At 45.4% G+C, this 71398-nt stretch overlaps 3 protein-coding genes and 1 pseudogene across 4 annotated transcripts; 1 reads left to right on the top strand and 3 right to left on the bottom strand.

Moving 5' to 3' along the window:
- Nucleotides 1-7954: 7954 nt before the first annotated feature.
- LOC136482036 (pentatricopeptide repeat-containing protein At1g28690, mitochondrial-like) lies at nucleotides 7955-23654 on the bottom strand (annotated as a pseudogene).
- A 5938-nt stretch (nucleotides 23655-29592) lies between these two features.
- On the bottom strand, nucleotides 29593-35996 carry LOC136483461 (ethanolamine-phosphate cytidylyltransferase-like). Of its 2 annotated transcripts, XM_066480543.1 has the most exons (9): nucleotides 35047-35639; nucleotides 33650-33885; nucleotides 32995-33173; nucleotides 32805-32876; nucleotides 32538-32605; nucleotides 32257-32377; nucleotides 30609-30674; nucleotides 30391-30513; nucleotides 29593-30031 (listed from the first exon to the last, which is right to left on the bottom strand). In XM_066480543.1, the coding sequence occupies exons 1-9, from the start codon at nucleotides 35376-35378 to the stop codon at nucleotides 29960-29962; spliced, it is 1269 nt and encodes a 422-aa protein (XP_066336640.1). In that variant the 5' UTR covers nucleotides 35379-35639; the 3' UTR covers nucleotides 29593-29959. The 2 variants fall into 2 exon arrangements, 1 of the variants encoding a protein (XP_066336640.1); XR_010765449.1 differs by lacking the exons at nucleotides 29593-30031; nucleotides 30391-30513; nucleotides 30609-30674 and having other exon boundaries at nucleotides 32323-32377; nucleotides 32538-32620; nucleotides 35047-35996.
- Nucleotides 35997-37883: 1887 nt separating this feature from the next.
- On the bottom strand, nucleotides 37884-42066 carry LOC136481394 (vacuolar protein sorting-associated protein 32 homolog 2-like). The gene is made up of 8 exons (XM_066478748.1): nucleotides 41936-42066; nucleotides 41749-41823; nucleotides 40398-40529; nucleotides 39450-39549; nucleotides 39016-39101; nucleotides 38825-38916; nucleotides 38436-38550; nucleotides 37884-38263 (listed from the first exon to the last, which is right to left on the bottom strand). The coding sequence occupies exons 3-8, from the start codon at nucleotides 40482-40484 to the stop codon at nucleotides 38072-38074; spliced, it is 672 nt and encodes a 223-aa protein (XP_066334845.1). The 5' UTR covers nucleotides 40485-40529; nucleotides 41749-41823; nucleotides 41936-42066; the 3' UTR covers nucleotides 37884-38071.
- A 3275-nt stretch (nucleotides 42067-45341) lies between these two features.
- On the top strand, nucleotides 45342-48271 carry LOC136481395 (cation/H(+) antiporter 15-like). Its single transcript, XM_066478749.1, has one exon. The coding sequence runs from the start codon at nucleotides 45483-45485 to the stop codon at nucleotides 48036-48038; it is 2556 nt and encodes an 851-aa protein (XP_066334846.1). The 5' UTR covers nucleotides 45342-45482; the 3' UTR covers nucleotides 48039-48271.
- Nucleotides 48272-71398: the final 23127 nt, after the last annotated feature.

A 71398-nucleotide genomic window follows, 5' to 3' on the forward strand; every position in this document is an offset into this window, starting at 1 on the left:
GGCTGTGGTACCGTCACAACGCCTACTAGTACTTGGCCGAGTAGAGGAGGGCCACGTCGCGCGCTTCATCCAGCTGGTCCATGGCATCCTCATGGGACGCCTCGGCTCCTTTGTCGTTGTACGCCCAAACCCTTGGCGCTCCATAGTCGAGGTCAGTTGAGAGGATAACCTCGAAACCATAGACCATGAAGAATGGTGTGTAGCCGGTGGCCCGGCTGGGAGTTGTCCTTAAGCTCCAGAGCACCGTGGGAAGCTCTAGAGCACCGTGGGAAGCTCTATGACCCATCGTTCACCAAACTTGTTCAACCGGTTGAAGATCCTAGGCTTGAGGCCTTGTAGGACCATATTGTTTGCGTGCTCGACCTGCCCGTTCGTGCAGGGGTGCGCTACGGTGGCCTAGTTGACGTGGATGTGATATTCATCATAGAATTGGAGGAACTTCTTTCTGGTGAACTGTGTGCTATTGTCCGTGATAATGGAGTTTGGTACTCCAAAGCGATGGACGATATCAAGGAAGAACAACACGGGTTGCATGGACTTGATCGCGGAGATCGGTCAAGCCTCTATTCACTTGGTAAACTTGTCTACGGTGACAAGCAAGTGGGTATAGCCCTTGGGCACTCTTTTGAGAGGTCCGACCAGATCGAGCCCCCAGACCACGAACGACCACGTAATGGGGATCGTCTGGAGTGCTTGGGCCGGCAGGTGGGTCTGCTGAGCATAGTACTAACACTCTTCGTAGGTGCGCACAATCTATTTGGTGTTGGCTACTGCGATTGGCTAGTAGAAGCCTTGACGGAATGTGTTTCTGACTAGGGTTCTAGGCACGGCATGGTGACCGCAGATCCCACCGTGGATCTCGCTTAGCAACCGCTTCCCCTGTTTGATGGGGATGCAGCGCTGCAAGATCCCAGTGTGGCTTCGCTTGTAGAGTTTGCCCTCAATAAGGACGAAGGGTTAGGCAGAACAGCACCTGTATGCCCGACGCTGTTCCTAATGTGAATCCCTAGGTATGGGCCATCATGGTCACATGTTACATCGGGGAGTGCCGGTCACCTCCCTGGTGTCAGAGCTTTGACCAAAGCCCATTCGCTAGGACCTAGAGTGGTTGGCGGTGGTATGAGTCTCCGTCAGGCAAGGCGAAGCCCGCGGCCTCGGGGTCGGGCGAGACAGAGTCCTCCCCCAGAGGCCGGGCGTAGACCCAAGGATCGAGCGAGGCGGAGCGCAGACCCAAAGGTCGGGCGAGGCAGAGTGCAGACCCAAGGGTCGAGCGAGGCGGAGCCCGTGGCCTCGGGTTTGGACGAGACGGAGTCCTCCCCTAGAGGGCAAGGCAGAGCATAGACCCAAGGATCAAGCGAGGTGGAGTGCAGACCCAAAGGTCGGGCGAGGCGAAGCGCAGACCCAAGGGTTGGGCGAGGCGGAGCCCGCTTCTTCAGAGTCGGGCGAGGCGGAGCCCGCTCTCAGAGGTCGGGCGAGGCAGAGCCCACAGCCTCAGAGGTCGGGCGAGGCGGAGCCAACCCTCAGAGGTTGAGCGAGGTGGAGCCCGTAGCCTCAGAGGTCGGGTGAGGCGGAGCTTACGCACCTGGGGGTTGGTCAGAGCTGTAGTTGCGCTCTTGACTGTTCGGATGTATCAATGTTGATGGTGATTAGCTCCTCCTCTTCGAGTACCTTAGTATTGATCCCTGACAGTGGGTATAAGTAGACTGCCGACTAGATTTCGTCGACAGTGGTGCGCTAGGTAGTGGGTGTGCGTGCTGAATCCATGACGAACCAGACGGGGTTTTCTTCATCAACAAACGACATCTCGGGCTATCGTGACGGCATCCTTCGGCGGTCTACAATGGGTGATGCGGTGATGTTGTTTGGTGATATGTGACGAGAGTCGACGTCTCAAGAGCAGCCCCCGGCGGCACGTCACGGTGCACCAAGCCGATCACGATCCTACCTCCTGCAACGAGCTCTGTCCTGCTCACTGGATCTTTGACAGGATCTACGTCAAGAAGCTAGGGCCACAAGACGAATCAATCTGTAAACGATGAAGCTTGTTTCCAGGTTGCCGCCGCCACTGAAGATGCCTGGGTCAACGATCATATGAACAGGGAGATCAGATCGAGAAGGTCTACACGCCAGAACTGAGCGCTGGATGCGGCACCGCGCGATCTATACAACCATGCAAGATAAGTATAGAGATAGCAAAGATCTTGAGACTTGCATGCACATATGCATATATACACATACGACAGTGTAATCACGGACTAATTTCCTTGCTGCTTGGATGATCCGATGCCTGCCATTTTACTCCAATCGAACAAGCTAAGTCATGTCTTTATTCAATCAAATATTTTTGTATTTTTGGATATCTCTCTGTCTACACGACCATTATTGGCAGCAACCTAATCGCACCCTTCGCCGATAGCATGGATCCCATCAATCGTCCTGCGGCGACCACATCGTCGGCATGTCACGACCTTCGTCAGCAACACTTGTCGTCAGTGCGTCACAACCCACATCGTCGACTCGTCGTCACCCTTCGGCGACACTCTCCAACAGCCTGAGCCCATCGTCTCGAGATGCGTTTCGCCTCCAAGCTAGCCGATAACAAACTCTCTGAAATCCTGAACGTGCATGGACTACTTGTCATCAAGTACTGCACGCACACCACGTTGACGTGAGCAAGCAATCAGAGAGGAACGTATACACACACCAATCAGAGAGGAACGTGCACGTACGAGATGGTTTTCTCGGCTGCTTATCTGCATTCGGCAGAACCAACTCCGACTCCGCTTGCCGAGTTCAACTACGATGGAGCCTATCAACTGAGCAGCCAAGCGAGCCGCTTGGACTACTCGTTCTGATCACCTACCACGTCACAATGATCGCCACGAAGAATAGCGTTATAACGACCGCGACCACCGTCATGACGACAGGCCGGAAAGCTCGAGAGTCGAGCAATTTTGTCGACGCCGATCAGATAACGTCATACGCCGCCGATCAGACATTTTGACTAAAGCTAAGTACCTCTACTATATCTGCATTTAATATAGCTTTCTCCAATTATTTTCTCCGAGTTTTCGCCATACTCCTCCAATTATTATTTCTCCGGTTATTGTCCATAATTAAATGTCTCCATGTTTAATATCTCCGTGTTTAAGATATTCCATAATGCAATATCCGACCAGTTGATCAGACTATTTGACGCTCACTTCTACTCGGCGCTCAATTCGCCAACCAACTGGTCGGATTGTCTATCACTTCATCGTCAGCTACGCTTAGGGAGAACCAGATAGGAATTTTCCATCATCATCACCATCTGCGGCGATGACTCGGCTTCGTGAGACGGTGATCTCAACTCAAGGCTCCGAGGCACATCCTCTTCGTAAGCGTGAAGTCCTGTTTCTACGATTCAAATGCCAGAGTTCTCCGGAGGTCTAACACTGCGCTTTGTTGGCACCAATCAAGGAGACGCCTACATGCGGCAAGCTAACAGCATGCAGGTCAACTTCAAGAATTCGGCTGCATCACCCGACATTGACTCGTCATCATCCTTCGGCGGCGCTTGTCAGCCCTCATCGACTCGATATTACGAAGCAACTCACGACGACGCATTGTGATTTTCACTAAGTTCAATGTCAACCAGCAAAGGACGACATATTATTTACATGCAAGATAAGTAAACAAACCATCACGGTATTTTGACTGCATCTACATACAGCCACGAGCATGCATGCAAGAAATAAATTCCCTTGCTACCGATCTACACTCACGAAACGTGACTCCAACGTCATCAATCCAAATGAGCTAAGTCATGGTTTTTCCATTGAATATTCTAACATATATATAACTTTGTCTACCTTGATAACTATCAACGGCAGTGGTGACCCTATGCTTTCTCCATTTGTTTTCCATATTTTTTTTCTCAAATTACTTATTTCTTCATGCTAAACATATTTAAGATGATGTATACTATCGCCATTCAAATAGGACTGTGCCCTCGTCTCGATCGGACACGCTCAAGGGCTTCGCCTCCCCACGTGAATTGACTTCGCTAGGCTCCGATTACGCCCGTTTGCCTATGACTCTGCATAGCCGTCGTGCCGCTGAGCCGCCGAGCCACTCGAGCCACCATGCCGCCGTGCCACCGAGCCACTCAAGCCGCCAAACCGCCCGAGTTGTCAAGCGAGCTGCTAAGCGAGCCGTCTGAGTCGTAATCAAGCCGCGTTGGTCTCCAAATTTTGCCACGATCTCCATATTTCGCCACGGTCTCCATATTTCTCCACGGTCTCAATATTTCACCACGGTCTCTAAATCTCACCACGGTCTCCAAATCTCACCACGGTCTCCATATTTCGCCACGGTCTCCATATTTCACCACGGTCTCCATATCTCGCCACGGTCTCCATAATTCACCACGGTCTCCATATTTCGCCACGATCTCCATATTTCGCCATTGTTCTCTAATGTTCTCCAATGTTCACCACAGTATAGTGCTAAGCACTCTACAAATTTTACTCCAATGTCTAATGCTAAGCACGGGAATTTCATTCTTTTTACAAATATGAACAAACTCCAAATAAACATAAACTGCTCTGCAAGATATAAAATTCACTGATATATCGTTCCTGATAAACTCCGCTCTGCTTTCTTCATCATTACGTTCATATATTCTGTTATCCGTTCTACTTATTGTATTGCAGGATTATCGTGTAGATGGTCGATCAACTGGTCGGACCATAGGTTCATGTCTTCGTCGCCGACCAGTTGGTCGGACTGTTTGGCGTTCACATCTACTCGACATCACTTCACCGCCGACCAGTTGTTTGGGCTGCTCGGCGCTGGATTCTTCGCCAACCAACTGGTCGGATTGTCCGTCCCTTCATCGTCAGTGATGCTAGGGGTCCGCCTGCTAGGCTGGGGACTCTTCGGTGTTAGGATTCTTCGTGCAAGTATTGCCACCTAAGCTGGAGACTCCTCGGGCAATCGGATTTTGCTACATCTCGACTGTCGATTTGCCTTTTGGCTCACTACATTTTGCCGACACTGCATATCATAAGTGTTATCAAGGTGCTCCATGCTGTCCAGATCAGGGTGCTGATCCTGGGCGACACGTCAGGAGCCTTGAAAAGTACATCTATCGCAGCTACCCAGTGCTAAGCATGGGGACTTCGTCCTTCACACTTAATTTTTTGATCCTGCTACAAGATGTTTCTCTATCTTACAGCAGGCTCGGGGACTAAGTGTGTACACTTCATCTTACGGTGAATGTACTGTTATTCCTTATAACTGGTTTTCAGCTAAGTCGAAAATTCTCTTGGCGGTCGGATCTTGCTACGTCTCATCGGTGTGCTATCAACTCACACCATGCTATTCGGATCAGGGTGCTGATCTTGGGCAGCACATCTGAGTCTTGATACGCACGTATCAGATGACGTAGCAAGCTTTCAGATTTATTTTCTTTGACCCTGCTACAAGATTCATTCTTCATCTTCCAGCAGGCTCGGGGACTAAGTGGCTACACTTCACCTAAGCGGTGAATGTAGTGCTCTTTTCTTGATTTACCCTCCTTATTTGACTAAGTCATGAATGATTCGTCGCAAATGGAGTCTAAGTGGCTACACTTTGCCTAAGGTGGAGAATTTTTAAATTTTTATCTTGAACCCCTTACATCCTTCTGACAAGCCTTATTTGGCTAAATCCGAGATCTGCGTACCAATTAAACTGGTCGGCTTCAATTTTCACCTCTCGGATCACCGGTTAAATTGATCGGCTTCATGTCAAACTGCTCGGACGTGCTCAAGACGGCGTTGCTCGGTGGATACAAGGCGCTCGGGGACTTGCTGTGGGGGGTATAACCCCAGATACCCACGGCAATAGACATGGGCCGCAGCACTAGGAGGTGGTCTAGCCCATAAGAAGAAGGTGTGTGATGCAAGACACTGATCGCCATGCGTCACACGGTTTTAGGAAGGAATCTCGAAGATAGAGAAGGATCTGTTCGGATATGATAGATATCGTATTCATTGTAAATACTTACTATATATCCAAATAGATCTAGATCTAACCGACTTGTAATCCTGCCTCCCAGACTATATAAGGCGGGCAGGGACCCCTCGAATTCATCTCATATTCAATACAATCCAATAAAGATACATGACGTAGGGTATTATGTCGATTAGACGGTCCGAACCTGTGTAAATCGCTGTCTCTGTGTCTTGTGTCATCATCCGGTTCCTATTACGCGCACATCCACCGATCATCTATTACCGTGGGTATACCTCTGTAGACCGGATTTCGTCGACAGCATCCACCATTGCGATCAACATATTTGCATTGTCCTCTATGAGGAAACAATTGGACAACATGTGTCCACCATTCTAGCTATTTTGTGCAAGAACCAAAAAAGAAAAAGGTGAAAGATGATTCGAGCCTTTACGTTCAAAAAAAAAGACGATTCGAGCCTGAACCTACTGATGGTTGAGTATACTGATGGTTGAGTACTATTGATGTTGTGGGCGCCGCAGGCTTTGGTGGGAGTGCGAAACAGCGGCCTCAATGGCTACAGTTAATCGAGGGCGGGCAGTTGGACCTGGGCATGGAGCAGCACCCTCAATGAAGGCGGGCAGCAGCAAGAACAGTGCAATAACACCTGTCACATAGGTTGTAAAAAGGATGTGTCAAATTTCTCTCCCACACATGATCACAGGATGCTACAAACAGATAAAATGCAAGCAATAGAAAATAATAAGTGCTATATAAAATGCAGGAGATGGAAGCAATAAGAAATTAGGACGCAGGTGCAAGCTTGTGCAGAGAAAAAGAAATAAAGCACATGGGGTTTCTCAAAGTGTAGTGGAAGCCATACTTTGAAGCGCTGGCTGTTCAGTCTCCCCTTCTCTCGCTGCCTAATACTGAGTATATATGAAGCTTGTCGACTTTTGTAATCCAGAAAAGACAGTCCAATGACCTTGATTGTCAGTGTGCCAATCGATTGAAGCATTCGATAAATGAAATTTAAATATACTCCAATAATTAGAACCAGACAACTTGCCATGCTTCATAAATGTTGTTCTGGTTCTCTCTTTTTCTTTCAAAGGGACTGTTCTGGTTCTCTGGTGCCTTGTATCCGCGTTCACTCTAACTATATCAACCATGACCGTTCCTCGAATTAGTACAAACAAACAAAATTGATAATGAAATGAATTTAGAAAAACGAAACTAGAGTGTTGCAATTCTGGATTCCTTATAATTAGCACAACGAATTAGTATAAGTATAGTTTTATTTTTTTCTTTAACCGCATTCTTCCTAATCTACACAAATTCAATAAATCTGATGATCTGCAGCACAGCGATTTTAGACCTAAAAACTAATACTTCTCAAAATTCAAATGATGACTGGTGAGCGGCATGGAGATTTTATACCTAATTTTTTTGCAGATATGATCCTCTAAAGTAATGCTTTCCAGGCAATAAAACCTACAAAAATAGTGCTTAAGAAAATTCAGTTTGCAGCAAACCAGGATTAAACTGATGGAAATGTCACGTCATTTTGAGAAGAAAACTTATACACAATCATTAGTCTATATGAGTATATGTCCTATATATCAACTGGCATAGCCTGCACAATGCAGCAACATGATCCAGCATAAAAATAATTTCTTCACTAATTTCATTGAGATCATGATGTATGAATATGATATGATTATAACCAACACAATTAGGGAAGAGAAATTAGGATACTAAATTAACAAACAGATCTATCTGGTTTTTCTGGAATGCTAATTACTGATTATTAGAATACAAAGAAGTTACTTCTCAGTTGTAAGCCCACAGCATGACACTTGTTATAGATTCTATATCATATGAATTGCAAAAATGAATTGTTCTCCAATAGATTGATGTTAAAATGTTACATGAGAAATTTTACATGGTATGGGTAGGTAAAAACTCTACCTGTACCTCAGTCGACAAGCGGCGGGTTCTCAGAGCCGACCCAGCTGCAGGCAGTGTTTTTCAGCATGCCTCGTTGTTTCATCATCTCCCTAACATCGTGCACGCCGTCAAGGACGAAGCCAGAAAAAATTTAGGAGGGGCTGAACAAAAGAATAGAGGCTTTTTTATCTTCTCTTAACCTTAGCTCCTCCTACCTAATACATATATGCATAAAATTTTAAGGGATGGCTTAGGGGGGCTCCACGTGCCCAAGATCGGTAAGGGGGGCTAGAGCCCCCTCAGCCCCACCGTTGGCTCCGTCGCTGCACACCGTCCCACTTCCCGGCTACCGCAAAGTGTGTTGGAGAATGCCATGTAGGCACTCGGTCTCCCCTTGCGGCTCAGCTCGAAGACCTCCCTCGACGCAATGTTGGCCATGTCCATATCCCCATGCAGTGTAGCCGCCCTGAGCAACGTGGCCCACACATCAGAGTTTGGCCTCACCAGTATACCTCGGACGAAGTCATAGGCCTGACGCACGCTTTCGAATCAACCCAGCAAGTCCACCATGCATGCATAGTGTTCCATCCGTGGCCGCGGCAAGTACTCACTCTGCATGCTCTGGAAAGCCTCCTGGCCCTGAGACAGCAGCCCAGCGTGTGCGCACGCTGACAGAATGCTCAAGAAGGTGGCGTGGTTCGGCCTCACATCTCGCCGCTCTCGCATTTTGCCGAACAGCTAGATGGCCTCGTCAGAGAGGCCGTTCTTCCCATACCCATCGATCATCGAAGTCCAGGTGATCACATTCCTCTCTGGCATCTGGTTGAAGATCCTATGGCCGTCTTCCACCCGGCCACACTTGGCATACATGTCGACCAGAGCGCTTCCAACTTTGATGTCAAAGACTAGGCTGCTCTTCATCCCCTGGCAATGCACCTGCTCGCCGAGCTCTGGCGACGATAAGAGTGAGCAAGCCCCAAGCACGCTCACGAATGTCGATACCGTGGGCCAGAACCCTGCTCGCTGCATCATCTTGAACACCTCAAGCGAGCCCTCCGCCGTCTCCTCCGTCTTGCTGTACCCCTCCACCATGGCGTTATACACCACGTCGTCCTTTGTAACACCCCGGTGTTATGCCAGCATTTAGGCACTACAAATCATGCATATCAAGCATCATCAAGTATCCTAATCATACATGCCTAATCATGTAAATAACAACTGAAACACTGCTTCGCAACATACGAAACATGTTCGTGAAACGTCAATGTTGCATACACCTGTTTAAGAGTTATTTTGCCCTGAATTATGTTGCTAGGCTAGTAAAACATGTTTGGCTATCACGGTAAATCATCTAGAAATGTTTAGCAAAATTTTTGGAGCAATGTTTGTATTTGAATTTTTCTAAATTTTCCTTTTAAAAATAATTCTCCAAAATTAGGGTTTTAAGTTAAACATTGGCTTTGATTTTATAATTCAAAATCTAGAAAGAATTGGACTTTGGTCATAAAAGCAAAGTTGTAGAGAATTAAATTCTATTCAACTTTCATTTTTGGTACATTTTCAAAAGAGGTCATTTTCTTGCTCAAAATAATATTTAAAAGCTAGGATTTAAAATTTTCTTGAAAATATAAATGGAAAAGGGCTTTTCTCCTTCGCGGGCCGCCGCCTCGCTTCCGGCCCACGGCCGAAGCCAGCCTGGCCTGCAGCCGCAAACCTCCCGCGCCAGCGCCGCGCGCATCGCCAGCCCAGCCCAGCCCAGCGCTGCGCCTGGCCTGCCTCCGCGCTCGCCCGCCCGCTGACGCGCCGCGTCGCGTCCCGACCGCGGCAGAGCTCGCCCGCCGCGTGGCGGCCATGCACCGTTAACGCCGTCGAGCGTCGCAGCCGGCCTGCGCCCGCGCCCACGCGCCCGCGCTGCCTCTCCCCTCCGCAAGCGCCGAGCGCACTCACTCTCCCCCTCGCCGTGCCACCGCACCCGCTGGCAAAATCCGCCACGTCTCCTCCACCTCGGCCAGCGATCGTGCGCCCGCAGCTCCGCCTCGCTCTCTGGCACGTCGTGCTCACGCCTGTGCCGACTGCTGAGCCTAGGTAGCGCCGTCTCGAGCCCCGCCACCGTCGGCCATGGCACCGCCGTGCTCGGCCGCCAAGGACCTTCCTCCTCTTCTCCACCCTGCCTAGCTACCTTCCCGCCTTCGCCAGCTTCTCGCACACCGAGTGCTCCCGCTAGCTCACCCTGTCACGGCCGGAAATGGCCGCCGGCCTCGTGGCCGAGCTACGCCGCCGCGGCGTCACAGCGCCGGCGTGGCCTCCGCCTCAGCCGAAGCCAGGCCGAGAGGCCATGGGCCGACGCCCTGCCGGGCCACCTCCCCCTTCCCTTCGCTCGGGCCGCGCAGGCCAAATGTGGCCGTGGGCCAACTGATTCCAGCAGGCTGGCCTAGTAGCGATAGGATGAATTGTTTTCAATTTTTCTTTATTATTTGAAAATAGAAATGGTTTGGAAAATGTTTGGATACTCAAATTTGCTCCAAATCTGTTGAAATAAGTTTTGCTAGGATTCTTATCATCAGATCTACTTGGGAAAATTTTTGCATGTCATTTTTGAGATACTTTGCTGTAGAGTTTTATTCAATCATGTATATTGTTGATAACTTGAAAAATATGTAGAAAAATCTATAGGCTTCAGAAAAATATGATTCTAAGTTTGTTGATCTTCTTATGTAATGTACTTCCTAGGAAAAATATATCTCATGCATATGCTGTGGGAAAATTTTTAGGTGTAGTTCAAGCACCTTTAATGGCTGATTTTTGTTATTTTAGCTAGAGAGCAAACTTTGTATAAAACATGCATGTGATAATTTTTGTACAGTCATTGTATGCTATGAAGAACATAGAAAAAATACTAACTCTGTTGTTTGACACTTTTCACAGTACAAAGTATTTTATGTTCATAATTATGCCATAGCTTGTTATTTTTGTGTAGGCTAATCTACTCATTCAAATATCATGAAAATCTGATGGTAGACTACTTAGGGTAGTATTGTACTAGGGTAATTTTCTAAGATTTTTCTAAGCAAGAAAAATAGAGGTTGCTATTCAAACCTATTATTAATTAAGGTTTAATTAAGTGTTGCTTTTTGTGTGATTAAGGAATTAGTAAAGCTTTGGTGTATCTTTGAAGCAATTAATAAGATGTGTTGATTTAGCATATTAGGAGTAGAAGAGAATGCAGTAGATGACATGTGCTTGTAGTATATGTTCTTGGATGATGTTGACTACCTTGCATTCAAACATATCCATTGTATTCATCTCCTTTGATGCACCGTTTGCATAAGCGCTTACGCACATTGCATCATATAGGATCGCAAACCGAGAACCCAGTCGTCATACCCGAGGAGCCCGAGGAGTAGCTCGAGGTGCAGCCGCAGGAAGTGCCCGAAGCCAACGAGGAGGACGTTGAGGAACTTCCGGAGTGCCCCGATCACCGTCCGAGCTCCTTCGAGAGAGGCAAGCCCCGGAGCATTTTCTCTCATTTTGCAATTATTAATTCAATGCTTTACTTTAATTGATGCATTACGTATAGGAGTTGTTTGCAACCGTTGCTGCATTATACCTTGTTTACCTTTGTTATACTATATCCTTGTTACCCTGGTATCCGTAGTCGAGTCAATACTTAGCTGGCTTAGACCGGTAGAAGTCGGGTGATTTCGTGTCACCTACGAGCTATAGGTGGTTATGGAACACTTGGACAGTTATAGTGAATATGACAGTATGGAAGTTGTTTAATGATCATTGGTTATCATTATCTGCTTAATCACATGTTTGCTCTAGTATAGGTGCAAATCTAGTCGACAGATTAATAACAATTAACTTGACAATAATGCTTTAAAAAGGGTCTTGAAATGCTAAAAATGCTTCTTTTTGCAAATGAGTCAGCTACCCTACTATAAAGCCCTTCATAATCCTTGGTGTCACTTATTTTCGGTTATGTCGGATAAGTCTAGCTGAGTACCTTCTCGTACTCAGGGTTTTATTCCCACTTGTTGCAGATGGGCAGATGTATTACGGCTACTGTATCAACTGCCTTTATCCTGCGATGGGTGATGCTTAGGACCATGGGCATGGTCATTCCTTACGTCTCGTCTGATGCTTTTGTTGGAGATGATCATTCGCTGGCACTATATTTGAACTCCGCGTGAGTGTGTGTGTGGTTTGAACAAATGACTTCCGCTACTTTTTATTCGAACTTGTTTTGTAATAACTATGTTGAACTCTGATGTATCTGAGATTGCAAACTTTTATGTAATATGTGATGGTGACCGCTAAACTTATTACGATCTTGGCTGGAATAGAAGTTGGTTTGAAATCCTTCATGATTTCATGGCCTACCGGGTTATACGGGCTTAAGTTTGCTAAATCGTCTGCTCTGGCGGATGATTTTCTTACTTAATTTCGTATAATTGGTCGGTTCTGTTACAGCTGGCATCAGAGCATGGTTTAGCGTGTTACTGTTCATAAGTGTATTTAAAACAAAAAGGCATTTGAAAAACGTGAATTTCAAACTATAAAGTGTGCTAGTGGTCATATCCTTTATGCCCAGTTTAGGACTCTAGGTGGCTTAATTAAGTACTGACTTGGGGTTCTTGCATCATATTTCTCTTTTGTCGCTCATACGGCGTGCTATTGTATGAGTGCCACTTGTTTGAGTGGTAGTGTATGGATCAATTGCCTCTACGCCTCGGTAAGTGTGAGTTGTGAGAGCATGATCGGATACACTACCGATCTAGGGTGAATGTATATATAATGCTGGAGTAATTACATGTTCTACGCATGTTTTACAAAGGTATCTCATGTATGGGTCTTCCGTCTGTTGAGGCGATGCCATCAATAGGACGATGGTTCGGGTAGTTACTACCGTTGTACATGTATCTGGGGATTCGTGTAGAACGTGTAGATAAAATTTACTGCTTTTATGCATTCATTGGGAATTGGGCTGAAATGAATCTTCTGCAAGTACATAACAACGCTATCGTATAGAATGTATTAGTTACGTATTTGAGAGATTGTTTGTATGCCACCGAATTCGTCGTTAGAAATTATTTATTTCATAAGTTTGTGAGAACGTACGGCGCGTACATACATCATATTACTTGTGCATTTCATTCATGTCATGCATTCCTCCCCTTATAAATTGATTATCTCATTTTGATAAAAGTTGTATCACCTAAAATATGTTTCCCCGGGGTAATGAAAGAACTTTTGCTACAGATGGCCCGCACGAAGCAGACCGCCCGTAAGTCCACCGGAGGAAGAGCACCTTGACGTCCGTTGGCCCTAAGGGAGCACCGCACCATGGACACCTTCTTGAGCGAGTTTGGCATGCCGGCTTTGCTTTGGAGAGTGCTCCATGATGTGGGGTACCCAGAGGGTCAAGAACCGGTGTACTCCTGGAATGAGAGCCAGTTGGTAGAGGATGGACTTGCAGTGGTAGAAATCATGGTTCCTGCTCTCGGTGATGCTCCAGATTGGGATGGTTGGCACTTGGAGTTTGAGGGTCGCACTCCTGCTGAGGGTGCAGAGGGAGCAGCCTTTCGTGTCATCAGGGATATTATGAGCAGATTTCCCAGTGAGCTTGCAGCAGCTCTAGCTGGCACCTTTCCTAGGGATGATCCTCATGATGCCATTTGGGCTTAGCCTTAGGGAAGCGCATTGGTCAGAGGTCTAGCTGAGGGACAGGCTAGCGACAACCAGGCAATGAGTGCTATGTTCGCCGCCATCAGAGCGTATGAGGGTCTCAAGAGTACCTACTAGACTTTGACTAGCTTGCGTGGTCAGGATAAGCTCAAGGGGAGAAAGCAGAAGAAGAGACAGGCATGTGCTATAGCTAGCTTGCAGGAGCAGTTGGCTGATATGAACTTACAGCGAGACTAGGCGGTTGAGAGAGGTGATAGAGCTATGCAGCGGGTGCATACGTTGACTCAAGCCAACAACAATGCAGACCGTATGATAGGACAGTTGGTTCAGGAAAGGAATGAAGCCTGGGACGAGAGGGACCTTCTGCTGTAGAGGGTCGATGAGCTAGAGGAATACAATGGCAACCTGCACGAGGAGTTTCACGTGCTCTACAATGGGGTTGGCCCATATGCTCCACCAGATGCCGCTGGCATGGACATCGACGACGACAACGAGGACGAGCCTGTAGTTTCACCTGGGGGCAATGGTGACGTCTCCGATCCCGACGATGGCCCCGAGGAGTAGGCTAGTTGCCTTGCGCTAGTATCTGGGTCCTGTCGCGATGACCTTTCTTTTGTTGGCATGTAACCTATTGTATGTTGCTTCGAACATATGAGACTTGGCATGTGGTTGGAACTTGATTTCGAATGCGATATCTAAATGCATAAAAAGTCCAGTGTATGTATGCTGGCAATTTGGTTGTATGGACGCGATGTTTGCCATCGAAGTAAATTGATTAAGTGATGTGGTTTTAATTGGGATGCGATTGTTGTGCCTCTGTTTTATTGTATGAATTTATTCTCTCTAGTAAATTCAGTACGGCATAATTTTTCCTTCATTCGTAATTATTACAGCTTCACTCAATCATTACTTGTTGCTGAAATATGCAGATGACAAACACTCGCCGAACCACGTATGAGGCCGCTGAGATCGGTGCTAACGGTGCGGGGACCGGTGGTGGTGGTGGTGGTGGAAATCATGGCAACAACAGTGAACCTCCCCATGAACCACATTTGCCACCTCCTCCCCCATTTACCCCCGAGATGTTCCTCGCATAGTTGCTCGGGAGTCAGCGCAACGCAGAACAATCCCAGAAGAATATGGAGGATTTTCTGCGCACCATCGCCAACAACGTTCAACGCGGTAACAATCAGGGTGGTGGCATGGGAGTGAACCAATATAGCAGCTTCAAAGATTTTATGGACACCAAGCCGCCAGTATTCAAGGAAGCAACAGAGCCACTCGATGCTGAGGAATGGATCAACACGATGGAAGATAAATTCCGTGTGTTGAGGTTGACTGAGGTGTTGAAAACGGAGTATGCTGCACTTCAGTTGCAAGGACCTGCGGGAATGTGGTGGAAGCACCATCGCACCACCTTCCCTCCAAATGCTCAAATTTCGTGGAGAGAGTTTGCGGAGGCCTTCCGTGGAGTCTATATTCCACCCGGGCTGACCGAGATGAAGTTAGGAGAATTCTTAGCGTTAAATCAGGGCACCAAGACCATGATGCAATATCTGCATGCCTTCAACAACTTGTGTCGCTATGCTCCTGACATGGTTGACACAGATGCTAAAAGGATAGCCAGTTTCAAGAGGGGACTCAATCCAAAAATGATGAAGCATGTTGGTACCAACAACCGCGTTAGATTCAATGACTTCATCAGTGACTGACTGAAGCAGGAGAAGAATAACAATGCCTAGCACCGCAGCCAAGACACGCAAGAGAGCCCTTGAAGGTGGTCCGTCGCAAGCTAGAGCACCTATGGGAGGTCGTCCTCCATATCGTCCATCGGCACCTGGCGCTAGGTTCAGGCCACCTCAGCAAAGAAGTCAGAATTTCCGTGGACCCTAGAAGCCTTACAAGATGGCAGTACAGCCCAACAAAGCAGCTGTAACTGCGGTACAAGGCAGTTCCAAGGGAGCTGTGGGATCTGCTGGGACAGTGAGGAGACCCTGCTATAACTGTGATCAACCCGGCCATTTCTCGAGATTTTGTCCGTACCCGCCCAAGAAGAAGCAGCAGACTTATAATGCTAGAGTGCATAGTATGACCATGGATGAAATTCCTGAGAGAGAGCCCATCACTGCTAGTAAGTTTCCTGTCAATGAAAACCCTGCAGTTGTTCTATTTGATTCTGGATCATCGCATTCTTTTATGAGTCAAGCATTTGCACAGAAACATGAACAACTATGCACAGAATTGGGTTATGGTTACCGTATAAGTTCAGCAGGGGCTGATGTTTTGACCAACCGGATGGTTCGAGGGGCAACCCTTGAATTAGGTAGCAGGAAGTTCTGAGTGAACTTGATAGTTATGCCTGGATTAGTTTTGGATGTCATTATAGGGATGAATTGGATGAAGGATTGGGGAGCAGTCATAAATACTGGAAGTCGAGTACTTACCCTTAAGGATCCCCTAGGTGAGGGTACTTTCCAAGTACCATTGCCTCGAAGAACAGACCTTATAAGTGTTACATGTGCTACGGCAGTCATTCTATTCATCAGATTCCGGTAGTGTGTGAATTTCTGGATGTATTCCCGGATGAGCTACCTGGTCTTCCACCGGATAGGGAGATTGAGTTTGGAATTGAGTTAGTCCCCAGAACAGCTCTGATTTCAAGGAGACCCTATCGGATGCCTCCAGATGAACTAGCTGAGCTAAGAAGTAGCTAGAAGATTTATCAAAAAAGGGGTTTATACAGCCAAGCAAGTCTGAATGGGGATGTCCCGCCTTGTTTGTGAAGAAGAAGAAAGAGGGCATGTTGAGAATGTGCGTAGATTACAGGCCACTCAACGCTGTGACCATCAAGAATAAGTATCCCTTGCCTCATATTGATGTTCTGTTTGACCAATTATCCAAGGCCAAGGTGTTCTCAAAAATAGATTTGAGATCCGGTTATCATCAGATCAAGATTAGGCCACAGGATATACCGAAAACTGCATTTTCCACCAGATACGGGTTGTATGAGTATCTTGTCATGTCCTTTGGCTTGACAAATGCTCCTGCATACTTTATGTTTTTGATGAATACAATTTTCATGCCAGAATTGGATAAGTTTGTGGTGGTGTTCATCGATGACATTCTGGTGTACTCCGAGAACGAGAAAGATCATGAAGAGCATCTGAGAACTGTCTTGACCAGACTTAGGGATCATCAACTGTATGCTAAGTTTAGCAAATGCGAATTCTGGTTGAGGAAAGTTCCTTTCCTTGGTCACATTCTATCAGAAAATGGAGTTTCAGTCGATCCAAGTAAGGTGCAAGAAGTTATGAATTGGAAAGCACCAACCACAGTTCCTGAGATTAGAAGTTTCTTAGGACTAGCCGGTTATTACCGTCGCTTTATACTAGACTTTTCAAAGATTGCTAAACCGATGACAAGTCTCCTACAGAAGGATCACAAGTTTGTGTGGACAGAGGAGTGTGAAGCAGCTTTCCACACTTTGCAGAAACTGTTGACCACTGCTCCTATTCTAGCACAACCAGATATCGAGAAACCATTTGATGTGTTTTGCGATGCATCAAAGATGGGATTGGGCTATGTTCTTATGCAAGAAAGGAGAGTCATTGTCTATGCCTCATGTCAATTGAGGAAGCACGAGGTCAACTATCCAACACATGATCTTGAACTTGCTGCAGTTGTGCACGCCCTAAAAATTTGGAGACATTATCTACTTGGTAATGTGTGCAACATTTTCACAGATCACAAGAGTCTTAAGTACATCTTTACCCAACCAGAGCTGAACATGAGACAGCGCAGATGGTTGGAATTGATCAAGGATTACAACTTGAATGTGCAATATCATCCTAGAAAAGCCAATGTAGTGGCAGATGCTTTGAGCAGAAAGTCACATTACTTGAATGTGCAGCCATTACTTGAAGATGGGTTCAATCTAATGCATCCTGCTGTGTTACATAGTATTCAGATTAGTTGCTCTTTAGAGAGTAAGATAATAGAAGGCTAGAAAACCGACAAGGGGATATTCCACATCAAAGAGAAAATAAAAGAAAAGTCATCTCAATACTTTAAAGTGGATGAACAGGGCTGTGTTGTGGTTTGACGACCGTCTTGTGGTTCCCAAGGATCGAGAGCTTAGGAATAAACTCATGGATGAAGCTCACCTTTCTAAGCTATCTATCCATCCCGGAAGTAGTAAGCTATATCAAGAACTAAGATCTCGTTATTGGTGGACCAAAATGAAGAAAGAAATTACAGCATATGTTGCCAGATGTGACACATGTTGTCGAGTGAAAGCTATTCATATGAAACCTGTCGGTATGTTGCAACTCTTATCAGTCCCTAGTTGGAAGTGGGACGATATAAGTATGGATTTTATCACGGGTTTGCCCACTACTCAAAAAGGACATGATTCGATTTGGGTAATTGTGGACCGTCTTACCAAGACCGCTCATTTCTTGCCTGTCAAAACAGAATATCGACCACCTCAATATGCCGAGAAGTATATCGCTGAAATTGTGAGGTTGCATGGTATACCAAAGACCATAGTATCTGATAGAGGCTCATAGTTCACGGCTCACTTTTGGGAACATTTACACAAAGGCTTAGGAACTAGTTTAATTCACAGTACCGCTTATCATCCTCAGACAGATGGTCAGACTGAACGAGTGAATGCTATTTTGGAAGATATGTTAAGAGCCTGTGTATTGTCTTCTAAGGGATCATGGGAGTCATGGTTATCATTAGCTGAGTTTTCTTATAATAATAGTTAATCAAGAAAGCATCAAGATGGCCCCATTCGAAGCTTTATATGGCAGAAAATGTAGAACACCATTGAATTGGGTCGAGCCTGGTGATAGAAGGTATTATAGGCATTGACTTTGTAGAAGAAGCCGAGAAGAAAGTTCATATTATTCAGTAGAATATGAAAGCGGTCCAATCATGTAAGAAAAGTTATGCAGGCAGAAGAAGGAGAACCCTTGTGTTTGAAGTTGGTGACTATGTTTATCTGAAAGTCACGCCAATGAAGAAGAAAAGGTTCGGAGTCCGAAGAAAGCTTGCCGCGAGATTCGTCGGACCATACAAGATTCTGGAATGAAGAGGTCTGGTAGCCTACAAGTTAGAGTTACCTGAGACAATGAGTACCGTTTTCCCAGTTTTCCATGTATCACATCTTAAGAAATGTTTGCGTGTTCCAGAGGAAAGAATAGAACCTCGAGGCATCCAACTCAAATCAGATTTGGTGTATCGTGAGCAACCAGTTCGGGTATTAGACACTAAAGAACATGCTACTCAGAATAGTGTGGTAAAAATATACAAGATACAGTGGGAATCATCATGATGAAGGAGATGCAACTTGGGAAACGGAAGAGTATCTACAAAAAGCTTATGAAGATTTTTATAACAAATGGTTCGTCACCCAAATCTTGGGACGAGATTTTTATAAGGGGGGAGGGCTGTAACACCCCGGTGTTATGCCAGCATTTAGGCACTACAAATCATGCATATCATGCATCATCAAGCATCCTAATCATACATGCCTAATCATGTAAATAACAACTGAAACACTGCTTCGCAACATACGAAACATGTTCGTGAAACGTCAATGTTGCATACACCTGTTTAAGAGTTATTTTGCCCTGAATTATGTTGCTAGGCTAGTAAAACATGTTTGGCTATCATGGTAAATCATCTAGAAATGTTTAGCAAAATTTTTGGAGCAAGGTTTGTATTTGAATTTTTCCAAATTTTGCTTTTAAAAATAATTCTCCAAAATTAGGGTTTTAAGTTAAACATTGGCTTTGATTTTATAATTCAAAATCTAGAAAGAATTAGACTTTGGTCATAAAAGCAAAGTTGTAGAGAATTAAATTCTATTCAACTTTCATTTTTGATACATTTTCAAAAGAGGTCATTTTCTTGCTCAAAATAATATTTGAAAGCTGGCATTTAAAAATTTCTTGAAAATATAAATGGAAAAGGGCTTTTCTCCTTTGCGGGCCGCCGCCTCGCTTCCGGCCCACGGCCGAAGCCGGCCTGGCCTATAGCCGCAAACCTCCCGCTCCAGCACCGCGCGCATCGCTAGCCCAGCCCAGCCCAGCGCCGTGCCTGGCCTGCCTCCGCGCTCACTCGCCCGCTGACGCGCCGCGTCACGTCCCGACCGCGGCAGAGCTCGCCCGCCGCGTGGTGGCCATGCACCGTCAATGCCGCCGCGCGTCGCAGCCAGCCTGCGCCCGCACCCACGTGCCCGCCTACTTCTGCTGGAGTCGGTGCGCTCGCTTGCTCACTCCCGCGCTGCCTCTCCTCTCCGCAAGCACCGAGCGCACTCACTCTCCCCCTCGCCGCGCCACCGCACCCGCCGGCAAAATCCGCCACGTCTCCTCCACCTCGGCCAGCGATCGTGCGCCCACAGCTCCGCCTCGCTCTCCGGCACGTCGTGCTCACGCCTGTGCCGACTGCTGAGCCCAGGTAGCGCCGTCTCGAGCCCCGCCACCGTCGGCCATGGCACCGCCGTGCTCGGCCGCCATGGAAGGCACCTTCCTCCTCTTCTCCACCCTGCCTATCTACCTTCCCGCCTTTGCCAGCTTCTTGCGCACCGAGTGCTCCCGCTAGCTCGCCCTGTCATGGCCGAAAATGGCCGCCGGCCTCGTGGCCGAGCTGCGCCGCTGCGGCGTCACAGCGCCGGCGTGGCCTCCGCCTCAGCCGAAGCCAGGCCGAGAGGCCATGGGCCGACGCCCTGCCGGGCCGCCTCCCCCTTCCCTTCGCTCGGGCCGCACAGGCCAAATGTGGCCGTGGGCCAACTGATTCCAGCAGGCTGGCCCAGTAGCGATAGGATGAATTATTTTCAATTTTTCTTTATTATTTGAAAATAGAAATGGTTTGGAAAATGTTTGGATACTCAAATTTGCTCCAAATCTGTTGAAATAAGTTTTGCTAGGATTCTTATCATCAGATCTACTTGGGAAAATTTTTGCATGTCATTTTTGAGATACTTTGCTGTAGAGTTTTATTTAATCATGTATATTGCTGATAACTTGAAAAATATGTAAGAAAAATCTATAGGCTTCAGAAAAATATGATTCCAAGTTTGTTGATCTTCTTATGTAATGTACTTCCTAGGAAAAATATATCTCATGCATGTGCTGTGGGAAAATTTTTAGGTGTAGTTCAAGCACCTTTAATGGCTGATTTTTGTTATTTTAGCTAGAGAGCAAACTTTGTATAAAACATGCATGTGATAATTTTTGTATAGTCATTGTATGCTATGAAGAACATAGGAAAAATACTAACTCTATTGTTTGACACTTTTATAGTACAAAGTATTTTATGTTCATAATTATGCCATAGCTTGTTATTTTTGTGTAGGCTAATCTACTCATTCAAATATCATGAAAATCTGATAGGTAGACTACTTAGGGTAGTATTGTGCTAGGGTAATTTTCTAAGATTTTTCTAAGCAAGAAAAATAGAGGTTGCTATTCAAACCTATTATTAATTAAGGTTTAATTAAGTGTTGCTTTTTGTGTGATTAAGGAATTAGTAAAGCTTTGGTGTATCTTTGAAGCAATTAACAAGATGTGTTGATTTAGCATATTAGGAGTAGAAGAGAATGCAGTAGATGACATGTGCTTGTAGTATATGTTCTTGGATGATGTTGACTACCTTGCATTTAAACATATCCATTGTATTCATCTCCTTTGATGCACCGTTTGCATAAGCGCTTACGCACATTGCATCATATAGGATCGCAAACCGAGAACCCAGTCGTCATACCCGAGGAGCCCGAGGAGCAGCTCGAGGTGCAGCCGCAGGAAGTGCCCGAAGCCAACGAGGAGGACGTTGAGGAACTTCCGGAGTGCCCCGATCACCGTCCGAGCTCCTTCGAGAGAGGCAAGCCCCGGAGCATTTTCTCTCGGTTTGCAATTATTAATTCAATGCTTTATTTTAATTGATGCATTACGTACAGGAGTTGTTTGCAACCGTTGCTGCATTATACCTTGTTTACCTTTGTTATACTATATCCTTGTTACCCTGGTATCCATAGTCGAGTCAATGCTTAGCTGGCTTAGACCGGTAGAAGTCGGGTGATTTCCTGTCACCTGCGAGCTATAGGTGGTTACATGGATCTGCTTGGATGACTATGAAGTCATGGTATAACTAAGTGTTAAATGAAATTGAGACCGGACGGAGACTTGCAGAGTTTTGGACTGTAGTGCTTTCCGTCTGTGTCGATTAAGGACCGACCGTTGTTGGGCCTCAAGTCATGTTGAACGCATGCCTTATATTTAGCTGGCCGGATAAAGTACCTTCCGACCACGAAGCTGGGAGATTATTCGGGCCGAGTAGATTGCCCGTAACGCACTGTACCGGAGCAGGTGTGATAGGACACAGGGGCGAGATGATAAGACCAAAGTGCAGTCGGTCAGCCCCCGGGTACATGTGGTTCCTGGCAAACTCGAGATTCCTGGATAGTTGACTCGGTGATCAATATCTCACTTTAGCGGGTGAGTGAGGTTTGTGTAAGGAATAAATCACCAGCTGGTTAGGAATCGATTCGAATCGTCATCGCTCCTAGACAGTGAGCACTTGACTTGAGTTACTTCATCGTAGTAAATGTTATGGAACACTTGGACAGTTATAGTGAATATGACAGTATGAAAGTTGTTTAATGATCATTGGTTATCATTATCTGCTTAATCACATGTTTGCTCTAGTATAGGTGCAAATCTAGTCGATAGATTAATAACAATTAACTTGACAATAATGCTTTAAAAAGGGTCTTGGAATGCTAAAAATGCTTCTTTTTGCAAATGAGTCAGCTACCCTACTATAAAGCCCTTCATAATCCTTGGTGTCACTTATTTTTGGTTATGTCGGGTAAGTCTAGCTGAGTACCTTCTCGTACTCAGGGTTTTATTCCCACTTGTTGCAGATGGGCAGATGTATTACGGCTACTGTATCAACTGCCTTTATCCTGCGATGGGTGATGCTTAGGACCATGGGCATGGTCATTCCTTACGTCTCGTCTGATGCTTTTGTTGGAGATGATCATTCGCTGGCACTATATTTGAACTCCACGTGAGTGTGTGTGTGGTTTGAACAAATGACTTCTGCTACTTTTTATTCAAACTTGTTTTGTAATAACTATGTTGAACTCTGATGTATCTGAGATTGCAAACTTTTATGTAATATGTGATGGTGACCGCTAAACTTATTACGATCTTGGCTGGAATAGAAGTTGGTTTGAAATCCTTCGTGATTTCACGGACTACCGGGTTATACGGGCTTAAGTTTGCTAAATCGTCTGCTCTGGCGGATGATTTTCTTACTTAATTTCGTATAATTGGTCGGTTCTGTTACATCCTTCCCCTCCATCTCCTCGAATATTGCCTCGGCGTCCTCAAACAGCCCTTCATTCATGCACCCAACGATCAGCGCCGTGGAGCACACCACGCTCCGCACAGGCATCGCGCCGTGCACCCGGTGCGCGTACCCAAGCGACCCGCTCTTCACGTAGGTGTCCACCAGGGCCACGAATAGGATCTCGTCGGACTGTGCGACCTACCTCAGCACGTGCGCGTGGACCTCCTTGGTGACGACGCCGGGCAGAGCCAGCGCCGCGGATAGCTTCAGCGCCATGAACAGCGCGAAGACGTCCAGCCGCCCCGTGGACGCCGCGAGCCGCCACACGACCCCGAGCGCCTCCGCGGGCCGCCCCCTCGGAAGTATCCCGCAACGAGGTAGTTGTGCGCGGCGCAGGTCGGGTTCGGCATTCCGTCGAACGCGACGCGGGTGTTGTGGAGGGAGCTGCACCGGAGGTGCGGCACGAGGAGTTTGACAGAGAGGTCGGCGCTACCGGTGAGGCCCGACGTGAGGAGCTGCGCGTGGAGGGTCTGCAACTCGGCCCGCGGTGGGGACGCGTCGATGAGGCCCTGCACCGCGGCCGCTAGCGCGGTGGCGGTGTGGAGGTGGAGAGGGACGCGCGGTGCCAGCGAGCCATCACACGGGTGGGTCGGAGCCCTGTTTCTCTGAGCTGACATTTCTGGCTCTGCTCGTCTATTTCTCTCAGCCGGCACGGAGGCTCGTCGTCGGCCAGCGGGCATGGCGGCGGTGCGGTAGTGTCAGGGCCGGCGTCGGGCCCGGGCGCAGCAGGGCGGGCGACGCACACGCAGGGGATAATTGGGTTGGGCCTATCGACTAACCGACCACATCGGTATCGGCCGATGTATTACGTATTCACTGCAAATTCCACTAAAAACATATTCGCTGCAAATAATTTCAAAAAAAATGTCAACTATAAACCAATTTCTAAATTAAACTTTTATAATTTCATTGCTCATGAATAATTAAATTTGATTCATCTTTGGTGGGAAAAAAATCAATTCCTAAATTTATCTTAAGTCAAATATTTTAAACTGGTCAGATTTATAGGAAAAAGTGTTAAGAAATTAATATCATTAGATTAGATACATCATAAAAGATTTTCATAATATATTTATTTTGTCTCATAGATATTTATGCTATTTTCTATAAATTGGTTGAACGCAAAAAAAAATAACTTAAGGCCACTCTAGAAACTAATTTATTCAAGGACAAAGGGTTTACAAAGTTGTACATCTTATTAGGCTCTACACTTTTTATATAGAACTCAACCCACCTTCATCCAACTCCATATGCAAAAGTTATGAATTTTTTAAGATAACTATTAAGTTTGTGGTATAATAGTCAGGGGTATAATTGTCACTTTTAACTTCTCTCTCACAGTCTATCTACTGTTAGAAAAAATTATTTTAATATCTATAGTGTTCAGGTATTAATTACCACAATAAAATAGTATCTTTTAACAGAAAAACATTATTAAGTAGTGTCCTTCATTAAATATATACCACTCATACAAAAAAAAATCGTGATGCATGTGTGTGAAGAAATAGGAGAAAGAACCACACGAGCAAGCCGAAAACGATGGTAGGGTAGAGCAGTGGCGTGGGCGTCCCGCGATTTGCCCATGCTGCCATGCACGCATGTGCAAACTGTGCACGGGTGCTTCTGGCTTCGGTGCTTCGCCTGCCTCGGCCTGCCTGCGTACGGAGTACGGGGATGTTTGGATGGTGCCTGGAGCCCATCTGCGTGGGTGGATGGCTGCCCGTGTCTTGCCTCATTTGGATGCAGACCTGGCCACCTGCCTGGTCCAGGCATCGGAGGGCAGTCCCAGGCCTCAAAAACGAGCGCCTGACACAAGCAAACCTGCCTGGCTGTGTAAAGCATCAAAGTTAATTCAAGTTAATTAGCTACTGTGCATATTTTGTACTAATAATTAATTTGCAAGTTGCTGCAAAAAAAATTATAATCATATATACTGTTCACCAATGCGTGGAAAAGATTTTTTATTGTTCATCAAATTAAAGTTTATTTTGCAATCTAGATTATGATTATTTATATATCTTACTTCTTATTTAAAACTTTTATTTATCCTTATATTATTTAATCATAAGTGTTAAAGTTACATTATCCTCATATTATTTAATTATCATATAGCTTCTCAGGTCCATGGCACCGATCAAACACATCTTTTTTATATTTGCTTGGCTAAGCAAAAAAAAACATTAACTTTTTAGACAACTTTCAGACATCAGTTTTTGCTAGGGCCTTGTTTAGATTGCAAATTTTTGTAATCTGGACACTGTAGCACGTTTCGTTTGTATTTGACAAACTTTATTCGATCATGGAGTAACTAGGCTCACAAGATTCGTCTCGTAATTTACAACCAAACTGTGCAATTAGTTATTTTTTTTTACCTACATTTAATGCTCTATGCATGCGTCCAAAAATTGATGTGATGGAAAGAGAGTAAAAAAACTTAGAATTTGGAGATGATCTAAACAAAGCCTAGATGTCAAAAAATTTGGCAAAATGCACTGAAGCGGTTTTCGTTGTTATTTGACAATTAGTGTCCCATCATAGTCTAATTAGGCTTAAAAGATTCGTCTCGTGGATTTCGTCTAAACTGTGTAATTAGTTTTATTTTTTATTTATATTTAATGCTTCATGCATGCGTCCAAAGATTTGATGTGATGGAGAATCTTGAAAAATTTAGCAAAATTTTGAGGAACTAAACTGGCCCTAGGTAAGATACCAAACCTCCAACCAAACATGCCCTACGTGCCTGGCAGTGGCATGGCAGCTAAAAAGGTGCAGAAGCAGCACAGCAGCTCTGCAGCTGGACACTGTCACACTGAGCTCCCTCGTCGTCGTCGTCGTCTCGTCCACGGCGACAGCAGCGGCCAGGCCTAGCCTGGAGGCAAAGCGTGTGAACCTGCTGTGATGGCACATGGGGGGAGGCCCGTGGGTGGCCTGTGTGGCCATGAGCCCCATGCATGGGAGCAATGAGCTGCATGTGATGCTCTGCTCTGCTCCGTGGTTGCCGCTGCTGCATGCGTGCGGCTGCGTGCCCATGGAGCCATGGAGGAGGAAAGGAAAAGGAGGTGGACAGGCAGGCGGCACGCAGCGGGTGGGCGAGATACACCAGCAGCAGACGAAGATCTTCTGCTACTGCTACCTTGGAATTAGCAAAAGCTACCACGCACGCACGCACCATCCGCGCCGAATTTGAGAACAAAGCTGCTGCATCCTGCGTGCATGTCTTGCAGTTACAGTTGCTGTTGCACTGCATCATGCAGGCCCTGTAGAATACAGTTAGCATGCATCTGTCAACATTTCTTTCTTCAAGCGAGGAGGATCAACTTTCCTTTAATTTTTTTAGTCGATCCAAACTTCCAAAGGCCAGCGCAAGATCGCTAGGGCTCGGTGACTGAAAAAAAAAACGGTCGATGTTAATGCTGATACTGATTTGTTGTGAGAGAAAAATACTATTATTTTGTTGAAACGATACGACTTAGCTTTATGTATCACTGTATGTGTTCGTTAATCTGCCGCTGGCTGGCTGGCTGCCCATTATAACTGCCAGCTGCTTATTAAACACAAGGCCCCTAGCAGTGCGGTACTTACTGCAATGATATCTGCTGCCGCAGTAGTGTCAAGTCTGTGTGACAAGAGCAAGCAAAGTTGAGGCTGAGGCGGCATGCGCAGGTAACCAATGGTCTACACCCTGCAGTCCTGCACCCGGCAACGCAGTGACAGTTGCGAATTGAAGGTCTCAGCAGCTGATCAGACACAGGAGAGCCCCGTGCATGCAGGCTCATCACATCATTAGGCCACGCATCGATCTGCAAAACTCACCTTGTTGTCATGTCATGTCATGTCATTAGCGTGGTTGTACTCAAGTAGTTCGAGGATGAACACGGCTGCTTCATGTTCTTGACATGAACATCAACTGAACTCGTCAGTTTGGCCGCATTCGCTTCGATGAAAAAATAAGTCGAAATATTGTTTCGACTAATTTATTATGAGAGAAAAATATTATTCCGACTAAAAAATAAGCTAAAAAATATGAATTACAACACAAAAGAACCAATTCCTCATATTTTTCATCCAGGGGCACGCACGCTCAGCTACGACAGGACAAAAGCTGAACTCCTCTGTTTGTGTTTTTCCTCATATGTTCATCAGTTCGGTCCCGCACCTAGCACGCATGATGGGCAAAGCATAGCACATGCAAGCGTCAGGCACAGAACCTTTGATTGACTGCAGATTGAGTCGTTTATCGAAACAGCAAAAAAAAAAAAAAAAATCAACTATTACAGTTAATAGGACAACTTAAATAATTTACATTTTCTATAGCTAAAAATGAAAAAAAAATACACGTTGCCTGAAAAACCACAAAAATTAGACACCTAAAACATGTGGGTGGTCAGATTGCTAGTGTTTTTCATTCCTCATCTTTGGTGAGCATGCCATAGCAACCACTTTATCTATTAAGCCCTCGTTTAGTTCGCGAAATTTGGATTTTGGGGCTACTGTAGCACCTTCGTTTTTATTTGGCAAATAGTGTCCAAACATTGACTAATTAGGCTTAAAACGTTCGTCTCGCAATTTCCCACCAAACTGTGCAATTAGTTTTTCTTTTCGTCTACATTTAATGCTCCATGCACGGGCCGCAAACATTCGATGTGACAGGTACTGTAGCAACTTTTTAGATTTTGGGGTCCAACTAAACAAGGGCTAATGCTGGGAAAGAGTAGAGAAGGTGAGTAAAAAGGGTGTGATACTCGATACAGTCATTCTAGCTACTCGGTGAAATATGTTAGGTTTAGTCTCACGTCAAAAATTATTGACGATGGATAGGTGGAGCATAATATATAAGGTGGAACAACCCTCACTTGAGGCCAAGCGCATGCGTCAGGTGGCTGAAGCCAAGCAACTGTGTCACTCTAATGTAAAACCCTAAGTTGTTCACTAAATCTACGACAGCATAGCTATCTTTCTCTCACACTAACTAAATCATCAGTCTGCGAATGGTATTCATGGTGGTATCCTCATCATTCTCCGCCCCTAGACTCTCATCTCCATGTGTTTGTGCCGTTGCACATGGTGCTTTTGGTAGATACTCCTCATCAACATCACATCTACCAAACTCCTTATCATGTAACTTAGTATCACGAATAAAATTGTGCAACGTCATCCAAACAAGAATGATATATGCTTCTGAGTACGAGTAGAAAAACTTAGCATAGCCTCTGTGTACGTCACTTTTGTTTCGTAACTCTGAAAGCACGTTCAATGACATTTTGAAGGGGTGAATGTAGAAAATTAAACACCTTTTACTTCCCTTGAAGTGGACACCCACACCGAAGACAAAATTCAGGTAGAAGGACATGCAAGATATCCTATTTAGCTTGGATAGCCCGAGCCCACGAGAAAAACAATTTAGCATTGGCAAAATAATAGTTGAATTATTGGCAAAACAATTTAGGAGGCACAGGAAATGAAGAAAAAAATTTTGTTAATGCATGGTTGAGGATCTTATATCATGTGCAGAGCCTGGCCCACCAGCAACCACAAAAGGTAAATCTCATGTCAGAATCACACACAACAAGCACGTTCTGATACGTATATCCATGCCGACGGGTGAGAGGATCGGTGACGTGTCAGAGCTAGCAGTGGGGCCTTCGTCTTGTCCCACACCTTGAATCGTAATGTCCCAGCATCCATCCATCCATCCATCCATCAATCCATCACGAAAATCTCTCCCCCTTCTACTCTTCTGTCCATTAGTACCACTAATTGTGGCATTTTGTTCATCTGAGAGCAAATCAAGGATGCATACGGATGTGAACTGTCGAAGATGACACTAACAGTTTCAGAATTGGCTTCGTGACATATTGTACACGTAGATAGCACGGAAAAGTAAGGTGCAAAGCTGCAAGTTTTCTTACGAATTGCATCCTGTACCTTCCCAAGGGAAACGACAAACGATTACCCAAACAGAAGAAACAATGGAGCACATCTAACCAACCGTACAACGTCAAAAAAAACATGTAACCAACCGTAGCCACGCATGAGTCAGTCAGACGATGAACAGCACCCAGAAACCAGGAGACGACAAGTGTCCTAATCCAAGATCAAAGCGAAACCAACGTTTGTTGGCAAGCCAATCAGCCAGTGGACCAGACACAGTAAAGGTTGCTCGCAAGAGAGCAAGCACAGGCAGCCCCAGCACCAGATGTGTGCCCCTTGCCTGCTGGATGCAGATCGCAGGTAGCACATCTCTTTCCATCCGCGACAACGCGTAGCAAGCAAGCAGCAGGCCCGGCAGATTGGCAGCAACCATTTGTCAGAATTCAGTTAATTCACAGATCCGTATCGTATCATCAGATCCCAACGTGTCACCAACCCACGTTCGGTTCATCCATCCATCCAGCCAGCCAGCCAACCAGGTGTACCATCGGTCGCTTTTGCCATCGCCGACAACGAACGGTCCATATGTTCATTCAGTTCAACAACACAGCGGAAGGAACCCAGCCTGATTTTCAAGAAAAGGACTGCTGCCAGTGCCATAAGATGCGCATTACAGTGCAGATGGGAAAGAAACACCAGCAGCAAATAGTTAATCACGCTAACATTCAGGGTTTTCATACTGTAGCGCACAATTTCATGGGGGGCGGAAAGCCTATAGATCTCAAATGCAACTCAGCTGGAAACAACAGCTGGAAGGCGCATATACAATACAGCGGTGGAAAATTGGCGAGACACTGGGGGAATGATGGAAATGCTCCTAGACTCATTCCTCAATGTCGCGCCTGATGCTTCCTAAGCTATGTCAGCGGAACATCAAAGATACTGAAGAAAAAGGTACAGCTGTAGATCAACCAACTGTTGCCGTTGCTAAAGGCTGGGATCTAAAATGATCTAGGCAACATTCTTCATGCAAGTTCTGCTACTCGTAACTTCACTCCCCGTTGACAAAGCTTTTACTCTCGTAGTACTTCTTCTCACTGGCTTCCTTCTTCTCATTCCGCTTCTGCAAAATGGCACATGGACACAGCAAGAGTGAATACAGACAGCACCAGATCCATGGACCAGAATAAATGAAACGACAACAGCCCCACACCAAAGAACACATTGCCAGGCGTAATTTAAGGGGGGAAGATTGGTCCCAAGAAAACAGACATTATTTAATGACACATGCTGACATGCAAGGCTGCCTTTGCTCAAGCAGTAATGCACCAGCACAATATCAGCAAACAACAGCTCCCATATGCACATCATTGATATGTAGACGACAAAATCGACTGATGCGTCGTAACTGTGAATATGTACTGTACAACATGCTGCATACTGCATACAAAGGACTCATAACCATCTGATCGCAGTAATTACCTGGTAAGCTTCGTGGTTAGCAACAATCCTCCTGATGATAGTACTTGTAGTGATATCCAAGGGACTCTCCAACCGACGGTAAATGCCCATAGCCTTTGGGACAGCATATGGGTTTGAATCATCCTAAAAAATGCATTAGGAACAATCAGTTATCAATGTTGCAACATTTGTGTGTTGATAAAGTAGAGAAATGGTTCTTATAAATAAAACTCAATTACCTCTGTAAAGTCCATGTTTTCAGCAATAGTTCCATGGACAACTAACGAAATATTGAATGTGGTAATCTGCACACGACAAAAGGAAGCTGGAGAGTTCAGGACACAAACATACTGGTCATAACAATAATTTGCATCACATAGTCATTAACCTGGCCTCTATCAATACAAGAGGGCTCAATTATTAACCTTAAAATATCTAAATAGCATACGCCTCCTAATTGAAGGGCGGGCCTGGTGCAAGCGGTAGAGTCTTACCGCCTGTGACCGGAAGGTCCCGGGTTCGAGTCGCGGTCTCCTCGCATTGCACAGGCGAGGGTAAGGCTTGCCACTGACACCCTTCCCCAGACCCCGCACAGAGCGGGAGCTCTCTGCACTGGGTACGCCCTTTTTATACGCCTCCTAATTGGTGCTTTATGCAACCAGTGTGGCTAAACTGAGGACACTGATGGCAATATACTAAGGGAGCATTTGGCTGGGACAGAAACTAAGTCACTGATAGCTTTGCAGAGACCTACTAACCATGAACCTGATCCGCTGTGCTGGCTGCAGCAGTTGTTGGCTGCTGCAGCCAGAACAGTGCATACTGCAGCCTGGTAGATAACTAGTACGTGCAGCACCTGTAGGCAGCCAGCAATTTTGCTGTGCAGCGCAGCCAGCACAGCCAAAACAGCCGAAGTAATCAAAAGCAAGCACACCCCATGGTGTTTTACGAGCTGCTCAGTTTCTCAGATGAAGACCAAGGTCCTCAGTTGGAGAGATGAGGAACAAAATAGTGGAAAACCTATAGGACTTGCTCTTTATTAACTCCATTTTTTGGCTCTTCTTTTGTAGTGAAGTAGCAATAATATTGCCCATAATCACTCTGCAAGGTATATTGTTTTGTGCAGGTGCCATCTCTATATTTCCCGGCTATTCAAATTTTAATGGGCCTGTTCAGCTGCTGCTGCTACAGTGCATGTGCCATCTCTATATTTCCCGTCTATTCAAATTTTAATGGGCCTGTTCAGCTGCTGCTGCTACAGTGCCTGCTGAGGGGGCTTGTAGCCAACGGAGCCATTTTTTTCATTTTCTTAGGCCACGGGTATGGGCCCTGGTCCTTTTCTTATTACATCTTATTCTGGTTATGAGTATTTGAGATTAAGACGATTGTAAGAACTTGATTCCTGCTTCTATCAAAATTGGGTCCAGTCTCTACTCTCTGGTCATTTCTGTCTAATGTAAATAGCATCCAAAATGGAACAGGTAGCGCTAATGGGTCTACACCTATTTGAAATCTGATTTAGAAGTCAACCAACTATTTAAATATGTCTGAGGCTCAGTTAAGAAAATCTCAAAGCCTCAGACCTAGCTTATATCCAAACTAAAATATGGATGTGAGCATACCATGCAAGGCTTATTTCTTCTGTATCAATCCATGGATAAGAGCATGCCAGCCTTATTTTTATCTATACTAAGATAATCTGGACTAGGATTTTCAATGGCATAGCGTAAATTCCATGTTACAGATCTTACGGTCAATGTATTGTCTATTGTGTTAAGACTTAAGAGTGCTGTGTACAAGGAGCAACCAGCCAACTACAAACATTTCATCATGCGTTCTATAACTAAATTAGTTGGTTCCATGGTGAGAGGATAACAGATAACTCACCATGTCTTTTGAAACGTCCCATGGAGCACCAATGATCACCTCATCAACATAACGACAAGCCAAAACATTCAAACTTCGCTCGTGGAGATTCATGATTGGGCGGTGTCGTCCTCGAGTTGAACTGCCAAAAAATTGTAAACACCAAAAGAAAAGTAGGCTGAATGTTATGCATTACAGATATAATGCTTCAACAGAAATGAACTCTGACTATAAACAAGGACTACTGCAGAACTGAACTAACTTAAGCATAGAGGAGAATAGAGATGCAATCATCATATTACCTTATGGTCTGATCTGTGTGAATCCCCACAAGCAAGAAATCTCCAAGTTCTCGAGCAAGTCGTAATATCTACATGGAAAGAAACTATAAACAGAAGAATATATGAATCATGCAGGGTTAATTTTAGTTTTCTCCTTGCAAAAACAGAAGTACAGCCAGCAGGGGCATTTGTGTCCTAAACAGACTTAGCTGACACAGATGTGAGGATTTCTTTCTTTCTTTCCCCATTTTCAGGTGGGTGGGCATGTGGAAAGGAATTCACATTTACCTCGACATGTCCAGCATGGAACAGATCAAAAGCGCCATCTATGTAAACTATCCGAGAATCTGGACCTGGACCCTGCATTGGGAATGTCTATAGTCAGTGACGATCCAAGAATTGGTCTCAAAATGTCTGTGAACAGTCCAAGAAGTGATATCTTATTGTATGTGAAGCTGCAGATCAGCAGAAGTCATACCCTGCTATTTGAGAACTGAACTATTCGCCTAGATGTGGGAAGAAAATGAGATACTCTTGTTCCAGTTCCAGATCCAGTATCATCAACTTTCTGACCATGTCCGCTACTGAACTGCCTTTGTAGTGAAGAGTGATTATGGGCATCAGATGATCTCTCTCTAACACAAAGAAGCATCCGTCCTATCATGAAGCAATACTCAGTCAGCATGAGAATAAAGCATTTTCATCACCATATAAATTGTATTCCCTAGAAATGAATAATTCACTGTCCCCAAGAAGTTGAATAACTTGAAGCTCTAAACTAGAAATGGGTACAGCAGAAGCTTCATTGTGTGTGCAGTCTTGGGAACAAGAACAATAGTGGAATGGTCATCCCTTAAACATTTCTTAAGATGATACTTGGTTCACAATGGTTTCCTAATGAACAAATCAGCTGAGGAAATCTTTTGAACAGTACAGTAGTTGCCAAAAGAAGTTTTTGGTAGATCTAGAATTAATTGCAACATCAAAGGGCGGCTATGATATTTGAACAAAAAATAACTAGCAACTGAAAACTAGTACCTAAATAATCCCCATTTCAAAATTCAATATGATCATCAGCAAAGCAGACTTTTAAAATCGAAAGCTGAAAAGAAAAACTAAAGCGAAATTAGTACCAACAATATCTGTTGTCGACACTCCCTCGGTTCTCTTAATCTGCTTGTACCGACCAGCCTTTTTGGCAAGAGCATATGCATCAGTACCATCTGGTAGCAAACAAGGATCATCACCATGGATAATGTAGTCTATGTTGTACTCATTGAATAGCTTGTTCATGAATTCTTCAGTAATGGCATAAGGTGCATCTGGAATGATATCATCTACCCATTTCACAGCACGGACCATTATCATTCTGTATTATCAGAAAAAAAATTATCAGAATCTTGCTAAACAACATATAGGACTATAGGAGTCAGGGAGTAACAGACTTGATACTTCTTGACACAGAGAAACAGAGGCATAAAATTCTGTACAGCCAGGTCACACGTAAAGGAATGACACAATATAAAAGTTGAGACGAGATAAAATAAACGATCATTCGAGGATGATTTGCATAATATGCAGAAAGTGTCAAACAAAGTAACCTGCCTCCTTTATGAAAGCGACAACATAAACACTAGTGCTATTACCCTTAAGGTCTTAACTCAATTTTCGGATGAACCTATTACTAATAACTACCAAAGAAACCTATTACTAATAACTACCAAAGAAAACATAAATAAAACTCAACTTTCATATTGTGCTAAACAACATATATAAGTTAGGGAGTAACTCCCTGACACAGAGAAGCACAGGCATAAATCTCTGTACAGCCAGGTCACACGTAAAGGAATAACACAATATAAAGTTCAGAAGAAATATAAAAACAACCATTCGAGGATTATTTGCATATGCAGAATGTGTCAAACAACAAAGTAACCTGCCCCTTTATATTCAGTCTGTTCGCTGGTTGGTTTCTGGGCTGATAAGCCTGGCTGGTGCTGGTTTGTTGTGAGAGGAAAACACAGTTGGCTGACTGATAAGCCATGGCTGAAACCAACAAGCGAACAGGCTGATTAAAGTGACAACAGAAACACTAGTGCTATGCCCTAAAGGCCTTAACTCAATTTGTGGATGAAATTAAACTAATAACTACAAAAAAGAACACATAAATAAAACCCTCTGGACTGTTCTCTTTATGTGTAGATTGCAGAATTGGATTCATGCAAGAATTGTTTTTGAACCCGGTTGAGATCAAAGAATTTGGAGCAGACCACTGCACAGTAACTCTTATAGGCCAGCAAGAACAAACAATGGATTCCCCAGGAGGAATATGAAATTCCCAAATAGCACTCAACTGATGAATTACTGCTAAAAGTGAGGTCATGGGCAGGTAGCTACGGGAAATAAAACGCCACTCCCAGTAACCTGTGCTAACACAACCGTATGCTACAAGTCTAGAATTACGTTTCGCGTCACATCATGAGATCAGATATTATTACGGAAAAAAGACCATCGACACAGGGGACAGGACCTCTCGTGGAGCGGCGTGACGGGTGGTCCCTTGTTGGCCTTGATCTCGTCGTCGCTGATGACGCCGACGACGAGCTCGTCCCCGAGCGCGCGCGCCTGGCGCAGCGCGTTGCAGTGGCCGTAGTGCATCATGTCGAAGCACCCGTCCATGTAGACGCGCACGGGGCGGCGGGGGCGGCGGCGGAGCGCGCCGAGGGGCGGCGGCAGGGGCAGGGGCGGGATTGCGGCGGGCCCGCCCGCGAGGTGGAGCACGAGCACCGAGGCACCCAGCACGATGCCGCCGATCACGTACGCCGCCAGCGCCCGCGCGCTGCAGCCATTCCCCGCGTCCATGGGGGGGCACGGGCGGAGGTGGGGAGGGAGGGAGGGGTTGGTGGTGCGTGAGCGAGGGATGGCTGGATCTAGGGCTAGGGACGAGGGGCTGTCGCCATGCGAGGGGGAGGAGGAGGAGGAGGAGGGGAAGGCGGAGAGAGGACGGCGGTGGTGGCGGCGAGGCGGGGGAGGACGACGAATGCTCTGGGGTGCCTCCGAGCCTCCGGGGCAAAGAGGGAAACAAAACAAGAGAGTGGGGTCCCCGTTCCGTTGCGTTCGGGAGTGAGCGTAGCGGAATTGTACACCGTTCCAGCTCTGGCTGCCGTGTGGGACCAACATGTCAGTCGCGGTGGGCTAGGAACATGCCCCACTTGTCAGTGATCGATACTGTGTTGAATACTGGCCGTCCATCGTACCGACCTCTTCTTGCTACACGTCAAACTTTTTATCCAGGTCACCAAAGGTTCGGTCCTCTTTTTAAATAATTATTATTAATTAAAAAAATGACCAAAATACGCTCACAAAATTATTTTCAAGTGTTTTTAGAACATGATGGCAACTTTATACAGTAGAATAACGCGTATGCCGCGACGTGTTTAGATGAAGATGATGCTACGATGTACTACTAGTATTTACTAAATCCGTTCTAAGTTATAGTTCGTTTGACTTTTTTTACCTCAAGTTTGATCACTCATCTTATTTAAAAATTTATGTAAAATATCACTTTTTGTTGTGGCTTGCTTTATTAACAAATTTTCTTCAAGAATAATTTAAATTTGATTATGTTTGCACAAATTTTTTAAATAAGACGAGCAGTCAAACTTAGGATTAAAAAGTCAAACGAATTATAATTTAGAACGGAGAGAGTAGTTGTATATATAGCCTGTTCGGTTGGCTGGTTTGTTTCGTTGCTGGTTCGTGAAGAAGTACTGCTAGCTGGTCTGTGTGAGAGAAAAATACTATTCCAACTAAAAATTTACGATCGTTTACGACAAGTCACAGCCAAAAGACCATAAATGAACGACTTCGACTAGGAGCGATGCATCTATCACATGCATAATTTAATGATGATGTTATTGGGATAGATGCACACACGATCGCATCTGCTACTAGCGTCTCTTGGAAGCGAATTTTGCTGAAAGATGCATCCGTAGCTTCACTGGCATCTCCTCTACCGTCCCGTCCGTATATGCCTGCCCGGTGCCTGTTCCCTTCGGTCTCGGCTAACCGGTTCCATCCACACGGTCCAAGGATTACACGTGTCAGTGTCACCTGCTGGATACGGCGGAGCTTTGAATAATGGAACAAGACCGGGGCCAGGGCGGCAGCCGGCAAAGTCAAAGCTTCTCTCCCGGTCCGGGAAAGATGTCCACGGCCGTTGCCAGCTCGGCCGGCGGCATTGACCGCTTCGCCTGCATCTAGAGGGGAAGGCCGTCACTGGTCTGGAACATCTTCGTTCCTTCGGCTGGGGGTAAAAGGATGCAGCTAGAATAGTATTTTTTTTTCACACAAACCAGTCAGCCATACTTCTTTATAAATTAGCAACAATACGGAACAGCTAACCGAGCAGGCTGCATATTCTCAGTGATCTTATCACACTTCTAAACTAGACTAGAAGCCGTGAAATCCGGACATACACGATGCATTTAGGGCGTGTTTGTTTTCTCGACCTGCCTAACCTGGACCTGTCCAGAGAAACAAACACGCCCTTATAGCTGACAGTCATCAGGTGGGTCCATCTGCCAGCGACAAAGTCACCAGCGACTCTGCGCGGACGATCTCATCGCAATATCATCTCCCCTTCATCCATTTTATATAGAGACTTTTTCTGGGTGCCATTATAAAAGATCGTAATCTCCTGTGTGTCTTTGAAAAAATTCAGCGGTCTTCAGCGCTACTACTCTAACTTTTTCGTGTCATCCATGCCACTTCCGTCAGTTTAGGCTCTAACGCCGTTAAACTGCAGGTGTGAAAAGACGAAAATGCTCTTAAGTTCAAATATGTTATTAATTTTTTTTAGCATCTTAACGACTTCAAATGAAAAAACTCAAAACTAGAAAATTGTAGATCTTGTCGAGATCTATAATTTTCATATAATTTTTTTTTTCATTTAATTTCGCAAAAAAAAATAATATGATTTTTCTAAGATATATTAATCATATCAAATCATATTTTTTTGCGAAATTAAATGAAAAAAAAATTATATGAAAATTATAGATCTCGACGAGATCTATAACTTTCTAGTTTTGACTTTTTTCATTTGAAGTCATTAAGATGCTCAAAAAAAATTAATAACATATTTGAACTTAAGGACATTTTCGTCTTTTCACACCTACAGTTTAACGGCGTTAGAGCCAAAACTGACGGAAGTGGCATGGATGACACGAAAAAGTTGGAGTACTGACGCTGAAGACCGCTGAATTTTTTCAAGGGCACACAGAGAATTACGATCTTTTATAATGACATACAAGGAAAAGTCTCCGCTCACACAGCAACTATCAAGCAAACTCTAGACAAGGCAAAAATAAAAAGAATATATTTAAAAACTTCAGCCAGCTCAAACACGCCCACCACAATGCTGCTACCTGCAAAGCAGGGCTCGTGTCTTCTACAATAGCGTGAATTTACAGCAAAACATCTGTACCGGTGAGTGCGAAACGACCGAGCTCGCGATGCTGCCAGCCTCTACAGATGTCGTCAGTGTATGCCTACAGCTAGAGCGCCATCTCTGCCTGAAGTCTGGTCAGCTCGCTCAGATCACTGCCCTGTTTAGGAGCGGGCGCCGCTTCCGCTTTCGCTCTCGCCGACTGTTCCACGGGTGCCACGGACTGCCTCGCCGGCGGCTCAGGCAGCTCGTCCTCGATCTCTTCCTCCTCCAGCTCCTCCAGCTCCGCTTCCAGCTCGTCCTGTTTTGTTTTTGTCCGGAAACTAGTTAGAGAGAAATAAATGGGTTCCATGCAGGACTCTCCGGGATCGACTATGCATACAGTGGGTGCACTTCAAGTTGATGACTGGGGTCTGGAACTCTGGATGCTATGAGCTTGTACCAGTTTAAAGGGAGGGGAAGTCATACAGTACCTCGTCGAAATCAGCAGAAGCGCCAACTGGCGTCGCGAGCGCCTGCTGTATCTCCCGCATGTTCTCTGTCTGTTCATTCGCCTCTTCAATGGCGCTCTCAATGTCGTCAATATTCCTGCACAAGAAGAATTGCCACAAACAGTTTGTCCAAGTGGCGGTTAATGCAATTTTAATTAATATTAATATAGTAGTAATAGTCTACATGAGAGCTATCAATACATGAGTTGTGTTAGATTCAGAAGGTGCACAAGCCCAACAACAGAAGGGCAGGAAATATTTAATCAAGAATGGGGGTTTTCATTGCATTATAAAAGAAAATGTAGAGAACTGGCAACATCTTCAGATGTTACGTGTTAGTATAAGCCATCGTAGGGCAGATGGAACCTTACACTGATTGTTGAATAGCTTTGACAGCAGATGATCCGGAGCGCAAAGCATCAACTGTGTCGGTAGTTGCCTTGGCGCTTTCAAGCATTATGATCTACATAAACAACTTACAATCAATTTATCGCACCATTTTTACAAGCCCCGGGATGCGTGAACCAAGTTCGACATTGTGTGCATATGTTTTTTCCTTTACCTGGTCATGAACTCGCAACTGAAAATTTGATAGCTGCTCAATTTGTGTCTCGTACAGTTTCTTTTTCTTTAGACACTGAATAGCAGCTGAAACAAACAGAGAAGGAATTTCACATACAAGCTTAAGAGCTATTGTTCGAGAGGGGAAAAAAAAGCTAAAGAGCTATAAAATAAAAGATGAAAAGCATCACAAGCTTAGGAAGAATCCTTCTATGTTCCAAGCACAGTGAGAACACAATATAATCTATAATGTTGTCTAGACATTCAATATCACTAATCTGTACCTAGATAAGCCTTTTGGTGGCAAAATTTTCAAAGAATAATGATAAGCAAGCAAAATTTGCATATTTAACAATTAAGAATGACGAATTATCATAAGATTGTGACAAAACATAAAAATAGCAGATGTGTTTGCTCTGGAGCAACGTTCATTACCATTCTTGTTCTTCGATTTTGTATAATCCTTAGCCTTTTCGATTTCTGCAGAACATTTCTTCTGTAGGAAACGCTCTTTCTTCTCCAGCATTTCTAGAGTCTGCACACATGAACGGTACAAAAAACACACCAATGTGAAAGGTAAATCTAAGGTAGCAAGTTAATATCTAGGTACTGCAGATATAAATTGCTGATCTGTTGGCAATAGCTGATGATGTAGACCGAGGGGCATGATCACAGAACAAATAATCCACAATGTCAGCATCGAATGCTATACTTTATTGTGTCCTTAAAAAATAGATGAGTGCTGAACAATAGAATTGAAGGGCTGACCATATCGAATTTAACTGACCATCCTGCCTAAAGGTCAAGCATTCAGGACAGGCTGGCAGCTTATGCCAAGAAGGACCTCTTCCTCTCTCTTTTTCAACATGAGGACTCCGAATCATCTCTTGTTTTATTCCACTCTTATCTTATGGAAATCCATTCAATTCAGAAATACACATGATTACGTTACAGCAGTCAGCTGAAGATGGATAGACTGTTTTATGACATTGGTTTTAACATATACTTCCACAATGTTGTGTTAAAAGCAAAAGAGTACAAATAGAAGGAAAAACAAGAGAGTTCTTCTGGCATACTCTTAAGAAGGGGGGAGAGAGCCCATTCTAAGAAATAAGAACTCTTTATATTTTAGAGGTGACCAGTTTCCACTTCAAAAAAAAAAGTATTCTTGATCAGAACATATTAAACCTCCATGAACTGCACCCTCGAATCCAGTCCTATCTTGCCAGAAAAAGGAGTAATATGTAATAGTACTGCCGCTTTTGAACAAAATAATAGTACTGCAGCTGATATATCACTATTGAAGGATCACAAGCGCAGCAACAGTTAAAACCAGGAACGGGGAAGATAAACAATGAATTAGGTATAAAGGGGATGAAAGACCTCATGGAGCCGATCCAGCGTGGGTATGGCAGAGGAGGCAGACTCCTTCTTCTTGCTTTTAGTCTTTGGCAGCAGTTTCTTCAGCATCTTCTTGTCACTCCCTGCTGATTCTCCCTCTTGTCTGATGATGGCCTGTGTACGAAGGAATAGGAGGGTGATGAACTGGAGACAGCCTTCTTGAGGGAGAAGGGGAAAGTGAGGAAAAGAGGTCGTCGGAACAGAGTTCTTGAGAATAGTAAGTATGAAGAATATGTAGGGGCATCATAAAGCATGTGACGGGAGGACAGAGAAGGACTTGTCTGCTTCAAAACGAAAATGATTAAAAAAAAGAGAGACGAAAATTCAGTTTCAACGATGTCACTATCTTAAGATACTTTACTCCATGTTAGACGGTTTGCCAACTTGTGATTGTGCCCACTTTTCGTTAGAGCTGGTGTTAATGTGAAATAAGTTTTGGAGGAGAAAGTCAAGCTTTTGTGGATACAAGTAGAGAACAACAATACTAGCAACTTTCAAAAAGAATATCCTGGTGCCCATTTGTTTGAGGCTTGAAAACATGCAGCAACTGAGCAAGGGGTGTGCGCGCGTCAAGAGTCATGAGAGGAACCTTGAATTCACAGGCTGTAGGTCATATAGATATTTATCATCTTTTTACTGAACAAAGTCTATGTGCAGGTCTACAAGACAACAGTGGTAGCATTTCCTTGTAGTAAGAGAAGTTCCTTTAAAAAGCCAGAATTATAACAGCCACACATGATATCTATTTAGGACAGTGACAACAGAATCGGCATATTAGGGAGACGACAGAGGAATGATGTTGTTTTTGGTAGCAGGTATGTTGGATTAGGTCGGTCTAGCGACCTACTATATAATTTGGCGTCTTCTTACTTGGAACAAGCTGTGAATCTTACACCATACCACTCAAAATGATCCTTACTTAAGTAGCCATCTGCTTTTCCTTCCAGGACAAGTAGTTGAGCTGCCATTCCTTATCATCTGTGGCTTTTGAGAAACTAAAATAGATGCTTAATGAAATTCGCCCATACAGCTAAGAGCCGAATAAAGGGGTATTCGATCACAACCCATGCCTTCTATCCTGAGAGCATCCAACTTTGCGCAAAAAGGGATTGGCAGATTGGGAACACTTCTCGGTTCCCCTTTCCTCTTTGTTAGCTGCATAGTCGCCTACACGGATCCCCTCCCTCTCTTCCTAGTGTAATGCTACGCAGCAGCACAACAAAGTAAATGGCGCGCTAGGACTTGGTGACGAACTGATTGCGTGGTAGAGGAACGGAGGTTGCATATAAGTGCGGACACATGAGCGTAGACGTGGGATACCCCCGTCGCTTACCCTCGAACGAAACAAGCTTGAGAAATCCAGAAGCACCAGTGGAGTCGGATCCTCGCAGGGATCAAGCAAGGCCGCCTGAATCGACGGAAACAGAGGGGCAGTTAACACGCAGGCGTCCGCTATCTGCAGCAGCATTTCCGAAAAAATACAGCGGGCAGAAAGCAGAGAGGGCCAGAAGAGAACGCACCGCGAACGAACAGCCTCGCCTCACCGCCGGCCACGGCCGCACCCGCGTGCCTGGGACTGGGACTGGGACTGGGAGGGCGCAGCAGACCGCCGATGGGGCCGCGGAGCAGGTGACGCTGCCGTCGGTGAATAAGCTGCGGCGAGCGGTGGAGGTGGAGGTGGAGCGCAGGGCAAGCGTCGCGTTCCACGAGAAGGCCAAGACCCAAGAGCCCAAGCGGCTCTTCGTCACTGGAGAAGGCCCACATCGGTATTCCGTCCATACATATGGGCCGAGAGTGTAATAGCAGACAATCAGGCAAGCAGCCCATGTGAAGCCCACAAGCACAGCTTGAACTGAATACGATTAAGCTAGCTGGTTTACCCAATCGCAAAAGCTATTTGGCGCGGCCTGGCCTGCTTGCATGCGTACGCGATGTGGCCTGCTTGCACGTGCATCTCGCTTCCAATTTTAGTTTTTTTGTGGTTGTCAATTTCATTTATTATTTTGATTGCTGTATTTTTAGTTTCTATTTTAAGGTTTTTAGTCCTTTTTTTTTCCCTTTTTTTAGTTTCAGTTTTCAGTCAAGTTTTTTTTTTTAGTTTCAGTTTTCAGTGTTCAAATGTCTTCGTAAATCCTGCAGATTAGTTGCCTCACCTACAATATATAAGTTATCATAAAAGGATAGCCATTGCACACATAAGTTGCCGCAAAAGAATTTGCTCCCTGCTTATGCAACAACTTCTATTTTTTGGTTTGTTGCAATAATTTGCCCCCAAGTTATACAACTATAGTATTATTACATGGTAGTAACTCCTTTTGATATTTTTTGATCCCCCAGTTTGTGTATACTATGTAATAACTTTAGTATATTTTTGGAGTAGCAACTTTAGGTTTATATAGTAGTAACTTCTTTTGATTTTTTGGCGCCCCGAGCTTGTGCATACAATGTAAAAACTTTAATATATTTTTGGAGTAACAAGTTTACTATTACATTGTAGTAACTCTTTTCATAAATCTCATCCCATAGCACATTTTTGCTACTAAAATAAAATTCTTTGAAACATAGACAAGTGAGGCCTAGGCTGCGTTCGGCTGGCTGGCCGGCTGCAGCTGGGCTGGCTAGCACAGTCACACTTTCACTGTTCATGCAAACAGTGTTCCCAGACAGAACAGTATTTTTCTCTCACAACAATCAGGCGGAACAATATTTTGGCTTATTTTTCAGTCCTGCCGAACAAGCAGCTAGTTTTATTCGTCTCGTCACGTAAAACGTACCGGTGTAGACGAAATTAAAAACAAATACACAATTCAAAAGTTACCCCAATTCAAAGAAAATATTTGTTTTTTTTACGTGCAAGGTACAGTGGGGCTTCAGTCGCTGCTGGTCAGTCGCATGCACTGAGGCTCAGTCGCCGCATGCAGTTGTCGCGAGAGGCTCAATCGCCGCGCGGCTGCATGCAGTTGGTCGCGAGCTCAGTCGTTGCGCGTAGCGACGAAGCCAGCTGTGGGGCTAAGCACCCCTACCCATCCTGAGCACGTGGAGTTTCTCTAAGTTTTTCTTTAAAATTTTATGCATACATATATTAGGTAGGAGGGGCTAAGGTTAAGAGAAAATAAAAAAACCTCTATTCTTTTATTCAGCCACTCCTAAATTTTTTTCTAGCTTCGTCACTGGTTGCGCGGGGATGGGGTCGCGATCCCTGTCCTTACCCAATTATATGAGAACCATGCATGTTTCTTTGGTCATGGAATCGACAAATCTATTAATGCAATGTTGTGCGTCCGATAGTAAAATCCCATAAGAATCTCTGGTAGAAAGGAGTGAATATAACATCAGGCCGATAAATAGTGGCGGATCATGAGAAATAAGTTATAAGTGGCTCTTCCATTGTCATTTATTTATTTCTTTGTTATGGTTCATAGATACCAATTTGTAGTGGAGGCTCAAAAGAGGCTCCGCTGGAACCCACCTTGCCCTGATGCTAGATCCACCCCTGTAAAATAACATAGGAATTAGCAGTTGGGCTAAGATAAGATATGAGATGGTAACAAGAAGTCGATGATTTTTACACTATAATACCGCGTAGATAGATCTATCTACTGCAACTACTACTAAGTAACTAGATAGATTATATTTTTGAACCCACACATAGCAGGTTATTTACCAATTATATATTACCATCATAGGGCTTGTTCGGTTAATCTCCACACCGAGAGGATTGGAGGAGATTGAATGGAATTAAATCCCCTATAAGAGTTTGTTTGGCTGCACTTGTATTCTCCTCAATCCATATACGTAGAAATGGATTGGAGTGCAACTTAATTTAATTTTTATCCTAATCCACTCCAACACAAATGATTGAGATGAATACGAGTGCATCTTAACAAGGCCTAAGGCCTAAGGGCTTGTTTGGATGTATCCACCCAAAACACATGTATTGAGGTATAAAAATAACTAGTTTTCACACCAATTTACTCTAACATATGTGGATTGAGATGAATACGAGTGCATTAAGACAAATCTAAGTCAACATCCCTCTTAATCTTTTCGGATCCCTCTATTTAGATTAACTGGACAAGGCTTTAATTTGCACCGACCCATATGGACAGGAAGAAAACGAGGCAGATCCTGATTGGGCTTCGAAATGCGAGAATCGGATGGTATAACCCAAGAGCCCATCTGCTAAATGACCTTTTTTTTTTCTGAGAAAACACATAAGATCCTAGCTAGTGCAATATACAAGACAAAAAAAAAAGTAGGGTCAGAATAAAACACAAACAAAAGTGCTTGGACCATAATTTTGTAATGGTGTGCTCTGGATAGTCAACCGGCCGGTACAAAATGTCGCATACAAATTACAAAATGCCGATTTAGCATGTCTACTAGAAAATGTTAGGATATAGTAAGTTTTTTTTTCAAAAAAAAAAAGAAATGAATGAACACAACGTAATGTCGAATCACTCAAGGTTTGAGTAAATAACAACAATACGTTGAAGCACAACTTACTGCACCTATAATAAAAGCCTGGTATTGTTACTCTACTATCTAAAAAAACGATGAGAGGCCGATTTCCCCATGTCACATCCTATTTGCCACAACTCCACTTTGGAGATGCAGGTTAAATCCGTAGTTTGTGGATTAAATAAATGAAAGTAATTCAAATATATCTAATATAATCTAACTGATAAGCAAAATGTTTTCTACCTAGCTAGAGCTATAAATACCCACAGCTCTAGCAAATCCATGAATGAAGCTGCAAAATTCGTGGTAAAATCCAGGCCCTACATACCACCACGTGGAGGTCGAGCTCACAGCCACAAACCAATGCAAGAGTGCATGCAAATGGAATGCAAGCAGAGTTCCGGCCGGCCAGGAATAGCAGCTCCGTCCTCGCTCCCATGGATCACTCGGCACCCCACACGCGCTTCGCCCCCATCCCCGGCGCGTACGTCCACGTCCACCAGTGACTGACCGTCGATCACATCGGTCATCATCGCCGGCGGCGATCGACGGACGAGCTAACAATCGATCGACCGGCCGACGAGCGCACCGAACGGCCGGCGGAGGATGGCGGCGACGGCGGTGGCCGACCCGCTGGCGGAGCTGTGGAACCACACGACGTCGGCGGGCCGGTCGGACCTCTTCTGCTTCGACCCGAGGAAGATCACCATGACAGGCATCTGGACGGGGGACAACCCGCTGGACTTCTCCCTCCCGCTGCTCCTCTTCCAGATCATCCTCGTCACCGCCACCACCCGCGCCGTGGCGCTGCTGCTGGCGCCTCTCCGCCTCCCGCGCTACATCGCCGAGATCCTGGGGGGCTTCCTCCTGGGGCCCTCCGTGCTGGGCCGCGTCCCGCACTTCTCCGACATCGCCTTCCCCGTCCGCAGCATCTTCATCCTCGAGTCCATGTCCCTCATCGGCCTCGTCTACTACACCTTCACCATCGGCGTCGAGATCGAGCTCCACACCGTCCTCCGCGCGGGCTTCCGCAGCTTCTGGTTCGCCGCCGCCTCCGCGCTCCCGCCCTTCCTCGTCGGCGCCGTCACGGGCTACGTCGCGCTCTCCAGCGCCGGGGAAGAGGACGGCGGCGGAACGACGACGGCCGCCAAGGCCGGACAGCAGTTCCTCAACCGCCTCTCCTTCCCCGTCTTCCTCGGCGCCACCTTCTGCTCCACGGCCTTCTCCGTGCTCGCGCGCAACATCGCGGAGCTCAAGCTCGCCGGCACCGACGTGGGCCAGCTCTCCATCTCGGCGTCGCTCATCAACGACACCTTCGCGTGGGCCGGGCTCACCATCGCCACGGCGCTCGCGCACGTCCGCTACGGCATTGTCCCGTGCCTCTGGACGCTCGTGTCGGGCGTGCTCATCGTCAGCGCCAGCTACCTCGTGGTCCGCCCCATGCTCGTCCGCCTGGCGCGCCGCGTCGCCGAGGGCGAGGTCGTCAGCGAGGCGCACGAGTGCTGGGTCCTCGTCGGCGTCCTCGTCGCCGCGCTCGTCGCCGACTCCGGGGGCACGCACGCCATATTCGGCGCCTTCGTCTTCGGCCTCGCCGTGCCCAATGGCCCCGTCGGCGTCGCCATCGTCGAGAAGGTGGAGGACTTCGTGGTGGGCACGCTGCTGCCGCTCTTCTTCGCCATGAGCGGGCTCCGCACGGACACCGCCAAGATCACCAGCACGCCGGCGGCGGTGCTGCTGATGGTGGCCGCGCTGGCCGCGGCCATCCTCAAGGTGGCGGCCGCCGTCGGCGTCGCCGCCGTGTTCGGCATGCCGCTGCTCGACGGCACCTCCATCGGCCTGCTGCTCAACACCAAGGGGATCATCGAGCTCATCATCCTCAACATCGGCAGGAACAAGCGGATCATGAGCGACCAGTCGTTCACGGTGCTGGTGTTCATGTCGGCGCTGATCACGGCGCTGGTGACGCCGCTGCTGGCGCTGGTGGTGAAGCCCGCACGGCGGCTGGTGTTCTACAAGCGGCGCACCATCGCGTGGCCGCAGCCGGACGCGGAGTTCCACGTGCTGGCGTGCGTGCACATGCCCCGCGACGTGCCGGCGCTCCTCACCCTGCTGGACGTGGCGTCGCCCTCGGACCGGTCGCCCGTGGCGGTGCAGGCGCTGCACCTGATCGAGTTCGCGGGGCGGTCGTCGGCGCTGCTCCTGATCAACGCGTCGGCGCCGTCGTCATCGTTCGAGCACTCGGCGCACCGGCGCAGCCAGGTGGAGCTGCAGTTCAAGCACATCGCACACGCCTTCATGGCGTACGAGGAGAACGTGGCGGGCGTGTCGGCGCGCACCATGGCGGCCGTGTCGCCGTACACGACGATGCACGACGACGTGACGTCCGCGGCCGAGGAGCGGCACTCGGCCCTCATCTTGCTGCCGTTCCACAAGCACCGGTTGGTGGACGGCGGGATGGAGGTGTTCCACCCGGCGATCCAGCCGCTGAACCAGAGCATCCAGCGCTTCTCGCCCTGCACCGTGGGCATCCTCGTCGACCGCGGCCTGGGCGGCGTGCCGGGCGCCGGGTGCCGCGTGGCGGCGCTCTTCTTCGGCGGGCGCGACGACCGCGAGGTGGCGGCGCTGGCGATCCGCATGGTGTACAACCCGGCCGTCGACCTCACGCTGCTCCGGTTCGCACAGAAGGGCGGCAGCTTCACGGGCACCGAGTTCGACGCGCTCAAGGAGCGCAAGGCCGACGACGGGATCCTGCGGGAGTTCCTGGACCGGGCCAACAGCGTCAGCGCCGGCGGCGGCGGCGGCGCGGGCGTGGAGTACCGGGAGCGCGGCGTGTTCAACGCCAGCGAGATGGTGGCGCAGATCAGGGAGGTGGAGGCGCTGGGGAAGGACCTCTTCGTGGTGGGCAAGGTGCCGGGCCTGCCGGCGCTCACGGCGGGGATGGCGGAGTGGAGTGAGTGCCCGGAGCTGGGGCCCATCGGGGACCTGCTCTCGTCGAGGGACTTCCAGACCACGGCGTCGGTGCTGGTGGTGCAGTCGTACGCGAGGCCGTCTGCCGGGGGGAGATCGGCGGAGCTGGGACTGGGCGGCGATGGCGTGCCCACGGCGGGGCGGCCGCCACGGCCAGATCAGATCCGTAGGGGTAGCCTCGGGAATAGGAGCTAGCTAGCTAGGTGGAGGTGGCTGGCTGGCGTCGCGCCATGGGTGGGTTCATGGCTTCATGCTGATCATGTGGTTCATGGTACTAACAACAAGCACGTAGCCGCCAGCGATCATCGGAGAAATTTAGTCAAGGTAGCTCGCATGGTAATTGCAGTTTGTGTAGTTAAATACCACTGTAGTAACTCTGAATCTAAATACATGTCCTTTATTATTAGGACATTGACATGGTCTCTGAAGTAACATTGTTTTGACTTGTAATTTTTGTTATTATAGAATATACCATACTAAATAGTAAATTGTTATATTAAGAAAATATATGAACATGGTCACATCGTCACTTGTGAACCTAAGAGCATCTCCATCAAATTGAGTATCTTCCTTCTCTAAAAATCTCATATAAGCGATTGAGAAAACCAATTGAAGCTTACAGGAGAGGACTGCCGCAGCAGATTGAGAATCCTTCATCCTTTTTCGGTCTGTTCGCTTGTTAGTTTCAGCCAGAGCTTATCAGTCAACCAACAGCGTTTTTCTCTCACAACAAACCAGCACCAGCCGGGCTTATCAGCCCAGAAACCATCCAGCGATCAGGATGTTTATTTACATAGGACCCACCTATCAATGACACATCTCATTTCTTCTCCATCCTCTCTCCATACTCTCCCTCCCTCTCGGTGTCACCCCGACCTGCTGGACAGCGGCTCAGAGGCGAGGCAGGCCCGAGCACCACCCCGGAGCAGTGGCAGATCGGCGTCGCGGTCGGCTCGAGCACTCACCCTGCTCGACGACAGCTCGTTGACGCAGCCGGCCAGAGCGGTGACCCACCGGCGCCATAGCGGCTCGCGCAGCCCCACGCGCTCGCATGTCCGACGCTGCGGCTTGCGCTATCAGCGGCCCGCGTGCTCACGGCGGAGACGCCAGCCACTCCACCATCTTGTGCGGCCACGATGTTAGTGACAGGATGAAGGGGAAAGGGGATTGAGGAAAAATAATGGCAGATCCTCTTCATGTGAGGAATCTTCTATACCTAAAAAAAAACTCTAAAGTAATCATCTACCCAGTGATACCAAAAATATATATGATCCGGTCACAAAGACTTACCAAATACGTATACTATCCGGCTACGTTCCTGGCTGTCCGGTGATAAAAAAGCATATACGATCCAGTCACAAAGACTACCAAATACTTATGCTTAAAATTATAAAAATCTTAAAAAGCAGGACGATACTTCCAACATAGTTACGTTTCAAAATAGCCAGGACAAGATATGGTAGAATAAGTAGTATAATGAACACGGTTGTTAAGGTACTAGTATGAAATAAGATTGTTTCAATTTCATATGGAAACTTGAATACTTGGTCAACAATGATAATTGCGTAAAAATGGATTGTTGTGAACATTGAAAACATAAATTACCGTGACATTAGTTGAGAAAAATATATAAAAGAGGATCTGATGGAGCAGTTTTTTTTACCTCATTCCTCTATACGATAGGTTTTAGTTAAAGGAGATCTCTTTTCTCAAACCGATGGAGATGCTAGCTTTTCTTAGACTAGCCACAGCCCACGCGCATGGTAAAAATACCGATGCTTGAGACTCTTTTTTTTTTTTTTTTTGGTTAAGTCCAATTTACACCCTCCAACTTGCAGCAAAGTTCGGATTTCAACCTCGAATTCAAAACCGGACAACTTTGGCCCTCCAACTCTCGAAAAAGTTCAACTTTCAACCTTGCGGGCGGTTTTGCGGGTGAACAGTAACTTTTGATATTTTCGGGAGCGCCGAAATTTATATTGTTTTTTCGAGCATCTTAACGTCTTCAAATGAAAAAACTCAAAACTACAAAGTTGTAGATCTCATCGAGGTCTACAATTTACATATAAAAATTATCTTCATCCTACATCGTATTGAAGGGTTTTCTATTTTTTGAAATTTGAGTCTCATCACGCGATAAAATATGGTGCTGAAATTTTATATTATTTTTTCGAGCATCTTACTGTCCTCAAATGAAAAAACTCAAAACTACAAAGTTGTAGATCTCATCGAGGTCTACAATTTACATATAAAAATTATCTTCATCTGACATCGTATTGAAGGGTTTTCTATTTTTTGAAATTTGAGTCTCATCACGCGACAAAATACCGATGCTTGAGACTCTTTTTTTTCCATCTAAGCTTCGTTGAAATACTTGTTGGTGCCTCTAAGGTCAAACACACGACACTTGTGTTCAAAGTGAATAGCTGACATGATGAAGAAATATCACCAGACAGTTTACAAGTCGTTTAGGACATCGACACGGTCGAAATTTTGACATGCATTTTCTTATTAAAATATATACCATCTTAATATATAGTACATAAAATTATATATTATGAAAGCATATGAACGTGGTAGGATTGTAGTATTTGTGAACCAAAGTAGGTTTTTTTTGTAGGAACTTGTGAACCTAAGTAGCTGGGCCTATATCGGGATGGTCCAAACTGATGAAGCCAGCACGTTATCGTTAGCTGAGCGAGTTGGCAGGGCCAGGCCCGCTGGGCCCTAGTAACTTCATGCAATCATTCTAGACCTGGATATAGTGGGTTATTGACTCATGGGCATATATTGTCATGGGCTAGGAGGTTTATTACTGGGCTGAGCCGCTTAAAGGCACAGTGGGCTGTCGTTCACTACAATGGCGTACGTATCCTGCGTGCAGCAAAATGAGGTTCCTTTTTAGACTTGGTTGAACAAATGAGGGGCATGCACTTCTCTTGCCTCAAATTGATCCCCACACACGCGCGCAAAAAAAAAAGAAGAAGCACATAACCATCAGAGCCTATGTTTTTTTGGGTCAAATTCAGCATGGTAGTGGTAACAAATGCATTTTCAAGACTAGTAGAGTGCTCGTGCTAACGCTACGGTGACTTTTCAGTTGTGCTAACGCATCGGGGCGATACAACAGAAACAAGCATAATAAGAAACTAAAGATAAGATAACAAGTGCAAACTATGGAGTCTAACTCAGATAAAGGATGAGGCAAACATTTAGCGACAAAAATAAATAACCTGAAATAGTGAAAGTGTATGACAATGACACAAAGATAAAAGGAACACGAAGGCCGCAGATTGATCCACGTCATCAAATAAGGACATCTATACACACTTCCTTTGAATACGAAACAATGCAAATATCACTCCCCTAGAGATCATTTGAATAGAAGGATGTGACATTACATCGAGCATGTATTTTCATACTATCCTAAATAAAGGCCAGATTGATCCACGTAATCAAACAAGGACGTATGTACACACTTCCTTTGAATACGAAACAATACAAATATCACTCCCCTAGAGATCATTTGAACAAAAGGATGTGACATTACATCGAGCATGTATTTTCATACTATCCTAAATTTCCCACCATGTGTCAACAGAACGGAACTTCGTCAACAAAACACCAAAATTCACCATCCATTTGTCATTTTGTTCCTTTCAAAGTTGTCTTTTGGCATCCATTCAGCATGTTAACAGCAGCAAGCATCTAGCACTCTAAACTTCCAGAATATGGTTATTTTTTGAAAAGATGAAATTACAATTTCTGAAACTTCAGAGCACAGGCCTTTTGAGACATTATTAACAATTTTCTGATATTTTGTCCCAATAACAAATGTACTTCCTATCAGATACAATCTAACAATGCAACATAGAGGTACGGAAACAAGTTATGGCTAAGCACTAACCCAGAAAAAGAATAGCAGAAATAGATAGATCATTCTTTGCGAATCTGAGGGAAGTACATGTTATTGTGCCCTGTTTCCTTGAATTTGACATCAGGCTCATTACCTAGCAAATCCCATAATTTCACTCGCACTAAAGCATCCTGAAAGAAGAAAATTGTATATTCAAAAGCATGAAGCCAATGCTAAAATTAGAAATATCATCTAGATATCAAAAGTGCAATGTTTAATGTATCTTAGTCTAACTGCGTAACTTGTCTATTTTGTCATTACTGATCAATAATTATGTACACTGCAGAAAACAATCATATGCGAAAAGCAATAATTATGTACATTGCAGAAACTTTTCGCAATGAACGATCGACCGTCGGTGGAATGCTAGAGAAGGCAGTTTCATTTGAGGATCATTATCTGGCACAACAAACTATAAGGTCATTAGGATCGAGTATTGTTGGAAGCATGTTTCCCAAAACGATAGCTAACAAAAGCCAAGAAGAAATTTTGTAAGTAAAATGCATCTAGCATCGTATGTTGGTTCCTCTCACTTTTAGTAGCTCAACTTCAGATATTTGAAAGCTGGTAAACATAAAAACAGTGCAAGTTTATATTTTCCAGAACAAGAAAATACCTTGATGTACCGGTGGCTGTAACATTTTTCATGATCTGTGAAATGCACGGGAATAGTTTTGTCAAACTTATTAGAATCTAGATTAGTGATAAAAGGATAGCAAACAGGCCGAGTGCTGAATAGAGTGATAAAAGGCACAAATCCGATGCCTATGCTTCGCCCCTTTAAGTAGAGAAGGGTGGGCCGATCTTTATTCTCTCATAGAGTGTGCCATGCTAATGCTATGGTAAAATAGAAAACAAGATAAAATTTGCAAAAAAAAATCAGATTCATTAATAGTGATGTCAATGCCAGGTATTTTGTCCTTATCCTTCTTAGAACCAATTCAGTGTAGAAACAATGAAAACTAAAGAAAAAGATTTACATGAAAGATCAAACAGTTTCCTTCAAATCACCTAGAAAAATCATCGAAACTTAGATTTGCTACTGCAGACAGAAGTCACGCTCAAGCTTGAGGCATAGCCATTAGTATCTGCCCAGTTCTAAACTTTAGTTATATAATTCAATCTTGAAAACTATAAATCTTGTTGAATTTAACAGGTACTTTATTGATAAGAATAATATAGCTATAAACACTCATAACAAGTCCATCCTTGGGTATAGCCCTATTGGCTTCACTTTATATCATAAACAATATACATTTTCAATGTGTCACTGTCACATACTGTATGATACAGGAAAAGAAAGAACAAAGAAAATAGCCCAAAGCTATACCTTTGCACCATATTTTGCCTTCAATTCCAAGTTCCCACCAGTATGATCATATTGATGATGGGTGTTCAGTATATAAGTCAAGTTCTAGTTTCTCTTTTCCAATGCATTTATAATAGGCACAACCTCACTTTTTATGCTGCTTGGACTTATATAACAATAGTTAATAATTAGAAGAAATATAATTAACCACTCTAGAGAAAAATTAATTGGTACATACACTCAAATTTACAAAAAACTGTTATAATAAAGCTCTCATGTGTATTGGCATTGGGGTCAAGCTCTCCGTGTCCAACAACAAGGTTCAGGTGCCCAAAATCAATATCATGGCATCATCACTAACCATACATGAAACCTGGGAATTTAACAATAGAGCATTTAGCCAGCTTCCAATTCCACGGTATGATGACAATGAAATTGCATTTGAGACATCAGTTATCCAATACCAGTACATGATCAACACCAAATTAGCAGTGGGCAACACTAATACTCTAATCCAATAGCCACATCAATTTACAATCCACACTTCCTCACTTAGCCGGCTTGCATCTTTATAAGCCTCCATAATGTACACATGAGTTCACTGAAACTGCAAGAAAAAGTTCCATACGAACAGGTTAGAGTTGCTTATTTCTGTCAGATAATTAAATACAAAAATGAGAAATATCCCATGCAAACCCCGTCTTATTCCCAGCTACTGTTTGGTCATTGAACAAGTGAAGATTCGAAAGAAGCAGGTTGTCCGGAGTTGTGGAGTTCTCACCCCATCGCTACTCTCCGCCAACCGGACAACTGACACAGGATCTCGTGATGATTTTGGGGTTCGTGGCAATTGCGGCTCCGACCGATGGAGGAGGGGGTGGCACACAGTGCTAGCTCGAGATTAGGCCACGGTGAGCAGCTGCTCGCGTCCTCATCTGCACCTCCTCCTGCGTTGATGCCCTCGACATCGAAGAATTCACAGAGAACTACTCACGCAACGGTGACTAACCACCAAATCCAGCTCCATACCTCGGCCGACAACCTCTAGTGCCGGAGTACAACTATAGCTCGTCCACGTCCATGCCCGGCACCGCCACCGCCACGATCCATAGCCGTCCCGAGGGAATCCGCCACCACCGCATCTGCCCAGCACGGATCCAGAGTCTTGAGGGCGGCTGCCCGTCGCTGACACCCACGCACGCAAGGCCGTCGAGATGGGGAAGGGCGCCGCGGCCGCCGTCGAGAGGGGATGGCGATTCGCAGGAGCCCCCGATCCGCGGCGTACGACTCCCTCCCTCCACCGCCTCTCCTCTCCTTCCTCCCGATCCCGCTGCGCGCGGCGCGGGGTGCGGGGTGCGAGAGCACGACGGGGTGGGGCTGCGCCGGCTCGAGCAGATCCCACGGAGAAGACCTAGCTGGTCGCGCGCATCTCCTTGGCCTACTTCAAGTGCCGTCGAGGAGGAGGAGGGTGGGGGCTGCGCATGCGCCATAGCGTGGACCGGACACCAGGAGGCGAGGTCGGAGGATGGGCCTCGGTGAGGGTGGGGCGGAGGAGGCGGCAGCCCGAGAGGAGGCGGTGGGGTTCTGGGCGGTGTTGCAATTTCATTCTTTTTTTATTCCGTGATCGCAGCCTTCCATCCCTTGCTCGCGACGATGTGTGCCTTCAAGCGAGTTTGGAGCCCGCGTGCGTGGGATGGAGGGCGCGGAGGTGAGAAGCCTGGCATCGCACATCAAACGTCGGCTGTTGGATCGGTTTTGGTGCTTTATTAGCTTTGATTTTAATAGAGATAAATTATTGTGTATATTTTTTTGAATGTATAATGGTTGGAGGCTCTCACTGGAGGAGGATGTTTTTCTACGACAACTTAGTATAATCTTGATTGGTCTATTATAGTAGAGATGAAACGGACGAAAACGTAGCAAAAATGTGTCAAGAATGTATGCCCCGTTCGCTTGGCTGATAAGCCATGACTGAAAGTACTGTTGGCTAATTTATTGTAAAAAAAATATTATTTGTTGGCTGAAAAAGTACGACCTCTGAGCCAAGCGAACGGGGCTGTAAGTAGGCTAGCTGCGACGACGGCCTTGGATACCATGCACATCCATCGTCAGATGGAGGCAGAGATTCATGAGAGCCAGCGGTCCATCCTTGCATTTTGCATGTATGATATGGATGCATGCAGTGGCAGTGTGGCACATGCCATCTAATGGCGTACTGTACATTTTGCCGGGTCTTTTTTTCTGATGCTGCCGGCTCTAGCTAAGCTCATACTAGCTATTCCATGCATGGTTCTCGATCAGCTCTGTGCACGTATGCATTTGCAGGGCCTCGCCGCATGCCGAATGCACACATGAGCACGTCTCCGTCCTAAAAAGGACTCGTTCTAGTTTTGGATTGAAACAATTTTTTAAAGTTTGATTAGGTTTATATACAAAATAGTATTAATATTTATGATTCTACGAACTTATAATGCTTACTCAATATTATAAATGTTAGTACTAAATCCGTTCTAAATTATAGTTCGTTTGACTTTTTTGACCCTAAGTTTGACCACTCGTCTTATTCAAAAATTTGTGCAAAAATATCACTCATTTTGTTGTGGCTTGCTTTATTAACAAACGTTCTTCAAGAATGACTTAAATTTGACTATGTTTGCACAAATTTTTTGAATAAGACGAGTGGTCAAACTTAGAGTCAAAAAAGTCAAATGAATTATAATTTGAAACGGAGGGAGTACTATTTTATAGATTTAATCAAAACTAAAACTATTTTACTTTTTTTTAAATGCAAGAATTGCATTTGGAAGTAGTATATGCCATGCTCATCTAGGATTATCCCGGCATGTCCAAGATATATGACATTTTAGAAGGAGGGGAAGGAGAGGTCTCGGACCAAATTTATTACCTCCACACTAGTGTGGTCCCAAAATCAAGTACTCCATCTCTTATGTGCTCACTCAGGTCTCGTTTGGTATGACTTCTCTGGCTCCGATCCAGCTTTGGCTCATGCAGAGGAGTCCTACCAAACGGTTTAGTGGTAGGAACAGTTTGGAGCTATTTTTTAGTAAAAAAAGAGGAGCCGAAGCTGTTTTGTAGGAGCTATTCAAAACGGCTCCGGTCAGAGGAGCCCTACCAAACAAGGCCTTAGTGTGATCTCACTCTCACCTTAGAGCATGTCTAGGTGACTGTGTTCCCTTTCTATTTTATAGGAATTGAGATTTTGTTAAAAAATATCCTCCAATAGTTTGTTTAATTAGATTTTTAAATATAAACATCCTCTCTATTTAAAATTTCTCGCTAGATAAACATAAAAAGCGAGAATAACTTTCTAGAAAATTGCTAGAATACAAAGATATAAAATATTTTTTATTCAAATAATATTTTTTAGAGAGTAAATTTTGGAAGGACTCTTTTATCACGATTGGACAAGATAGGCCTATGGATGATGCATGGGTCGATCGGTGACATGACTGTACATGCATGGGCCTAGCTGAAATAGGCCCACCCGGCCAGGTCGCAGCAGCAGAAGCCCAGAAGCCCCCGCATCTCGTCCGAATCTGATTTCTGGTGTACGTTGGCCTGGACATCACTTTTTCTACTGATACGAAAGAGCAAAAATAGGTTAGTTAGTGTTGTGTTTATGTGGGTGAGTGTACGTTTGTTATGGGTGTCTGCTTTGTACTATATAATTCTAAAAAAAGAGGTTAATTTTTTCCACATATATTATTTATTTATTTATAGCAACAACTTATCTGCCATCTACGACATGCTCATGCATGTTATTAACATTAGGCTTAGAACAACTGATGAGCTGTCATGCACTATTATCGTTCCTATTCCAATTTCCAAAGCAAGGTAAACAAATGTAGAATTACATGGACATATACTAGCTCCCTTCATCTAAAAAATAAATGTTGTTGGAAAGTTCGGTTTTCAGCGATTGAGATAAAGAAGGACAACGAAGGCCTTCGCCCAGCCTTGTGCCCTGGGCGAAGGTATGAGTAATGAAAGGTGGGCCCTGGCTAGATTAGGGTTTCATAAATGTGCCTCCCCTCCTTTATACAGAGTTTGAGTCTCCCTTTAATAGGACACTGTTTGCTAGAGCTACTCTTTACATTTCCTACCCCTCGTTTTTTAGTACATTCCCGAAATATTCCTGTGCTAATACAAGCCCTCTGGGGCAGTTTGGGCATCCTCTTCCTCTACCACCTTTGCCTGTTGGGCCATCGTCGATGACCCGTCATCGGCCCATGGCCCAGTAATGCCACCGAGCGGGGCTTTCTCTGGGCCTCCGCCCGAAAAGCCTTCGCCGGAGCTTCCCAACCTTCTCTTCTGACGCCCAAGCCATGGCCTTCGCTCGTACCGCGGGAGCCTCCACCCCCGACCGCGTCCTGGTGCCTTCGCCGCGGCTTCTCGGCCTTCGCTTCAGATGTCCGAGCCACGGCCTTCGCTCATACCGCGAGAGCCTCGGCCCCCGACCGTGTCCTGGTGTCTTCGCCGTAGCTTCCCGGCCTTTGCCTCACGCGATCGCCCAAGCGGAGGCCTCTACTTCCTTTCCCTGCACACTATTCATAAAACTCGTTAGTCATTAGTTCTTATTGCTATTGTGAACTTTGTTCTCCGCGACTCATAACTGTGTCCCAATAGTTCCCCTTGAGGGCTTGGTCTGATGCTAGCGAGCTTTGCCCTCAAAACTTAGTCCTCAGGCTCTGAGGCACGGAGGCTTCCTCCCTGGCAGGCCTTGCCCTCAAAACCTAGCCCTCAAGCTCTGAGGTGCGAAGGCTCTTGTGCACGTAGAGGCTTTTCCCCCTTTCCCCCCTGGGTTGCCTGAATAAGACCGCTGCGTTGGTGACATGTTTCTATTTGATTCATCGCAGTGGCTGTGGAACCGACGTGTTTTTGAACGGACGTGACCGTTGGCCCTAGAAGTCAAAGCGACATGGCGGGGGCTATATAAGGGTCGGTAGGTGAAGGCCCCCATCCCTATCTGGGCCATTGCTTTCACTGCTGTTGCTTTCTACACTGTTCCTTTGCGCCTAGTTTTCGCTTAGTTGGTGTTTGCCTTCACCGCCTTTGGGTTGTTGCTGAGTCTTAGAAGTGGCTACGCCTATCAGTCCTCCTCCGCACCGGGCTTCCTTCTTTAGGCCATACCGTCGCCTTCTCAGTGTTAGGTCTAGTGGGTGGTTTGCGTGGTTTGAGGAGTATATGATTGTTAGCGTGGAGGCGTTATGGCTTGAGGAGGATCTTTCTGGAATTGAGGCCTCTGTTGTAGATTTGATAACCGCTGAGGAGGCAGGAGACATGGTTGGCTCATCCAGGATGTGGGATTTTGGACCTTCGCTTATGACAAAGGACATGATCGAGGAGTTATGGCAGTTGGGCTACTTTAGCGATGCTAAGGTGAAGCCTCCGGAGGGGGAGACGATTCCTAAACCGAAGGCTGCTGATGACGTGGTTTTCAGAGATTTTTTCCTTTATGGCCTTTGCTTCCCGGCGGTGCGCTTCCTTCGCCAAGTCTTGGAAGCATTCGAGGTACAACTACATCATCTTATCCCCAATGGTATTGTTACTCTGAGTAAGTTCTATTGAGCCTGCTTGTCTTATGGCGCGGAGCCCAACGTTGGTACTTTCTATGAGTACTATGAGCTCCAGCGCCAGCCTAAATGAGTTGGTGAAGGCCACATGGTGGCACAGTATGGAAGCTACGCTTTTATGATGTGGAGGAACCAGAAATGCAAGAAGTTGGAGATCTCCTTCGCTTAGAAGAACAAGTGGTCGAAGGATTAGATGCAATATTGGTTCTACGTGAGGACCGGTGGCATGACATCTATCGGCTCAGGTGAGAAGAAGAATACCCACTATCTGTTGGCTTTAGTGATGACTCTAATGAGGCCTCTGAGTCAAGGGATCTCGAGTCCAGGGACTGATCAGGGCCGCGAAGCCTGCGACAAGGCTTTTGCTCTAGCCTGCTGGTACTCTGGAGGCCATGATTTGGTTGAGGAGATGGTGGTGGCTCACTGCTAGCCCCTTGGTAGGAATAGGCCTACCATGATTATTGAGATGGTCAATCTGCCTGTTTTTGGCGAAGGTGCTAGGGTTCTGTTTCCCCGCTTTGGTTTTGAGAAGGAGGGTCGGGCTGCTAAGAAATTGGTGAAGTCCACCAAGGCGGGGGCATGTGAGATACTCGATGAAATGTCTGATAGGGAGTATCTAGTGCACCGAGCCATCGCTAGTACAATGTCGTGGCTCAACAGAGTTTTTGAGGAGTACGAGGTCCACCACGAGGAACATGACGTTCCTATGAAGGTGCATAAGTCCATAGAGGACAAGGCAAGGAAGGCCACCACCAAGAATGTGACTGCTACGGTGGAGGTGAAGAAAAGAAAAGGGGTTAATGTGCCCAAGGTCATCACCAAAAGGAAGAAGACTATGGCTGCTTCTGTTGCTGCCTCCACCGATGCATCCACGGCCGCCTCCACCAATGATGATGATGAGGTTGCTAAAAATATTAGCGGAGGCTCTAGCTCCATTGCTACTGGAATGGAGGGCGAATGTTCTGCTGCCTCTTTGGATCTTGGTGGCGATGACTTAGTGGACACCGCCCTCCAAGGAATGGGCGGTGGCCTTACTGCTAAACCCTCCATCGTGGCACCTATGCCCAGCGTTTTGGGTGATGAGTCTTTCGGCTCCGAGGGTGAAGGTGCTAATAGTGGTGATGCTTCTCCATCGAGAGAAGGGGCCTACTAGTACTGACCTTCACTGTCCTACGGCTGGTCTCATAGAGGTGTCCGAGGACAAGGTGGAGGCGAGTTCTCAGTTGCTCCACTCCAAAGCGTGAGGTTTCAGGCCACAGGTCATCATGCCAAGGGTGCCAGTGGCTCGAATACTGCCCTGAGCCCTTTGCATCTGGGTAAGTTGCCTCTTAGCTTTGTTTTTCCTTGCTGTTTGTGTTTTTTTATTTTATCGGGACTTATTTTGATTTTTTAGGGGGTTTGACAAAAGCCCTTAGGAACACTGATGAGAATCCTGATGATCCTTTGGGTGTGGACCTCGCTCGGATTGGCTTGGGAGCACCTCCGAGGCCTTCGCTTGAGGGCATGACTCCTCGCCCATCAGGTCCAGGCCTGAATGGCGGCGAAGGTTGTTTTTTGCTTCTTGTTTTCCGTTTCTGCACTATATTTTATTTTGGTCTTGCTAATTTTTGGTTGCTATTCTAGGTGACTCCGACAGCACAATAAGTGGGTGGGCGGATGTCCTTGAAGCTATTTACAATGATATAGGAGGCCGTCTTTCCTATATATTTTGTTTTCTTGCTTTTTGTCTTACGTTTCTTGTGCTTGATTTGTTGTTAGGTCGCCTTCTCCATCACTTGAAGATTATTGACTACTTCAAGTTGCTGCGGATGAACTTGGAGCAGAAATGCATGGTATGCTTCTTTTTTCATTTTCTTCTTAATTACTCTACTATGCTTGTGACTGGCGTTTGTCTTGACAGAGCCACTATGTTTTGGAGGCCATCGAGGAACATGGCATGCGGGAGGTGGTCGATCGCAACCTGGCCATCAAGGTCTTGAATAAAGAAGTGGAAACTCTTGAGGCCAAGAAGACTCGACTTGTAGGGGAGGTTGGTGGCCTCCGCACCGCCCATGCTGAGCTAGAGGAGCTATAGAAGATGGTTGATTTGCTAAACAAGGAGGCTGATGGCACAAAGGTTGTCGAGCAATTGGCTGTTGAGTGCGCCCTGAAGGCTATTGAGACGGCCGATAACCTTCGCAAGGAAGTGGACACCAAGAGGGAGTCCGATGCTTCCTTGAAGGCACAAGTGGGCATGCTGTCTAAGCACCTTGAAGATGCCAAATCTATTGGACTAGCGGCAGCTGAGCTTTATGTGGGTGCCCTTGAGCAATTCGAAGGCTCTACATTACCGCTGCCCTCTGAGGCTTCGACATTCAACATCTTCTCTTGGATGAAGGCCAACTTCTTGAAGCTCCCTAACTTGTTAGCTGTGTTGTCGACTTTGGAGCCTTGGCCTCCGCCACCAACCTTTCAAAGATGCTAGTGCAGGATGGCTACCCGCATGCCAAAGACATGAAGGAAAGAGATCTCGAGGGCTTGGCCAATCTTGGAGCGACTTTGCGTGATATCAAAAGGTCGGTGCGACACTTTATAAAGTCATTTCGGGTGAAGTTTGGCTGGGTGGAGGCTCGCTCGATGGCAAAGGTGTGCCGAGCTGAGGTTAGTTTTCCCTCTTAACTTATTGGTTTTCGCTTAAGTTTTTTTGCCGCTTGCTTGCTGTTTTTATGACTGTATTATTTTTGTAGGAGTTGCAGAAGAAGGAGGCTGCACGTGGTGCTGCTAGGGCACGATCTTTGCCAGCTATGGAGGCGCCGACTCTGAAAGCTCCATCTCCTGCTATCGAGGTCCTGAAGTCCCAGGAGCCTACGCCTACTCCTGCTGACCCGGAGGTGTAGTGTCTAGGTTTTAGTTAGTTTTCTAGGCTTGGTCGAAGATGATGTGCTACAGATGCCTGTCCTTTTGTATATATATAGGTCTAAATTGTGAACTTGTCCTACGTAGGTCTCCTTCGCTAGGACTATGCAGGACATGCCCCCTATTACTATGTACCAAGATAGAATTTATGTTAGTGGTGAACTATGGCAATATTGGCGGGAAGCTTTTCCTCGGCGTTCTATTCATGACATGTTTGCTTTTGTGAAGTATGATATTGACAATGAATGTGTGAAGTTTACTAGGTCGCTAGCTCAGTGAGGACTTCAACCTTAGTTTTATACTAATTTGTTTGACCGGCCTTCACACCATTGTAGCTGTTACTTAGAAGGCCTTAATGCCTCTTCTTTTTTCCCTTGCCCTATTATTGCCTTTGGGCTTTTGTACTATTACGCTTCTAATGCGCTGTTGTTGTAATCATATATGCTTTTGTAATGAACTTTTTCTTGGTTGTCTATCTGTGTGGTTCTTTTTACAAAGGATTCTTACTATGAGTTTTGGCTAGACCGAAGGGTTACATTTTCTATGCCTTACTCTCTCTCTCTTGCCTCCGCTTCTCTCTTCTTTGGTCGATGTTGAGTATGAGTCTGTGTTCTTGCATAGAGAAACTAAGTTGTTGGTCTTTGACCTTGCGTGCCTTGCGGAGGCTTCGGTGCTTGTCTTGTTGCTTTGGCCTCCATCTTTGTGCTTGCTTGAAGTTGACAGGGAAGCTCTAGCACGTCACAGTGAAGAAACAGAAGTGCTCGTATTTGATCTTGCTGATATTTGCGAAGGCTTTGGCATAATTTGAGCATTCATCAGAGGTGGTAGTGTTTATTCTTGATGCTTCTCTACAAGCCACAGAGCAATTTGAGCAAGCAACGAAGGTCGAAGAAGCATTTCTTGGAGATTGTCTCTGCTTGCGCCTGGATTGTTTTGTTTTTGCCTTTAGCTATGCTAGAGTAGTTGCGCTCTCGTCGAGCATGTTTGATGCCGGGTTGCGCCAGATGGTGTCTTTAGTTACGGGGGATGTTACGAGCCTTCATGCGATACCCTCCTGCAACCTCTGCCACTGACTGTTTGTTGCTGGACTATGGTCATTCAACACCCTATGGAGGCTGTACGACACCAAGTGGAGGATGCGTACAACCTCAACATGGCCTTCACCAGGCTACGTGAGCTACTAGATTTATGAGTCTTTGCACGATGCCTTCTGGTCTCTCGTTTCTAAGGAAACTGCGGCTTCCATTTTTCTTTGGGTTGGCTCTATAGTGCACTGGCCTTTGGTTGGTTTGGCTTCCCCCTGGCGCTCTTCTGGGGGTAGGGGTATGAAAATGCACTAACTGGGGCTATTGCTGTGGCAGGGCACCGGATTTTATTGCCTATTACTTGTACGTTTTAATAAATCTTGGTGGTTGGTCGGTGTTTGTTGCTTAGATATGTTTTTAAGTCATGATGAGCATCGGATTTTTTCTGTACCTAGCATATCTTTTGGTCTTTATTCCTGTTGTACCTTAGCTATTAATTCCTGATAGTTATCTAGAGCTTGAGGATGACAAGCCTTTTCCCGATGCCTACGACGAAGGTAGGTCTTTGTCGGGTTTGTTTTGGCCTTTTTTGGCTGTTTTAATAAATCCATGATGCCTAAATGTGGACAGGGCTTTGTAGAGGTTACAGGCTAATTTAGCCGTGGAGGTCATTCCATGCTTCAGAGCCTTCGTCTAAAGCATTGGAAGGTCCTCTTTGTCGTAATGTTGTTGTCGAATGTTGTGGCTCCGTTGCTAGCCACTTTCGACCTTCGCTTTTCATAGTATTCTTGGGGAGATTCCTCTTTATATTTTTAAAGGTTTTACATATAACCTGCCTCGTTAAAAAACTCACCTCCGCTAGGAGCCCCCTTTGTGAGGAAAAGAGTGCAGGCCCTTTTGCATGAAATGTAAAGAAAATGCAAAAACTAGGAGAAGCTTGGTGACCTTCACTTATAGTTCCACGAAGGCCACCCTTTTTACATTTAGATGTAGAACCTATGCAAACTGTCGATGTTCCAAGTGTGAGTTGTTGTTTTTCCTTCACAACTAGTCAGGTAGAATGACCCGGGTCTTCTGGTGGCCTTCGCCATGTATGGGCCTTCCCATTTTGGTTGAAGCTTTCCAACATTTTTAGCATTAGGTTTCCTTCTGAGGACTGGGTCTCCATCTTGTATGAGTTTTCTAATCACTTGGTTGTCTCTCCACTTTTTAGTTTGGTCTTGGTATTTTGTAATGTTTTCTACTGTTTCCAATCTTGTGGCTTCGATTGTTTCCTTGGAGTAGTCTTCATCTTCTGCTAGAGCTTGTTTTATGACGTGGAGGCTCTGGTGCCTGGCTTCTTCAGGCAACATTTCTTCTTCACCATACAAGAGTTTGAATGGTATAAAGCCTGTTGTTGTAGAGGCTATAGTGTTATGGGACCACACTACCCTCGGTAGTTCCTCTACCCACTTGCCCTTGCGAAGGTTGAATAGAGTCTTTGCTATTGCTGAGAATATTACTCTATTAGCTCTTTCCACCGCTCTATTTGATTCTGGGTGGTAGACCGAGGCAAAGGCTACCTTGGTACCTATATTGTTGTATAATTCTTTGAAGTTATCCAAGTCGAATTGCTTTCCATTGTCAACTATTAGGGTTCTTGGTACTTCAAATCTGCAAATTATGTTCTGTCAGAAGAACTTTTTTACTATCTGTGATGTGATTGTTGCAAGTGGTTTGGCCTCAATCCATCTTGTGAAATATTCTATGGCTACTACTGTGAACTTGTTCCCCCCTTGTGATGGTGGTAGCGGCCCAACGAAGTCCATGCCCCATCTTTGCAGGGGCCAAGTGGGTGGGATGAGTTGTACAACAGCCAAAGGTTTTGATTGGTGTGGGGAGGCACTCTGGCATGTCTTGACAATCTCATCTGCATCTTTAATGTGCATAGGCCAATAGAATCCTTGCCTTATGGCCTTCGTAGACAGTGCCCTCGGACCAATGTGTGAGTCACATAAACCTGAGTGGATTTCCTGTAGAAAGTTTTTTCCTTCTGTTGATAGTAGTTAATAACTGTTGACACCGTTTTTTGCACATGTCAGAATAATCGGAGTGGACCAATCGGCAAGGGGAAAGTTATTGAATACTTTGATAGCCAATGAAAGCCAGTTTGTAAAAATGGTTGCCGATAGTTGGTGACGATCGATGGAAAGGTTGATTTGGACTCGGGCGTTGCCGATGAGGTTGGAGGAGTTGTTGTCGATGCCGATGAAGGAAGACTTGAAGACTACTGCCGATGAAGCAGGGAGTATGCCGATGAAGGAAGACTTGAAGCCTACTGCCGATGAAATAGGGAGTATGCCGATGGGAAGGAGGACAGTGAGATTTCCATCGTAATTAAGGCGGACAGGGAAATAGATAGGAGTTGGTTTCCTTTTCTGTATTTGTTAGGTTATGATTCGTGTAAGAGTCACGTGTTTCCTTAGATACGGGATTAGTGTCCTAGTTGTGTTTGGTTGTGTCTCTTTAGATCAGGGTATAAATATGGAGTAAAGGGCAATGTAATAGATAAAAAAATCAATCAATATCAAAACCAACTTTTACTCCTATTTGCATCTACTTTTCGGCGACTTCGTCAATTTGCATATTTTTCTTTTTACGAGTTCTCATTGATTCGGCGAGCTGCATCGCTTCAGTGCGATCTTCGGCGATTCTCGAGTTCCGCGTGAGCACCTCTTGGCCGTGGCTTCCGGGCGTATCGCTGTTGTCAGGACCAAAGTGTTCGTTTCTTCATCCTTGTCGATTAACAGGTCAAATCGACTGGCACGCTTTGGATATCGATTCGGGTATTAGCCCTTTGTGTTTGCAGATCACTTTTGCATCAACACATCTTTTGGCACGCTCGGTGGGACCCTTCAACCAATATGTTCAACTCCGAGATCGATCCAGGGAACATTATCGCAGTATCAGAAGAAGATCTCAAGGAAGAACAGAGGCAGGCTATGGAAAAGGCTGTAGAAGAATACAAGCAGCTTTGTCTGAGATCGTTTAGCTTGAACAAGAGTGGACAAGTCATCCAGAAGCAAGATTTGCCGTTGCCTCGGCAGGTTACCTTTGACTCCAATCCTGGTAAACTTCAAGAGATGGTTAATTCTGCAGTAAATCATGCTTTGATTAATCATTCCAATGTGCTGTCCAATACTGTTCATAATGCTGTGGTTCGAACTCTCAAAGAAGGACAAGCGGCACCACATTACGTTGGGCCTGCCTATCATCAACCAGAGCCGGCATCTGTCAAAACTCCATCGGCTCCTTCGGCCGTTGTGGGTACAGAAGTTACTTCCCCTCCAGTATTGGCAGGTTCACCTAATATACAATCTACACCGATACAATCAGATCAGGTGTTACCAGGAGGGCGAGTTCAGCTTAATACAGATCTATCGGCATCAGCTATGTCAGGCCCTGTGTCTCAGAATAACCAGATTCCTACTAATTGGTGGGGATATGGCATGCCTCCAGAGTCATCTGCTTTCAATCCTAGATTACCTCAAGTATTTGATGCAGCAGGAAGAGTGCCTATATCATCGGCTGTTTCGCCGATGGCTCAAGTGCCTCAATATGCCGCAACTACTTCTGTACAACCAAATCCAGGAGGTTTCCAGATGCCTATGATTCAAACATTCAATTCAAGTCCATCGGCGAGCGTACTGCCGATGCAGCAGAAAGCCCCTGCTATGAGTCAAACTGGGGTTCAGTTCATGCCTCAAACCAGTTATAATTATCCAACAATATCAGCAAATTACCAGCCATCGGTAAGTTTTGTGCCGATGAGTTCTAATAATGATTGGTCAGGACAGTTACCTGTTCAACATACAGTTCAGCGGAATCAGCAGGTTGCAGGGATTCAACAAGGTCATGTGCAAGCTGGTTTCCAGAATCAAGCATCGGCAGCCCAGCCGATGAATCCTTTCCAACAGGTTAATGGACCACAAGTAGCGGCAAATATGCCGATTGCTGGAGATCGTGGGCCACAAAGATATGTGGAAGGATGTCAGCAGGCACCTCCTGTAGAAATTCAACCAGTTCGTCAGCAGGAGGCTGATGCTTTTTGGGCCGATAAGATAGCAGAGATTATGAAGGATCAGTTTGGGATAAAGCCCAAGGTCAATACTTATTCTTATCGGACCCCATACCCTCCTGCATACGATTTAATTCCTCTCCCAAATCGGTACAAGGTACCGGATTTCACTAAATTCTCTGGGCAAGATGATACATCGACAATGGAACATGTCAATCGCTTCATTATTCAATGTGGAGAGGCAGCTAACAGAGATGAATTAAGAGTTCGATTATTTTCATCATCTTTGTCTAGATCAGCATTTACATGGTTCATTTCATTGCCACCAAATTCTATTATTACCTGGGTTGATCTAGAAAAACAATTCCACAAATATTTCTTTGCTGGAATCCATGAAAAGAAGCTTACCGATTTAGTAAAATTAAGACAGTGTAATGATGAATCGGTAGAGAGCTTTGTACAAAGGCTACGAGATGTAAAAAATAAGTGCTACAGCCTGGTGCTGGATGATCGGCAGCTTGCCGATTTGGCTTTCCAAGGGTTATTGCCACATCTTAAGGATAGATATGCTTCTCAGGAGTTTGAAAGCCTCAGTCATCTTGTGCAAAGGATCTCTGATCAAGATACTAGGGTTTTTGAACCTAAAAAGAACTGGAGTAAAAAGGTATCATTTGTTGAAGAAGTAGGAGATTCTGACTCTGATGAAGAACCAGTTATCGGCTTAGCTGAGTGGGTTAAGAATAAAAAGCCGATATCATGTCCCTTTGGTCAAAAAGAGCCAGAAAAGTTTACTTTTGATATCACCAAGGCCGATAAAATATTTGATCTTCTGCTTCAAGAGGGCCAAATTAAGCTGTCACCTAATCACGTGATCCCATCGGCAGAAGAGTTGAAGAAGATTTTGTACTACAAATGGCACAATGCAACTTCACACAGTACAAATGAGTGCAAGGTATTCAGGCAACAGTTACAATCGGCTATTGAATCTGGGAGAATTAAGTTTGGTACTTCCAAGACCCAGAAGCCGATGAAGATTGATCAACACCCTTTTCCGGCAAATATGTTGGATGCCAAAGGAAAGACCAAGGTATTGACGTCAGAGGCTGCTGAGAAAAACGCGTCAGTAGACCCCCAACATCGGATAACTACCGATGATGCAAAGAGTAAGGGTTTGCTAGGGGAAAGCAGTAGTTCCAAAAAACCTCCTCGACCTGGCATTGTGATTACTCATCGAAGGCAGCAGGAGGGTTGGCGTCAACGTAATGACCGATATCGGCAACAGCAAGAAATGAGACGTCAGGAAGAGTGGAATCGACATAAAGATCATTGGAGATGTCCGTTCTTCATCCATTGCTGGGAAGAAGGTATTAAATTGCCAACTGTTGAAAATTGCCCTGAGTGTAATGGTTATTACAGAGTCAATCGTTCAGAAAGGAGGTTTCAACGTAGTAATCAGGGTTTGTCTATCAACGAGCCGATCAGAGGCAGGGCATCAGTGCATGATCGGCTGGGGGGCAGACTTAGTGTACATGAGAGGCTTGGTAAACGCGCTGGATATTTTCCAAGGAATCAAGAGGAGCTTGAGGAAATGGCAAACGCAAGAGTTCCCGATGAGGAGATATTCTACAGGGACCCTAATATACGTCGCGTAGAACTAACTAGGACTTGTTATCAGCCGGTTTGGAAAACCAAGTTTCCTCGATGGTGCCCAGAGGGTCTGACAAAGACACAGAGAAGGAGGATGCAACGTGAGCGTCAGGAGGATTTATACCAGGAGGAAAATTCCTCCAATGAAAGGCCTGGTCATCAGCAGTGGCAGGTAAAACACAAAAATAAGGGTCCATCGGCAGATGTTAATATGGTATTCATGTTGCCGATGGAGTTTCTGGCACTATCTGATAACGAGGAAGAAGTTGTTTTCTCTGATCAAGTAGCTCAGCTAACGCTAGATCCAATGATGGCTGTTTTTGAGAAACCTACCGATGACGAGAGACAGCATCTTAAGACTTTATTTGTGAAGGGCAGAGTTGATGGGCAGCCTGTGTCTAAGGTACTTATTGATGGAGGGGCTGCGATTAATATTATGCCTTACGTGATGTATCGGAAACTTGGTAAGGGAGATCAAGACTTGACCAAAACCGATATGATGTTGAAGGATTTCGAAGGCAATGTGTCACCGGCTAAAGGGGCAGTATGCGTTGAATTGACCATCGGCAGCAAAACCTTGCTGACGACGTTCTTTGTTATCAACGGCAAGGGTGCATATAATCTGCTTCTAGGGAGGGATTGGATTCATGCTAATTGTTGTGTTCCTTCTACAATGCATCAATGCCTTGTACAATGGATTGGAGATAAGATTGAAGTCGTCCCTGGTGATTCTTCTTATATCATCGCATCGGCAGAATCAGATACTTATGAGCGAACTAAATGCATATCAGGAGAAGCTTGGGAAAAAGAGTTCCTTAGAGTTGCTGATTATGAAATTCCACCGATCCAAGCAGTCGGTTCTGAAGAGGAGTTTTAATGGATAGGTTTGCCGATGATGGAAAATTAGGTCAAGGGTTCACATCGGCAGATGATTTAGTAGAAGTAGATATCGGTGATGGTGATAGGTCGAGGCCTATTTTATTAGTGCTAAGTTAGATTCTAAGTGTAAGCAGCGAATAACAGATTTGTTAAAAGAATATAAAGATTGTTTTGCTTGGGATTATACTGAGATGCCTGGGTTAGACCGATCGATAGTTGAACATCGGTTACCTATCAAATCTGGATTTCGGCCACATCAGCAGCCAGCGCGCCGATGCAACCCTAATGTACTTCCTGACATTAAGGCCGAAATAACTAAATTAATTGAAGCAAAGTTTATTCGGCAATGTCGATACGCAGAGTGGATCTCTAATGTGGTTCCTGTTTATAAGAAAAATGGGAAACTTCGTGTTTGTATTGATTTCAGGAATCTCAACAAAGCCACACCGATGGATGGCTATCCAATGCCGATTGCTGATTTGTTGATTGATGCTGCGGCTGGACATCAAATTATTAGTTTCATGGATGGTAATGCAGGCTACAATCAAATATTCATGGCTGAGGAGGATATTCCCAAGACTGCTTTCAGATGTCCAGGACATGTGGGGTTGTTCGAGTGGATAGTCATGACGTTTGGTTTGAAAAATGCCGGTGCTACTTATCAAAGGGCTATGAACTTTATTTTTCATGAGTACATCGGCACATTAGTGGAGATCTACATTGATGATGTAGTGATTAAGTCTGGAGATATCACAGCACATTTAGCCGATCTGCGAAAAATACTGGAGTGCACAAGGAGGCATGGATTGAAGATGAATCCTAATAAATGTGCATTTGGTGTATCGGCAGGACAATTCTTGGGTTTTATGGTGCATCAACGGGGCATTGAAATCAGTAGGAAGTCTATTGATGCAATTAACAAGGTGATTGCTCCTGCCAATAAGACTGAATTGCAATCTTTGATCGGTAAGATTAATTTCATTAGAAGATTCATATCTAATCTGTCGGGTAAGATCAAGGCTTTCAGCCCACTACTTAAATTAAAAGCTGATCAGGAATTTGTATGGGGAGTTGAACAGCAATTAGCCCTTGATGAAATTAAGAAATATTTATCAAATCCTCCAGTGCTAGTTCCACCTCAACATGGGAAGCCTTTCAGGTTATATTTGTCAGCTGATGATGCAGTTATCGGTTCAGCTCTTATTCAAGAATTTGAAGGGAAAGAACGTGTTATTTATTATTTGAGCAGAAGATTAGTGGATGCTGAGACGAGGTATTCGGCTATCGAGAAATTGTGTCTATGCTTATACTTTTCTTGTATCAAATTAAGGCATTATTTGTTATCTGCCGAATGTACGGTCATATGCAAAGACGATGTGGTCAAGTATATGTTGTCAATGCCGATATTAAGTGGTAGAATCGGCAAGTGGATTTTAGCATTATCAGAATTTGAGCTACGCTACAAATCAGCTAAGGCAGTTAAAGGGCAAGTGATGGCTGATTTTGTCACTCAGCATTGTAACACGGTGGATTCTCTGGGGATTGCTCCCTGGACACTTTTCTTCGATGGGTCCACATGTGGTGAAGGAGCAGGTATCGGCATTGTGTTAATTTCACCTCGAGGAAAGAAGTATGAGTTTTCATTGCCGATTGTTGCTACAGCGACAAATAATCAAGCTGAATACCAAGCCTTGATAAAGGGGTTAGAATTGCTGAAGGAGATACGTGCCGATGTTGTTGAAATCTTTGGTGACTCTATGCTAGTTATAAATCAATTGGCTGGAATTTATGAATGCCGAAGTGAAGCCTTGATTTCGTATTATGAAAGGTGTTTGCAATTATTGAAAGGATTTAGAGATTTTCGTCTTGAGCATATCTCTCGATTGCATAATGAGGAAGCTAATCGACTAGCTCAGCATGCTTCAGGGTATCAGACCATTCAGGAAGTGCTAACATCGGCAGTTGATACCGATGACTGGAGGAAAGAGATTGTTGATTATTTGAAGGATCCATGTAGGAAGGTCGAGAGACGTATAAGGTTCCAAGCTACCAAATATGTGCTCCTCGATGATGAATTATATTATCGAACTATAGATGGAGTTTTACTCAGATGTGTTAGCAATGATGAATCGAAAAGTTTGATGGGTGAAATTCATGAAGGAGTATGTGGGGCACATCAATCGGCTTTCAAGATGAAATGGATGATCAGAAGGAATGGGTACTATTGGCCGAC

This window comes from Miscanthus floridulus, chromosome 9 (genome assembly GCF_019320115.1).
Source record: "Miscanthus floridulus cultivar M001 chromosome 9, ASM1932011v1, whole genome shotgun sequence".
Classification (NCBI taxonomy): Eukaryota; Viridiplantae; Streptophyta; class Magnoliopsida; order Poales; family Poaceae; genus Miscanthus; species Miscanthus floridulus.

What these genes read in the sequence shown, in the direction of transcription:
- LOC136481395 (XM_066478749.1), top strand. Translation starts at nt 45,483, where the DNA reads ATGGCGGCGACGGCGGTGGCCGACCCGCTGGCGGAGCTGTGGAACCAC.
- LOC136483461 (XM_066480543.1), bottom strand. Translation starts at nt 35,378, where the DNA reads ATGGACGCGGGGAATGGCTGCAGCGCGCGGGCGCTGGCGGCGTACGTG. An exon ending in GTCACGCCGCTCCACGAGAG is followed by an intron (nt 33,886 to 35,046) that starts GTCCTGTCCCCT and finishes CTGATAATACAG; the next exon opens with AATGATAATGGTCCGTGCTG. An exon ending in AAAACATGGACTTTACAGAG is followed by an intron (nt 30,514 to 30,608) that starts GTAATTGAGTTT and finishes TGCATTTTTTAG; the next exon opens with GATGATTCAAACCCATATGC.
- LOC136481394 (XM_066478748.1), bottom strand. Translation starts at nt 40,484, where the DNA reads ATGCTGAAGAAACTGCTGCCAAAGACTAAAAGCAAGAAGAAGGAGTCT. An exon ending in CGCTGGATCGGCTCCATGAG is followed by an intron (nt 39,550 to 40,397) that starts GTCTTTCATCCC and finishes TCATGTGTGCAG; the next exon opens with ACTCTAGAAATGCTGGAGAA. An exon ending in CTTCTGCTGATTTCGACGAG is followed by an intron (nt 38,264 to 38,435) that starts GTACTGTATGAC and finishes AAAACAAAACAG; the next exon opens with GACGAGCTGGAAGCGGAGCT.